Below are 72,089 nucleotides of genomic sequence, written 5' to 3'. Positions count from 1 at the left end.
ATTTTTTTAACTTTATTTTACTTTACAATACTGTATTGGTTTTGCCATACATTGACATGAATCCACCACGGGTGTACATGTGTTCTCAAACATGAACCCCCCTCCCACCTCCCTCCCCATAACATCTCTCAAGAAAGCTGTGGTACATATACACAATGGAGTATTACTCAGCTGATCTCCTTTAGAATGGACTGGTTGAACCTCCTTGCAGTCCAAGAGACTCTCAAGAGTCTTCTCCAACATCACATTTCAAAAGTATCAATTCTTCGGTGCTCAGCTTTCTTTATAGTCCAACTCTCACATCCATACATGACTACTGGAAAAACCATAGCCTTGACGACTGCTGCACAGTGCTGGAGCGGTCAAGAGGAAATTCCTTGTCCTAACTATTGTAAATAGTGCTGCAATGGACATTGAGGTACTTGTGTCTTTTTCAATTCTGGTTTCCTTGGGATATATGCCCAGTAGTGGAATTGCTGTGTGGAATGGTCATTTTATTCCTAGTTTTTTAAGCAATCTCTGTATGATTCTCCACAGTAGTTGTATTACTTTGCATTCCCACCAATAGTGTAAGAGGGTACCCTTTTCTCCACACCCTCTCCAGCATTTATTGTTCGTAGACTTTTTGATAATGGCCATTCTGATCAGTGTGAGATAATATCTCATGGTTTAGATTTGTGCATTTCTCTGATAATGAGTGATGATAAGCATCTCTTCATGTGTTTATTAGCCATTTCTATGTCCACTTTGGAGAAATGTCTGTTTAAGTTTTTTCCCAACTTTTTGATCGGGTTGTTCATTTCTCTGGTATTGAGCTGCATGAGCTGCTTGTATATTTTGGAGATTAATTCTTTGTCAGTTGTTTCATTTGCTATTATTTTCTTCCATTCTGAGGACTGTCTTTCCACCTTGCTTACAGTTTCTTTCATTGCACAGAAGCTTTTAAGCTTAATTAGGTCCTATTTGTTTTTCTTGTAATAGTTTTACTGAGACATAATGAACAATCTTTAAAATGTACCCTTTAAAGTCTACTATTTTTGGGGTTTTGTGTTATTCACAGAGTTGTGCAACCATCATCACTACCTAACTTTAGAACATTTTCATCACTCTAAAGCTCATAGGAGTCACTTCCTATTGCCTCCCTCCTCTTTTCCTCCAGCAATCTCTAATTTACTTTCTGTTTCTATAGATTTATTTTTTCTGGACTTCTCATGTAAATTGAATCATATATGGTCTTTTTCTGATTTAATTCATTACTTTGCATTTTCAAGGTTTATCCATGTGGTACCATGTATCAGTACTTCATTCATTTTTATTGGCAATTAACATTGCCTTGTATTGGTATACAACACTTTGCTTATCAATGCATCTGTTGATGGGCATTGGGATTGTTGGCTTGAAGTGGTATTTCTGTAGTTTTGATTTGTTAAAACATCTACTTCTGCTTCATTGAATATGTTAAAGCCTTTGACTCTGTGGATCACAACAAACTGGAAAATTCTTCAAGAGTTGGGACCACCTTACCTGCATCCTGTAAAACCTGTATGCAGATCAAGAAGCAATAGTTAGAACCGGACATGGAACAGAGGACTTGTTCTAAATTGGGAAAGGAGTACATCAAGCCTGAATATTGTCACTTTGTTCATTTAACTTACATGCAGAGCACATCATGAGAAATGCTGGACTGGATGAAGCACAAGCTGGAATCCAGATTTCTGGGAGAAAATCAATAACCTCAGATATGCAGATAAAAACAGCCTTACAGCAGAAACCAAAGAGGAACTAAAAAGTCTCTTGATAAAGGTGAAAGAGGAGAGTGAAAAAGCTGGTTTAAAACTCAATATTCAAAAAACTAAGATAATGGCATCTAGTCCTATCACTTCATGGCAAATAGATGGGGGAACAATGAAAACAGTGACAGACATTACTTTCTTGGGTTTCACAGTCACTGCAGATGGTGACTGCAGCCATGAAATTAAAAGACGTTTGCTCCTTGGAAGAAAAGTTATGACCAACCTAGACAGCATATTAAAAAGCAGAGACATTACCTTGCTAACAAAGGTCCATATAGTCAAAGCTAGGGTTTTTCTAGTAGTCATGCATGGATGTGAGAGTTGGACTATAAAGAAAGCTGAGTGCCAAAGAATTGATGCTTTTGAACTGTGGTTTTGGAGAAGATTCTTGAGAGTCCCTTGGGCTTCAAGGAGATCCAACCAGTCATTCCAAAAGGAAATAAATCTTGAATATACATTGGAAGGACTGATGATGAAGCTGAAGCTCCAATACTGTGGTCGCCTGATGTAAAGAGTATTCATTAGAAAAGACCCTGATGCTGAGAAAGATTGAGAGCAGGAGGAGAAGGGGACGACAGAGGACAAGACAGCTGGACAGCATCACCGACTCAATGGACATGAGTGTGAGCAAGCTCTGGGAGATAGTGAAGGACAGGGAAGACTGGCATGCTGCAGTCCATGGGGTCGCAAAGAGTCAGACATGACTGAGAGACTGAACAACAACAGTAGCCAGTGATATAAAGCATATTTTCATGTTCTCATTGGACAGCCTGTATATCTTCTTTGGATACATGTCTATTCAAATCTTTGCCAATTTTCCAACTGGGTTATTTGTCTATCTGCTGTTGAGTTGTAAAAGATCCTTACATATGCAGAATAAAAGTCCCTCATATTATATAGAATTGATAATGCTTTTCTTCATTTGTGATTTATTTTTTTTACCTTATTTGTGTATCCTTTGAAGTAGAGTTCAGTTCAGTTGCTCAGTCATGTCTAACTCTTTGCAACCCAATAAATTGCAGCACGCCAGGCCTCCCTGTCCATCACCAACTCACGTCCATCCAGTCAGTGATGCAATCCAGCCATTTCATCCTCTGTCATCCCATTCTCCTCCTGCCCTCAATCCCTCCCAGCATCAGAGTCTTTTCCAATGAGTCAACTCTTCGCATGAGGTGGCCAAAGTATTGGAGTTTCAGCTTTAGCATCAGTCCTTCCAAAGAAATCTCAGGGCTGATCTTCAGAATGGACTGGTTGGATCTCCTTGCAGTCCTAGGGACTCTCAAGAGTCTTCTCCAACACCACAGTTCAGAAGCAGCAATTCTTTGGCACTCAGCCTTCTTCACAGTCCAACTCTCACATCCATACATGACCACAAGAAAAACGATAGCCTTGACTAGATGGACCTTAGTCGGCAAAGTAATGTCTCTGCTTTTGAATATGCTATCTCAGTTGGTCATAACTTTTCTTCCAAGCAGTAAGCGCCTTTTAATTTCATGGCTGCAATCACCATCTGCAGTGATTTTGGAGCCCCCCCCAAAATAAAGTCTGACAGTGTTTCCACTGTTTCCCCATCTATTTCCCATGGAGTGATGGGACCAGATGCCATGATCTTCGTTTTCTGAATGTTGAGCTTTAAGCCAACTTTTTCACTCTCCTCTTTCACTTTCATCAAGAGGCTTTTTAGTTTCTCTTCACTTTGTGCCATAAGGGTGGTGTCATCTGCATATCTGAGGTTACTGATATTTCCCCCGGCAATCTTGATTCCAGCTTGTGCTTTCTCCAGCATTTCTCATGATGTACTCTGCGTATAAGTTAAATTAGCAGGGTGACAATATACAGCCTTGATGTACTCCTTTTCCTATTGGGTACTAGTCTGTTGTTCCATGTCCAGTTCTACCTGTTGCTTCCTGACCTGCATACAGATTTCTCAACAGGCAGGTCAGGTGGTCTGGTATTCCCAACTCTTTAAGAATTTGGGGTTTGATTTATTATGATTGTGCCTCTCCTACCATCTTGCTGTGGCTTCTTCTTTGGACGTCGGATTTATTTTTCCGGTAGGTTCCACTATCCTCCTGTCACTGGTTCTTCAACAGCTAGTTGTGGTTTTGGTGCTCTTACAGGAGGAGGTCCTATCTATTATTCTTACTGGGAAATCTCATGAACAGAGGAGCTTTGTGGATTACTGTCCAGGGGATCACAAGAGTCAGACATGACTTAGTGAATAAACCACCACCACCATTCCTCAGTACTATGAATTTCATATTTTATATTCTTTTCTTTCAAAAGTGTTTATGTCAAGTAATTCTGACTTTCAAGTGAATATTTTGAATGAATAACAGTGACATTCATTCATTTGATTATTCAGCCAGAAGCAATGGAATCATATTGAAAATCAATTTTAATGTTAACAATAGTGTTAAGGAAAAAAACTCTTTTAGAAATTTCCAGATATAAAGAAAAGTATATTAAGTTTCACCATATAAAACAGCAAGTATTCAGTCATTTTGACCTACAGAAAATGGTAACACTATAAGCTTCAATGTACAAATAAAAGTCTGGAAGTTTTTCAATATTGGCAAGTTGTAGAGGTTTCAGACTATTCCAAGAAGCTCTATTTTTTTCAACATCTTTATCTTTGTCTAATTGTTTGCTTAGGCTTATTAGTCATAAAAACTAAGTTATAGTAAATCGTATGAAATTTTTTGTAAGGGTACATGTGACAGAGAACACTAGAGACTCAAGTATAAAGCTCCGTGAGGACAGAGATTTGTCTTAATATTCATCAGTTTATTCCTCAAAGTCTACTACACTGCCTGATATAGAAGGGGTGATAAATACATAAGTGTTGTATCTAAAATATATTGTATATACCCAGAAGAATATCCATTCCTCTATTGATCAACATTTATGTCTTGGCTATCAACTGTACTTCACTAAAAAAAATTTAAATGCTGTAAGACCAAATCTGGGAGCAGCCGAGAGGAGTAACCCAACATCCAAGGAGTGGTGGCTGCATGGGAGCAGGAGGGCTGAGAAGAGCTACTCAACATTCAAGGTCAGGAGGGCTGGCTGTGAAGAGATAACCCTCCTCCAAGGTAAGGAGCAGCTGCTGCGCTTTGCTGGAGCAGCCATGAAGAGATACCCCACGACCAAGTAAGAGAAATCCAAGTAAGAAGGTAGATGTTGTGAGAGGGCATCAGAGGGCAGACACACTGAAACCATACTCACAGAAAACTAGTCAATCTGATTACACAGACCACAGCCTTGTCTAACTCAATGTAACTAAGCCATGCCGTATGGGGCCACCCAAGATGGGTGGGTCATGGTGGAGAGGTCTTACAGAATGTGGTCCACTAGAGAAGGGAATGGCAAACCACTTCAGTATTCTTGCCTTGAGAACCCCATGAACAGTATGAAAAGGCAAAATGATAGGATACTGAAAGAGAAACTTCCCAGGTCGGTACTTGCCAAATATGTTACAGGAGATCAGTGGAGAATTAACTCCAGAAAGAACAAAGGGATGCAGCCAAAGCAAAAACAATACCCAGCTGTGGATGTGACTGGTGATAGAAGCAAGGTCTGATGCTGTAAAGAGCAATATTGCATAGGAACCTGGAATGTCCGGTCCATGAATCAAGTCAAATTGGAAATGGTCAAACAGGAGATGGCAAGAGTGAACGTTGACATTCTAGGAATCAGCGAACTAAAATGGACTGGAATGGGTGAATTTAACTCAGATGACCATTATATCTACTCCTGTGGGCAGGAATCCCTCAGAAGAAATGGAGTAGCCATCATGGTCAACAACAGAGTCTGAAATGCAATACCTAGATGCAATCTCAAAAACGACAGAATGATTTCTGTTCATTTCCAAGGCAAACCGTTCAATATCACGGTGATCCAAGCCTATGCCCCAACCAGTAATGCTGAAGAAGCTGAAGTTGAATGGCTCTATGAAGACCTACAAGACCTTTTAGAACTAACTCTCAAGAAAGATGTCCTTTTCATTATAGGGGACTGGAATGCAAAAGTAGGAAGTCAAGAAACACCTGGGGTAACAGGCAAAATTGGCCTCGGAGTATGGAATGATGCAGGGCAAAGACTAATAGACTTCTGCCTAGAGAACTCACTGGTCATAGCAAACACCCTCTTCCAAAAACACAAGAGAAGACTACACATGAACATCACCAGATGGTCAACACCAAAATCAGATTGATTATAGTCTTTGCAGCCAAAGATGGAGAAGCTCTATACAGTCAACAAAAACAAGACCAGGAGCTTACTGTGGCTCACATCATGAACTCCTTATTACCAAATTCAGACTCAAATTGAAGAAAGTAGGGAAAACCACTAGATCATTCAGGTATGACCTAAACCAAATCCCTTATTTTTATACAGTGGAAGTGAGAAATAGATTTAAGGAACTAGATCTGATATATAGAGTGCCTGATGAACTATGGATGGAGGTTTGTGACATTGTACAGGAGACAAGGATCAAGACCATCCTGTGGAAAAGAAATGCAAAAAAGCAACATGGCTGTCTGGGGAGGCCTTACAAATAGCTGTGAAAAGAAGAGAAGTGAAAAGAAAAGGAGAAAAGGAAAGATATAAATAAACATTTGCATGCAGAGTTCCAAATAATATCAAGGAGAGATAAGAAAACCTTTCTCAGCGATCAATGCAAAGAGAGGAAAACAACAGAATGGGAAAGACTAGAGATCTCTTCAAGAACATTAGTGATACTAAGGGAACATTTCATGCAAAGATGGGCATGACAAAGGACAGAAATGGTATGAATCTAACAGAAGCAGAAGATATTAAGAAGAGGTGGCAAGAATACACAGGAGAACCACAGAGAAAATGATCCTCATGACCAAGATAATCATGATGGTGTGATCACTCACCTAGAGCCAGACATCCTGGAATGTGAAGTCAAGTAGGCCTTAGAAAGCATCACTACAAACAAAGCTAGTGGAGGTGATGGAAATCCAGTCGAGCTATATCAAATCCTGGAAGGTGATGCTGTGAAAGTGTTGGACTCAATATGCCAGCATTTGGGAAACTCAGCCATGCCCACAGGACTGGAAAAGGTCAGTTTTCATTCCAATCCCAAAGAAAGGCAATGCCAAAGGATGTTCAAATGACTGCACAATTACACTCATCTCACACTCTAGTAAAGTAATACTCAGAATTCTCCAAGCCAGGCTTCAGCAATATGTGAACTGTGAACTTCCAGATGTTCAAGCTGGTTTTAGAAAAGGCAGAGGCACCAGAGATCAAATTGCCAACATCCACTGGATCATCGAAAAAGCAAGAGAGTTCCAGAAAAACATCTATTTCTGCTTTATTTGCTATGACAAAGCCATTGACTGGGTGGATCACAATAAACTGTGGAAAATTCTGAAAGAGATAGGAATACCAGACCACCTGACCTCCCTCTTAAGAAACCTATATGCAGGTCAGGAAGCAACAGTTATTACTGGACATGGAACAACAGACTGGTTCCAAATAGGAAAAGGAGTACATCAAGGTGGTATATTGTAACCCTGCTTATTTAACTTATATGAGAGTACATCATGAGAAATCCTGGGCTTGAGGAAGCACAAGCTGGAATCAAGATTGCCCGGAGAAATATCAGTAACCTCAGATATGCAGATGACACCACCCTTATGGCAGAAAGTGAAGAGGAACTAAAAAGTCTCTTGATGAAAGTGAAAGAGGAGAGTGAAAAAGTTGGCTTAAAGTTCAACATTTAGAAAATCAAGATCATGGCATCTGGTCCCATCACTTCATGGCAGATAGATGGGGAAACAGTGGAAACAGTGTCAGACTTTATTTTTTGGGGCTCCCAAATCACTGCAGATGGTGACTTTAGCCATGAAATTAAAAGATGCTTACTGCTTGGAAGGAAAGTTATGATCAATCTAGATAGCATATTCAAAAGCAGAGACATTACTTTGCCAACAAAGATCTGTCTAGTCAAGGCTATGGTTTTTCTTGTGGTCATGTATGGATGTGAGAGTTGGACTGTGAAGAAAGCTGAGTGCCTAAGAATTGATGCTTTTGAACTGTGGTGTTGGAGAAGATTCTTCAGAGTCCCTTGGACTGCAAGGAGATCCAACCAGTCCATTCTGAAGGAAATCAGTCCTGGGTGTTCATTGGAAGGACTGATGCTAAAGCCGAAACTCCAATACTTTGGTCACCTCATGTGAAGAGTTGACTCATTGGAAAAGAGTCTATTGCTGGGAGGGATTGAGGGCAGGAGGAGAAGGGGATGACAGAGGATGAGATGGCTGGATGGCATCACCGACTCAATTGACATGAACTGAGTGAACTCCGGCAGTTGGTGATGGACAGGGAGACCTGGCGTGCTGCGATTCATGGGGTCGCAAACAATCAGACATGACTCAGCGACTGAACTGAACTGAACCGAAGACCAAATCTACAAAAAGACACACAGAGAGTCATCACACAGAATTAAATACATTTTTAGAATTAAGAGGATATAGGAAGCACTTGTGTTCTTAGTCACAAGACACTGTACATGAATGCTCAGTAGCTTAAGTTATGTCTGACTCTTTGCTACCCTGTGGACTGTAGCCCATCAATCTGCTCTGTCCATGGGATTCTCCATGCAAAAATATTGGAGTGGGTTGCCATGCCCTCTCCAGGGGACCTTTCTGACCTGGGGATCGAACCCATGTCTCTTCCATCTCTTGCACTGGTAGGTGGGTTCTTCATCATTAGTGCCACCTAAGAAGACCATAAGTCTCTTTTAATCTTCAATCTAGGGTTCTGCCACTGAGGTAATTTAACTGTTTTCTATGTGTTTGATTCTTTCTCTGAAACTATAAGCTCTTTATGCATCCACCCTCCTCCATATCTTTGTTCCTTTCCTGCTTTCTCCAAAATTCAGCTTGCTATGACACATTTCTCTTCCCAAGCCCAATTGCACCCAAGGATCACAAATATAATACCCAGTACTTCTTAATTGCACAGTCTTAACTTTGTTTATGTTACTAATTGCTTAATATTTTTTCATAGTTGGTACGTGCCTAGATACATGGTATTTTTAGGCACTGTGGGCACTAACAAAATAAACACACACACACACACAAAGATGTTCAGGGCATCCTTTACTAGCCTGGGTCTAGAGACAGGAGATTCAAACTGGTAAGACTGAAGACAAGCAGAGAAAAATGTGGCTAGTAGGAAAGTCCTTGTGGCAGGGGTAAGGAGAAGCTTGAGGATAATGATCCCCATGGTCAGCTCTCTATGGCCAGCTGTGCCATGATGTAGTGCTGTCCTCCTCAACATCACTGGCCCTGTCTCCTCAGGAAATTCAATGGAACACAGCAGGCTTGCTTAGGGTTTTGTTCAGGGGATGAATGAAGTGGAATGATATTCCATGTAAAGCGGTCTCAGATATATAGAGAGATTGAAGACACAGGAACAGAGAACAATAGTGAGAGGCAGGTTAAAATGGGAAGCAATGTTCAGCATGTATTAACCTAGGGACAGATGGGTGAGGCAAAACTAAAGCATTTCCCCCCAAAATGTGAGATGAAGTCAGTTCCTGAAAGAGTTATGCTTAAAATTAAGGGCTATTTGCGTTTACCTCTATGGTTGATAGCACTTCACCCACTTCTCTGTCCTGTTTCACTTTGACTTTCTCATTCTTCCTCACTCCTGTTGTTTTTCTTCTAGGTAAAAATAAAGTAAAACCTCCTGCCGATCCTCAAATCCTTTCTATGAAGGCAGAAGAGAATACAGTAACTTTATTACCGAATAAGCATTAATCTTCGCATGTGACTCAGTGGGCAAAGAATTCACCTGCAATGCAGGAGACACAGGACATGCGAGTTTGGCCCATGGGTCAGGAAGATCTCCTGGAGAAGGGTATGCAACCTATTCCAGTATTCTTACCTGGAGAATCCCATGGCTAGTATAGTCTGATGAGCTACAGTCCATAGGGTCACAAAGAGTTGGACATGACTGAAGTGACTGAGTACAAGTATTAATGTAGACTTTACGTGCATCATGGGCAATTTGCTGAAAAAACTGTAAGGATGGAAAGAAATCTCACTTTTTTATAAAATAGCCAGGCATGTGCCATCCATTCCCTCTGTGTTCTGGGGAGCAGTGATAATTGGCACACAGGTAAGGGGACTTAACAGAACCATTTATTCCACAAGGTTCATCTTAAGTTCACTTGATATCAGCATGACATCTGTGTTAGCTAATTATTTTTATCCATTAGAAAACACACTGTCATATGTCTCTATGACAAGCAGGTAGTAACAATTTAGAGCCAAGTGTTGCTCATAAATTCCCATAGAGATGAGGAGATGGACTATCTTTAATGTGTTTAACTCAAAGAGAGAACTCCAAGGCCCTTAAGGAAAACATTCCTGGGCTGTAAAATGTGTTGTTCAGTTGCTCAGTCATGTTCAACTCTTTGCAACTCCATGGACTTCAGCACACCAGGATTCCCTGTTCTTCACTATCTCCCAGAATTTGCTCAAGCTCATGCCTACTGAGTCAGTGATGCCATCCAGTCATCTAGTCCTTTGTCATCCCTTTCTCCTTCTGCCCTCAATCTTTCCCAGCATCGTGATCTTTTCCAGTGAGTCGACACTTCATATCAGGTGCCCAAAGTATTGAAGCTTCAGTATCAGTCTTTCCAATGAATGTTCAGGGTTGATTTCCTTTAGGAGTCACTGGTTTGATCTCTTTGCTGTCCAAGGGACTCCAACAGTCTTCTCTAGCACCATAGTTCAAAAGCATCAATTGCTTCTCACATTTGTACATGACTACTGGAAAAATCAAACCTTTTACTATATGGACCTTTCTTGGCACAATGATGTCTCTGCTTAATACACTGTCTAGATTTGTCATACCTTTTCTTCCAATTTTCATGGCTGTAATCACCATCTGCACTGATTTTGGAGCCCCCCAAAATACAGTATGTCATTGTCTCCCTTTTTTTCCCTATTTGCCATGAAGTGATGGGGCAAGATGCCATGATCTTAGTTTTCTGAATGTTGAATTTTAAGCCAGCTTTTTCACTCTCCTCTTTCACTTTCATCAAGAGGCTGTTTAGTTCTTCTTTACTTTCTGCCATAAAGTTGGTGTCATCTGCATATCTGAGGTTATTGATATTTCTGCCAGCAATCTGATTCTAGCTTGAGCTTCACCTAGCTTGCCATTTCACATGATGTACTCTGCATATAAATTAAATAAGCAGGGTAACAATATACAACCTTGACATACTCCTTTTCTAATTTTGAACCAGTTCATCGGTCCATGTCCAGTTCTAACTGTTGCTCCTTGTGCTGCATATGCTTCTCAGAAGGCAGGTAAGGTGGTCTGGTATTCCTATCTCTTTAAGAATATTCCACGGTTTGTTGTGATCCACACAGTCAAAGGCTTTAGTGTAGTCAATGAAGCAGAAATGGATCTTTTTCTGTAATTCCCTTGCTTTTTCCATGATCCCATGGATGCTGGCAATTTCATCTCTGGTTCCTCTGCCTTTTCTAAATCCAGCTTGAACATCTGGAAGTTCACAGTTCACATTCTGTTGAAGGCTGACTTGAAGGATTTTGAGCATTACCTTGCTAGCATGTGCAATGACTGCAACTATGCAGCAGTCTGGGCATTCTTTGGATTTGCGACCTCCTTCAAAAGGACTTATGCCAGCACCATTGTATTCACTGCCCCCGACCCCATGGCAGGTCACTGTTGACCCACATCTCTGCAGGGGACTCCTGGGCCCTCACAGGCGAGTCTGGCTCAGTTTCTTGTGGGGTCACTGCTCCTTTCTCCTGGATCTTGGTGTGCACAAGGTTTTGTTTGTGCCCTCCAAGAATCTTGCCCTTCAAGAACTATAAACAGAGTTTCATGACATTGTACAGGAGGCAGTGGTCAAAACCATTCCCAAGGAAAAGAAATGCAAGTGGCAAAAGGGCAAAATGGTTGTCTGAGGAAGCCTTACAAATAGCTGAGAAAAGAAGAGAAGCTAAAGGCAAAAGAGAAATGGAAAGCTATATACATCTGCATGCAGAGTTCCAAAGAATCTCAAGGAGAGATAAGAAAGCCTTCCTAAGTGATCAGTGCAAAGAAATAGAGGATAACAATAGAATGGGAAAGACTAGAGATCTCGCCAAGAAGGTTTGATATACCAAGGGAACATTTGATGCAAAGACGGGCACAATAAAGGACAGAAACGTATGGACCTAACAGAAGCAGAAGATATTAAGAAGAGGTGGGAAGAATACACAGAGGAACGATCCAAAAAAAGGTCTTTATGACCCAGATAACCACGATGGTGTGATCACTCACCTAGAGCCAGACAACCTATTTTGTGAAGTCAAGTGGGCCTTAGGAAGCATCATGACGAATAAAGCTGGTGGAAGTGATGGAATTCCACTTGAACTATTTCAGATCCTAAAAGATGATTCTGTTAAATTGCTGCACTCAATATGCCAGCAAATTTGGAGAACTCAGCAGTGGTCACAGGATTGGAAAAGCTCAGTTTTTATTTCAATCCCAAAGGAAGACAATGCCAAAGGAGGTTCAAATTACTGCACAATTCCACTCATCTCACATGCTAGCAAAGTAATACTCAAAATTCTTCAAGCCAGGCTTCAACAGTACTTGATCTAAGAACTTCCAGATGTTTAAATTGGATTTAGAAAAGGCAGAGGAAGCAGAAATCAAATTGCCAACATCCGTTGGATCATAGAAAAAGCAAGAGAGTTTAAGAAAAATATCTACTTCTGCTTTATTGACTATGACAAAGTCTTTGACTGCAGATCACAACAAACTGTGGAAAATTCTGAAAGAGATGGGAATACCAGACGACCTGACCTGCCTCCTGAGAAATCCGTATGCAGGTTGAGAAGCATCAGTCAGGACTAGACTTAGAACAATGGACTGGTTCCAAATTGGGGAAGGAGTACAACAAAGGCTGTATATTGTCACCCTGCTAATTTAACTTCTATGCAGAGTACATCATGTGAAATGCAGGGCTGGATGAAGTACAACCAGGAATCAAGATTGCCGAAGGAAATATCAACAACCTTAGATATGCAGATGATACCACCCTTATGTCATAGAGCAAAGAGGAACTAAATAGCCTCTTGATGCAAGTAAGAGGAGGGTAAAAATGTTGGCTTAAAACTCAACATTCTGAAAATTAAGATCATGGCATCTGGTCCCATCACTTCATGGCAAATAGATGGGGAAACAATGGAGACAGCAACAGAATTTATTTTTTTGGGCTCCAAAATCACTGCAGATGGTGACTGCAGCCATGATATTAAAAGACACTTACTCCTTGAAAGAAACGTTATGATGAACTTAGAGAGCATATTAAAAATCAGAGGCATTACTTTGCCAAGAAAGGTCCATCAAGTCAGCTATGGTTTTTCCAGTAGTCATGTATGGATGTGAGAAGTGAACCATAAAGAAAGCTGAACACAAAAGAATTAATGCTTTTGAACTGTGGTTTTGGAGAAGACTCTTGAGAGTCTCTTAGATAGCAAGGAGATCCAACCAGTCAATCCTAAAGGAAATCAATCCTGAATATTCATTGTAAAGACTGATGTTAAAGCTAAAGCTCTAATATCTTGGCCACCTGATGGAAACTGACTCAGAAAAGACCCTGATTCTGGGAAGGATTGAATGCAGGAGGAGAAAGGGACCACAGAGTATGAGATGGTTTGGTGGTATCACAGACTCAATGGACATGAGTTTGGGCAAGCTCCAGGAGTTGGTGATGGACAGCAAAGCGTGGCATGCTGCAGTTCTCAGTGTCACAAAGAGTTAGACATGACTGAGTGATTGAACTGAACTGAGTGCAGCTCTTTAAAAGCATCATTTTTTAGGATTTAAAATAGCTCAGCTGGAATTCCATGACATTCACTACCTTTGTTCATAGTAATGCTTCCTAAGGCCCACCTGACTTCATACTCCAGGATATCTGCATGCGGTGAGTGATTACTCATTTGTGGTTATCTGGGTCACTAAGACCTTTTTTGTACAGTTCTGTGTGTTCTTGCCACCTCTTCTTAGTATCTTCTGGTTCTTTTAGGTCCATACTCTTTCTGGTTGTAAAATTGCAAGAGGCTTTTTCTTAGCTTCTTGGGACTTACAAATCAAAGGGACAGAGAATTAATTTACACTGATATATTTAAAAAATATATATATAAGGGGAAAAACAGAAGGGGATTTTTCTCCCTATAGACACCAGAGAAAATTAAAAAAATAAATAAATTAGGATTGCTTTTTCCCCTTATACTGTACGGCAGTAGTTCTCAGAATGGGGTGATTTTAAAATTCCTGGATGCATTTTTGGTTGTCACAGTGGAAGAAGGGGAATACAAGCATCTAGCATACAGGCCAAGGATGTTAAAACATCCTACAACACACAAGAGAGCCTTCCATGACAAAGAAATATCCAGCTCAATATCTCAGAAGTGCTGAGGCTGAGCAAGCTTGCACTTTAAGAAAAGTAACCATGTCATTTATCATCTAAACTGAAACACTTTTTAGAATGGAAAGCTGGTATGATTATTATAAGGCTGGGACAGCAGATATATATAATATCTATATCATGTTGTCCAGAAGACAATTACCAATGATGTGAGAGTCATAAATTATGTTCAGGATATTTACACCTCTTAGAGTCTCTCAGGATGTGCTCAGAAACACTGAAAAATTAACATTCTGCAAAGGAGTGGAAGTGTGCCCTAATTTTCAACGTTCATGATTATGTAACGTGGTTGATTTCGATCTATCACATGACTCACGAAATATGGAGCTTTGGTGAGGTGTGCAGGAGCACATCATTATACAGGACTCACACCATGCAAACATCAAAAGTGTCGACAACCTCTGGAGCAAAGAAAATAGTGAAGTAATAAGGAAGTGAGAAATGGGGAATATTTATCATTTTGTTTATAAGGTGATTTAATTATAAGCTTATGTTTTTTAAAAGGGGTGCTTTTAACAGTGAAGTCCAAATCCCTGCAGATTTATCAATGAGTTTCATGAGATGGCATGGGCTGGATCCAATATACCTCCATAATTTATCTTATGATGTAGCTAGAAATAAAATTTCACTTCCAAGCTGAGAGAATGTAAAGTAACTACCAAAAGTGAGAGACTGCCGCCTAAATTCTTCTCCTTCTCCCTCCCCTCAAAAGAAGAAAATTCACTTATTTAATTGTTCAGAGCTCAGGTATTTCTCAGTGAAAAGGATGACCTCAAAAGCAAGTGTTTGGCTCCATGTTGTCTCTGCAGCCTCTTGCCACAGTGTGGCACATTGACCCTAGTCTTTAAATAAGGTCCCAGAATGGCAAGTCCAGAGATGAAGACAGAAAAATTTGGGAGGTAGGAACTCCCTGTGCCAGAATTCCACTTTCACAATATTCAGGAAAAATCTTCAGAATCTGTATAGTTATGGTTGCGGCCCCTTCCTGGTTTAATCCTAGAATGAGGCAAGAATTACCTGTTGTACTAATATCATTGAAAATGATTTGCCAACACTTCTTAGACTTGTCAAGCTTGTTATGTTAGCTCCATTTTAGTCTTGTCTCAATAAATATCATGTTTGGAAAAAAAGGTGTTAAAAACATATTTAAAAGACCACAACAATATTTTATAATAATATAAATGATATTATTAATATATTTATTGATTAACTAGCTGTAATACTTTTCATAATTATCTATAATGTGCTCCCTTTCAGTTCGGTTCAGTTGCTCAGTCGTGTCCGACTCTTTGGGACCCCATGAATCGCAGCACACCAGGCCTCCCAGTCCATCACCATCTCCCAGAGTTCACTCAGACTCACATCCATCGAGTCAGTGATGCCATCCAGCCATCTCATCCTCTGTCATCCTTTCTCCTCCTGCCCCCAATCCCTCCCAGCATCAGACTCTTTTCCAATGAGTCAACTCTTCACATGAGGTGGTCAAAGTACAGGAGTTTCAGCTTTAGCATCATTCCTTCCAAAGAAATCCCAGGGTTGATCTCCTTCAGAATGGACTGGTTGGATCTCCTTGCAGTCCAAGGGACTCTCAAGAGTCTTCTCCAACACCACAGTTCAAAAGCATCAATTCTTAGGCACTCAGCTTTCTTCACAGTCCAACTCTCACATCCATACATGACCACAAGAAAAACCATAGCCTTGACTAGACGGACCTTAGTCGGCAAAGTAATGTCTCTGCTTTTGAATATACTATCTAGGTTGGTCATAACTTTCCTTCCAAGCAGTAAGCGTCTTTTAATTTCATGGCTGCAGTCACCATCTACAGTGATTTTGGAGCCCCCCCTCCCAAAATAAAGTCTGACACTGTTTCCACTGTTTCTCCATCTATTTCCCATGAAGTGATGGGACCAGATGCCATGATCTTCGTTTTCTGAATGTTGAGCTTTAAGCCAACTTTTTCACTCTCCTCTTTCACTTTCATCAAGAGGCTTTTTAGTTCCTCTTCACTTTCTGGCATAAGAGTGGTGTCATCTGCATATCTGAGGTTATTGATATTTCTCCCGGGAATCTTGATTCCAGCTTGTGTTTCTTCCAGCCCAGCATTTCTCATGATGTACTCAGCATAGAAGTTAAATAAGCAGGGTGACAATATGCAGCCTTGACGCACTCCTTTTCCTATTTGGAACCAGTCTGTTGTTCCATGTCCAGTTCTAACTGTTGCTTCCTGACCTGCATACAGATTTCTCCAGAGGCAGGTTAGGTGGTCCTTGTATAAAACCTTATATCCATCTGAACTCAGGACTGTTGAAGGGGTTGAATTTTGGCCTTTGGAGGAGTTAGTTATCTACAAACTCTCATATTTTTTTCTGGTTTTAGACTATTCAGTTTTCATCTCAGTCACACTAAAAAAGGTCTCATTTAAAACATTATTCAAGTAATTTATATATATATATATATATATATATATATCTTACAATTAAAACTTTTTTCTGTACCTGGTTATACTATCTCCTTACTTAATATGTTGTATTGATATATTATCTTAGTTTACTGTATGCCAAACACTCCACAGGATTTTCCATCTTAAAAGACCAAACTTTTGGTTTTATTTGTTTAAACTGACTTACTCGTTGCTGAAGTCTAGCATTCATATATAAATCATAGGTGTATAGCTCATTTTCAAAGAAAGAGCACACCCATGAGATCACCACTCAGATTAAGTGAAAGTCACTTTCTGGCACCCAGAAACTTGCTGCTGCTACTGCTAAGTTGCTTCAGTCATGTCTGACTCTGTGCAACCCCATAGACGGCAGCCCATGAGGCTCCCCGTCCCTGGGATTCTCCAGGCAAGGACACTGGAGTGGGTTGCTATTTCCTTTTCCAATGCAGGAAAGTGAAAAGTGAAAGTGAAGTTGCTCAGTCATGTCTGACTCTTAGCGACCCCATGGACTTCAGCATACCAGGCTCCTCCATCCATGGGATTTTCCAGGCAAGAGTACTGGAGTGGGGTGCCATTGCCTTCTCATTTGGTCCTAATTGCAGCACATGTCTTTGTCTCCAAATTAATCAGTATTCTGACTCCAATTACTATAGAGAAGAGTTCAATTCAGTTGATCAGTCATGTTCGACTCTTTGTGACCCCATGGACTACAGCACACCAGGCTTCTCTGTCCATCACCAACTCCTGGAGCTTGCTCGAACTCCTGTCCATCAAATCGGTGATGTCATCCATCCATCTCATCCTCTGTCATCTCCTTCTCCGCTTGACTTCAGTGTTGATAGTGGCTTCTGATCAAGGCATGATTAAAAAGATAGTATTATAATTTGGTATTTTCTTTATCTTTGTATGTCAGTGCAGCTTAGTGACTTCACCATTAATATGATTTATTAATCTTAGAGATCTACTTCACAGTTATTTAACTATAGGACTAGATAGCAATATACATTGAAAAAGATGTAATTATCATTTTTTCACTTGGATTGTTTAGCAATCAAGTTTAGTGGAAAGAACATAGGCTCTGGACTGATACAGACCTGGATCTGTATCTCACTAGAGTCATTCAATTGATGTGTAACCTTGGCCTGAAGAACCCATTTTTCCGACCCTCAGTATCTTCATTTACTACATAGGAATAAGAGCAGTAATATAGGTAAATATGAACAGTAATCAAGATAACATAACAAAGCATCTAGTATTATGCTTGCTACAATGAATAAGACCCACATATGTTAGTAATGACAAAGGAAATAATAAAATATGTTTGAATAATGCAATGTAAAGTGATGATAAAAACAAAGTTCAGGCTGTGTGCTCCCATGGATGAGCATTTAAATCTTAACTGTGCCAATGACAAGCTATATTAAATACACAGAATACATTCACACTTCTGGTAAGTGACTCATTGTCTGCACCTCTAAAAGTAAGTTTTCACATCTGTAAATTAGAAAATGATACTCATAGATGTAAAAATTTTCACTTATATAATGAAAATTAAAGATTGTATATATAAGAAACTTAGCACAGTTTCTATGTTAAGAAGTCTGCCATCTATGGTAACTATTGTCTTACTGCTGCTGTCAAGCAATGTGAAGATTAAATATGCAAGGGTATGGAAAGTTCTGGATAGGGTGCCTGGGCCAGGAAATAATAACACTATTGTAGTTACCTCCACTACAACATGGAGAAGGCAATGGCTCCCCACTCCAGTACTCTTGCCTGGAAAATCCCATGGACGGAGGTGCCTGGTAGGCTGCAGTCCATGGGGTCGCTAAGAGTCGGACACGACTGAGCGGCTTCACGTTTACTTTCCACTTTCATGCATTGGAGAAGGAAATGGCAACCCACTCCAGTGTTCTTGTCTGGAGAATCCCAGGGATGGGGGAGCCTGGTGGGCTGCCATCTCTGGGATTGCACACAGTGGGACATGACTGAAGCGACTTAGCAGCAGCAGCAGCAGCAGCAGCAGCAGCAGCAGCCACTACAACATCCACTACCACTGCTACCAAAAACTGGGTCTGCAATTCCAAACTACTAAAGGTCAGAACTAAACAAATGAGCATGATGCATGGAGGATGTGGATAGGACAAAATAATTCCTGAAACTGTCCACAGTCACTGTACACTCACCTTAATCCTAAGGATTAACTTCTTACTGATAAACGTATCTTCTCAAAGGAAAAAAAAATTTTTTTTGGTTGTTGTTTTTAGGTCCCTATATAGAAACAAGGTCTCATTTGTTTTTCATCACAAAAAATACCTCTTGGATTTTTCTTCAAAAAGCTGTTCTAAACTGGCAGCATGTGTGTCCTCGCCAGAACACAGCAAGACTATGAAAATAACTGTCCAGAAATTTGAGAGCCCTGGATTTTCTTCTCTTTGGCATCTTTAACCTTGCTGGTAATCAGATTTTCTGGACCCCAGTAAGCTTTCTTATTTCTCATTTAATGAACTCGGACCTTTTTTTCCTAGACAGGAGTAAACATCCATGAATGAATTTTACTCACTAGGATACATTGAATTGTTTATCTATGAAACAGCTGGATTCACTATCTGGAAGAACCACAGAAGACTTCTTCCTCTTTAATACTGTGAAAATAAAAACAGTCTTTCTTTTCCAGTAAGTTAAAAGAGGACCTACTTAAGAGTGACTGAAGGAGAAAGCATGGACCATTACAAGAAATAATGTATCCCAGAGGACATACAAAAGAACAGTGAGGTTGAAGATATATTTTTCCAGTCCTATCTAAACATTTGGGTAATATGACCTAATATTCCTCACTGGAACTGAAACTCCAGTACTTTGGCCACCTCATGAGAAGAGTTGACTCATTGGAAAAAACTCTGATGCTGGGAGGGATTGGGGGCAGGAGGAGAAGGGGACGACCGAGGATGAGATGGCTGAATGGCATCACGGATTCAATGGATGTGAGTCTGAGTGAACTCCGGGAGATGGTGATGGACAGGGAGGCCTGGCGTGCTGCGATTCGTGGGGTCACAAAGAGTCTGACACGACTGAGCGACTGAACTGAACTGAACTGAACTGATTCCTCACTGGAGATCTGTCATGTTATGTACTTGTAGTATAATGGCATTAATCAAATATCAAAAACAGATTAAGATGAACTAGGGATTTTAATGTGTTAAAGTTAATTTGAATTTTAATGTTTGTGGCTCTCGATAATTGTGACAACTTAATGAGATGTTATCCTCATTATATTTTTATTGAAGTAGTTAACTTACAGTGTTGTGTTTCTTTCTGCTGTAGAGCAATGTGATTCAGTTATATTATATATATATATATATATGCATGCATGTATGCTAAGTCACTTCAGTCATGTCTGACTCTTTGTGACTCTATGGACTTTAGCCAGCCAGGCTCCTCTGTCCATGGGATTCTCCAGGCAAGAATACTGGGGTGGATTGCTGTGCCCTCCCCCAGGGATCTTCCAAACCAAGGGATGGAACTTGTGTCTCTTATGTCTCCTGCACTGGCAGGCAGATTCTTTACCACTAGTGCTTCCTGGAAAGCCTGTGTATATATATACACACTCTCTTTTTATATTCTTTTCTGCTGTGGTTTACCACAGGTTGTTGAATATAGTTCCCTATGCTATACAGTAGGACCTTCTTGCTTTTTTAGTCCACATGCAATAGCTTACATCAGCTAACCCCAACCTCCCACTCCATTCCTTCCCCACCCCTCTCCCAAAAGTCTATGCCTGTGAGTTTGTTTCTTGTTCATAGATTAGTCCATTTGTGTCATATTTTAGATTCTTCATATAAGTGATATCATATGATATTTGTCTTTCTCTTTCTGACTCACTTCACTCAGTGTGATGGTCTCTTGTTCCATCTATGTGACTACAAATGGCATTTTTTTTCTTTTTTATGGCTGAATAACATTCCATTGTATGTATGTACCACATCTTTCTTCACTCATCTGTTGGTGGACGTTTAGGTTTTCTATGTCTTAGCTGGTGTGAATAGCACTGCTATGTACATAGGAGTGCATATATCTGTTTGAATTACAGTTTTGTCTGGGTATATGCCCAGGAGTGGGATTTCTGGATCACATAGTAACTCTATTTTCAGTTTTTTGAGAAATTTACATACTGTTTTGCATAATGGCTTCACCAAATTACATTCCCACCAATAGTGTAGGATATTTCCCTTTTATCCACACCTTCTCCAGCATTTGTTATTTGTAAACTTTTTAATGATGGTCATTAAATGACCTTCATTAAATGGCCACTAATCAGATGGTTTGATTGGTGTGAAGTGATACCTCACTGTAGTTTTTTTTTTTTTTAAAGACTACTGATTTTATTTTTCTAATTTTAAGATCTAAGTCAAAAGAGTTATTAGAAGATATTTGGAGACTCAATTACAATAACATTATGGATGCTGAGAACTAGTACCTGGCTACCTATTTAATCAAAGTGTCAATAAGATATTTTAAAATAATATCAAGCAGAGTATATTGGGCTTCCTTTGTGGCTCAGCAATGAAGAATCCTGCAGAAGCCTTTCAGGAGACATGGGCTCAATCCCTGTGTTGGGAAGATCCCCTGGAGAAGGGAATGGCAACCCACTCCAGTGTTCCCACCTGGAGAATCCTGTGGACATAGGAGTCTTGTGGGCTACAGTCCATGGGGTAGCAAAAGATTCAGAGTGAGAGACTATACAATAAACATAGTAACATGATTGAAGGAGTTTTAGCTCTTTCATAAGTGAATCTTTCTTCATTATTTTTTCTTTTTTAAAAATAATTAAGGACATTAATAAAAGTCAATACAATAAAAGTCAGAACAAAAAATATATTCTGATGAGATACGGAGCCTCTACTATTTGAATAGATTTTACAGAGGATACACAAAAACATTTTAAAATCCCTTGTTAAGATTAATTTATTATGTTAACAGAGAGAAATCTAAATTCTAATCTTTCATGAATATATTTGAAAGTAAAATATTCACAAGCTTCTCTTTATTCCTTAAGTTATCCCACAACCAAATTCTTCAAAATTCAACAAATTTGCCAAAATTTTAATACATTTCATAGCTTCTTTTCAGACTAAGCTATTATAATTTAAGGCAAATAAAATTACTTTCCTCAAATTCTCAACAACTTGCTCTATGTCCTCAGATTTTTGTTCATTATTGTGCTCTCTTGAGAATATTCTGGAACAGATGCACACCCTTTAATGTAGGATTATATCACTCTCTTTTTCTTTTTAATTAATTAATTAATTAATTTTAATTGGAGGATAATTAGTGTACAATAGTGTGGTGGTTTTTGCCATACATCGACATGAATCAGCTACAGGTGCACGTGGGTCTTCCCATCCTGAACCCCCTCCCTCTGCCCTCCCCACTGCATCCATCTAGGTTGTTCTAGAACACTGGCTTTGAGTGCCCTGCTTCATGCATTGAACTTACACTAATCATCTATTTTACCTATGGTAATATACTCGTTTCAATGTTACTCTCTCAAATCATCCCACCCTTGCCTTCTCCCACATAGTCTGAAAGTCTGTTCTTTACATCTGTGTTTCTTTTGCTACCTTGCATATAGGAAAGTTGTTACTGTCTTTCTAAATTCCATATATATGCATTAATATACTGTGTTGATGTTTCTCTTTCTGACTTACTTCAGTCTGTATAATAAGCTCTAGCTTCATCCACCTCATTAGAATTGACTCAAATGGGTTGTTTTTTATAGCTGACTAATATTTCATTGTGTATATGTACCACAACTTCCTTATCCATTCATCTGCCAATGAACATCTAGGCTGCTTCTCTTCCAGAAAACTGCAGAGGAAGGTAAACTCACAAACTCATTCTATGAGGCCACCATCACCATGATACCAAAAACAGACAAAGATTCCACTAAAAAAGAAAACTACAGGCCAATCACTGATGAACATAGAGGCAAAATTCCTCAACAAAATTCTAGCAAAAAGAATCCAACAACATATTAAAAAGATCATACATCATGATGCAGTGGGCTTTATTTCAGGGATGTAAGGATTCTTCAATATTTGCAAATCAATAAATGTGATACACCATATTAACAAATTGAAATAAAACCATATGATTATCTCAATAGATGCAGAGAAAGCTTTTGACAACACCTAACACCCATTTATGATAAAAAAAAAAAAAACTCTCCAGAAAGCAGGCATAGAAGGAACATACCTCAATATAATAAAAGCCACATATGACAAACCCACAGCAAACATTATCCTCAATGGTGAAAAGTTGAAAGCATTTCTTCAAAAATCAGGAACAAGACAAGGGGCCCCACTCTCATCATTACTGTTAAACATAGTTTTGGAAGTCCTATCCACAGCAATCAGAGAAGAAAAAGAAATAAAAGGAATCCAGACTGGAAAAGAAGAAGTGAAATTCTATCTGTTTGCAGATGACATGATCCTCTACATAGAAAACCCTAAAGATACCAGCAGAAAGTTACTAGAGCTAATCAGTGATATAGCAAAATTTCAGGATATAAAATTAGCACACAGAAATCCCTTGCCTTCCTATACACTAACAATGACAAATCAGAAAGAGAAATTTAAAAAAAAAATCCCATTCACCATTGCAATGAAAAGAATAAAATACTTAGGAATAAATTTACCTAAAGAAACAAGAGACCTATATATAGAAAACTATAAAGCACTCATGAAACAAATCAAAGATGGCACAAATAGATGGAGAAATATACCATGTTCATGGATTGGAAGAGTCAATTTGGTGAAAATGAATATATTACCCAAAGCAATCTATAGAATCAATGCAATCCCTATCAAGCTACCAATCATATTTTTCACAGAACTAGAGCAAATAATTTAACAAGAAACACAAAAAACCTCAAATAGCCAAAGCAATCTTGAGAAAGAAGAATGGAACTGGAGGAATCAAGCTTCCTGACTTCAGACTATACTACAAAGTCACAGTCATCAAGGCAGTATGGTACTGGCACAAAGACAGAAATATAGATCCATGGAACAAAATAGAAAGCCCAGCAATAAATCTATGCATCTATGAACACCTTATCTTTGACAAAGGTGACAAAAATATACAATGGAGAAAAGACAACCTCTTTAACAAGTAGTGCTGGGAAAACTCGTCCAACCATTTGTGAAAGAATGAAACTAGAACACTTTCTAACACTATACACAAAAATAAACTCAACGTGGATTAAAGATCTAAATGTAAGACCAGAAACTATAAAACTCTTAGAGGAAAGCATAGGCAGAACACTCTCAGACATAAATCACAGCAAGATCCTCTATGACCCTCCTCCCAGAGTAATGGAAATAAAAACAAAAATAAATAAATCAAATGTAAAAGCTTTTCACAACGAAGGAAACTATAAGCAAGGTGAAAAGGCAATGAAACAACAGACGAAGAATTAATCTCTAAAGTATACAAGCAGCTCATGCAGCTCAATACCAGAAAAACGAACAACCCAATCAAGATATGGGCCAAAGAACTAAACAGACATTTCTCCAAAGAAGACATACAGATGACTAATAAACACATGAAAAGATGCTCAACGTCACTCACTAGAGAAATGCAAATCAAAACCACAATGAAGTATCATTCATGCCGGTCAGAATGGCCACCATCAAAAAGTATACAAACAATAGTAAATGCTGCAGGGGGTGTGAAGAAAAGGGAACCCTCGTGCACAGCTGGTGGGAATACAAACTGGTAGCCACTATGGAGAACAGTGTGCAGATTCCTTAAAAAACTGGAAATAGAACCAAAACTGCTGGGCATGCACACTGAGGAAACCAAAACTGAAAGAGACACACGTGCCCAATGTTCAGTGCAGCACTGCTTGCAATAGCTAGGACATGGAAGCAACCTAGATGTCCATCAGCTCCTTGTAGATTTGATTTACATTTCTCTAATAATTAGCAATGTTGAACATCTTTTCCTGTGCCTGCTTGCCATCTTTCTCTCTTCAGGCCTCTGTTCTCTTTTTGTCGCAGCCCATGTATGGATGTGAGAGCTGGACTGTGAAAAAAGCTTGAACTGTGGTGTTGGAGAAGACTCTTGAGAGTCCCTTGGATTGCAAGGAGATCCAACCAGTCCACTCTAAAGGAGATCAGTCCTGGGCGTTCTTTGGAAGGAATGATGCTAAAGCTGAAACTCCAGTACTTTGGCCACCTCATGCAAAGAGTTGACTCATTGGAAAGGACTCTGATGCTGTGAGGGATTGGGGGCAGGAGGAGAAGGGGCAGAGGATGAGATGGCTGGATGGCATCACTGATTTGATGGACGTGAGTTTGAGTGAACTCATGGGATGGGAGATGGTGATGGACAGGGAGACCTGGCGTGCTGCAATTCATGGGGTCGCAAAGAGTCGGACACGACTGAGCGACTGAACTGAAATGAACTGCTATTGACTTTTTAATAAAAATCTGGTATCCTCTTTTCCTAAATGAGACAACTCACTTGATCTTCACGTGCTCTATCAGTTCAGTTCAGTCACTCAGTCGTGTCCGATTCTTTGCGACCCCATGTATCGCAGCACGCCAGGCCTCCGTGTCCATCACCAACTCCTGGAGTTCACTCAGACTCACGGCCATCGAGTTGGTGATGCCATCCAGCCATCTCATCCTCTGTTGCCCCCTTCTCCTCCTGCCCCCAATCCCTCCCATCATCAGACTCTTCCAATGAGTCAGCCCTTCGCATGAGGTGGCCAAAGTATTGGAGTTTCAGCTTTAGCATCATTCCTTCCAAAGAAATCCCAGGGCTGATCTCCTTCAGAATGGACTGGTTGTATCTCCTTGCAGTCCAAGGGACTTTCAAGACTTTGATGTTGAGAGGGATTGGGGGCAGGAGGAGAAGGGGACGACAGAGGATGAGATGGCTGGATGGCATCACTGACTCTATGGTCGTGAGTCTGAGTGAACTCGGGGAGATGGTGATGGACAGGGAGGCCTGGCGTGCTGCAATTAATGGGGTCGCAGAGTCAGACACGACTGAGGGACTGAACTGAACTGATAGAGCAGGTGAAGATCGAGTCAGTTGTCTCATTTAGGAAAAGAGGATGCCAGATTTTTATTTAACAAAAGTCAATATCAGTTCAGTTCAGATCTTCACCTGCTCTATCAGAGTAATTAAATTTCATAAGGATTACAGGCAGGTAGTGAATAATCTGTGACCATCCCACCCTACCCAGCCCCATCCCACGAGCAGGGAGAACTTGCTGGAAAAAGTACAACACCCAGATCAAATGAGCCCAGCTCAAGCTCCATGTCATAAGGGCTACTTTTCAGCTGATTTGCTGATTCTTGTCTGTGAGCATCTTGACTGCTATTCTCATTTGGGGCCTATGCCTTCTTAATGCAGGAAAGCTCCCCTTTAATGGAATCTGACACTAACAATATAAACGGTTCTTTGAGATGAGCTGGGTACCAAACTGTAAATTTAGATCCCATTGCTTTGGTTTTATTTGATGCCCATGGAGAAGATAGCTGTTATTACATGACAGTCTGTGATGGAGATTTATTATCCTGTGGTCCAGGTAAGATTCACTTAGATATGTCTATTGCAGATATCTTTTTCTGTATAAGGATGCTCTTTAAAAGCCTTTTTGTTACTTGAAATATAAATTTCCAAGTATTAACTAGAGAGAAGTGTGGGACAGTGTTCAGTCAACATTTATCCCAGTTGTCTGTATCTAGGTGGTAAGATTTGGGATGAAGTCTTTACTCTCTTTTGTCTTTCTGTACTACTCTAATTCTCTACAACTAATGGGTGTTGTTTACATAACCAATGAAAGGTGAATCCCACCATATCAGTGTCAATGGAGTCCACAAAATTCAATTTCTAAAAATGCATGTCATGTTAGTAAAATGGTAAAATTAAAAAAAATTTTTTTCAGTTAGATCATCTTATCATAAATGTGTAAAATAAAGAAAGTAAACCTGTAGTGACCCCAAATGATATCACCTTGAACTCAGAAAGTCCCACTCCAGATAAGCACAGGGCAGTCACTTCCAAGCAACTCCATGCACCAGCCTATGTGCATTTGAACGTGAATGTGGGGTAAGACTGTGCACCAAATGACAGTTCTGTAACACCCAAATTCATATCACAGCAAAGTATTACCAAAGTATTTTATTGTATTCCCTAAAATAACAACTTCTGATGACTAAGAGTAAATTATTTATTAATTTAATTTTGAGAGACTGTCTTTGTTAACTCATATCATGTGCCTTAATCTCTGCCTCAAGTAATGTCCTATGTTTGCCTGTTTTTTTCTGTGTAATGAGAATGTACAACAAAGAGAGTTAAGGGATCATAATGGGCTAAGGTGACCTCAGAGGGAGAAGCAGAATGAGAGACAGAAAACTGCACAGGTAGGTGGGTTTAGATGAACACTGGGTGGTTAACCTCATTGAGAGGTTAAAGTCTCCAGACCACGTTATGTATGAAACAAATGAGCCTAGAAAGGTATTACTGGTTATAAATGTATTGCCCTTAGCACTCTAAATTCCTTGAGTGTGAGGTTTTCTTTTTCTTATCCCTGGATTTCTGGACTATGCCTCTTTGCACCTCACTGAGAAAAGCCTGATGGACTCCAAGCTTACATTTGGCTTAAAATCCAACAACAAGGAGACTTCATTTTGGTTCAGTGGCTCTTTGCTCCCAGTGCAGGGGGCCTTGGTTTGACCCCTGGTCAGGAATCTAGATCCTGCATGCTTCAGTAAAGACCCAGTTCAGCCAAATAAATAAATATTTTTTTAATAAAATTCAACAAAAATACAATGCTTTCTGCTATTAGCAATAAACCTTATTTAAAGGAGAAATAGAGACATAGTTAGGAGTGTAAAACTAGGGAATACCTCTACTGTGGTTATTTCATATCCTTTATCTTACTTGTTCATCTGCTTTGCTAAAATTCTATGATGACTGCAATTCCTCATCCTTTATTAGAATTTTTGGTTAATTCCAGAGACCTTGAGCTTTCTCTATTCATCTCTTAGAGTAGAGAATATATATAAGCTGTCCCTCTGTAACTCTAGTTGTTGTTCACAATTTGCTGCTACAGTGACCAATTCAGGCCTGAGAAGTCTTTAAAGAGAAGGGCAGAAACATTGAGAAGACCAGTATCGATCAGGACTACAAAAGCATGATGTCACCAAAGCATGATGGCGGGTCTTTACATGAGGACAGAGATGCTAGAGATTCTTAATGGTTCTCATTAAAAAGTGAAACAAAGAAACACATAAATACATAATTTACTTATCTGTCTTTTTAAAAGGAGTACTCTTAATGGTGTGTTCCTCTAGAATCATGAACTTTTCTCTCCAATTAATTTCCAAATACAGATGTCAAAGTGGAAATTTTTGACTAAAAATCTACATTTTCATGTTTATTTGGACATTGTCATATTTTTGTTTGTTTTTAATAAACAAAATCATTTTAATAGATGGTTTTTTCTCTAAGAAAAGTATTGAATTCTTTTTATTAGAATAAAAACTTGACTTGGAGATTATGCAGTTTTCATTAATAAAAATAGATTCCTCAGTTCTTTTATTATTGTTATCAGTTGATTTTCATGGCAATGAGCTTCATTTTAATGTTTCAGAGTAAATATCACATCACCTTTATTATGTTATTTATTGTTTTCTTTCAAGCCACCGTGCAAAGGGTTTTAAAAGTGCATACACACAAATGAGCAACATACCTAACATTTCAGGTAAATACATAATGGCTGAAAATTCAGAGCTAGTTCAAAAGTTTGAGAGAACATAATTGAATCAGTTGCTTATCCCAAGGCCTCTTGTTCAGTGAACATGTTTTGTATATTTGGGAAAAGAGAGCATCAGCTCTACCATCTTAGAGTTTTCTTATTTCTCTTGCACCTTCCATCTCAAGATCTTCTTGTGCCTTCACTCTCCTAAAAACACTCTGGCTGGCTTTAGTTCACTTATTTGGCTTTCCAGCTTGAGGGAAACTTTTAAAGAAAGAGGTCATATATCACCCTAGCAACCTGGTTGGAGGGAAGGGATGTATTCTAAAACATAATAGAGCAAAGGCAGCACCTGGCAGATTTTGTTATTGTTAGCCAATTCTTAAGTGGTCATATTGTCCTGGTGAAAAGTGAAAAATGCCAGGTCCTGAAGAAAGGTGCTAGAAATGTTTCGTAAGACACTATGTGCAGTGACAAGATCAGTTTATTAGTTTCAGAAGAGTACAAGTAGCTACTAGGTTAGCATAAGCTATCTTTTTCTTTAAAAATTGAGTAAGTGTTGAAATGCATCAAGCTGGATATAAATAGTCACAGTTTGAGAACTTATAAAACTATAGATATGACCTAGAAAGAAGTTATAGATTGAATGATGCTAGTGCAATCTCAGTGTACACACATCATCTCTCTATTAAAGAAAATAGGAGCTCATGTAAGGTGGCTAAGTGGAGACATCCTCACAAACAATAGGCATCTGTTCTCCTCTCTTTATTTGCTTCATTCCTCTCCTGTTCTTCATTTGTGGTGTTGTGAACCAGACATGTATGAATTTTCCTGTCAATCATGAATTAGTACTTGTTTTTTTCTTTACTTTTCTTCTGCAATTTTCAGATCAAGGCTGGAGCCAAAACTGTTTACACACTTCTGCACCAAACATGAATCAAAAAATTAGAAAGACTAAAAGGAGCTATTAATTTAAGATCAGAAATACTTCTCAGCATTGTATATTATTCCCATTAACACTGTCTTTTTCTCTTTAACATGAAATTTCATCCTGGTCCAAGAGAAAGAAAAAGGAGAATAAATAAAATTCCAGGTAGATGGAAGAGGTACTTTGGACTTGTTATAGCTGTATTATTGCAAAGCTGACAGGCACCAGTTCTCTGGCAGCTCTCTGTATAAGTCACCCCAAGTTGATAATTGTCAAATTTTCCCATACTAAGGAAAGGATTCTGTTGTAGCAGAATCTCCACTGAATTCCAACAGCAAATTACTTTTGACAAGAAGCTAAATGGACTCTTAATCATCATCTTATCTGAACAGTTTCAGTACTAATGAAATACATCAGAAAAGAGGACTCTCATAGTTTGGATTATAAAGAGTAAACTTTAAGAGTGAGTGCTTATAGCCATAAAAAGGAATGCATTTGAGTCAGTTCTAATGAGGTGGATGAACCTAGAGCCTATTATACAGAATGAAGTAAGTCAGAAAAAGAAATATAAATATCATATACTAATGCATATATATAGAATCTAGAAAGATGGTACTGATGAATTTATTTGCAGGGCAGCAGTGGAAAAACAGACATAGAGAATAGACCTATGGACATGGCAGGAGGGGAGAAGGGAGATGGTGAGATGTATAGAGAGATTAACATGGAAATTTACATTCAGTTCAGTTCAATTGCTCAGTCGTGTCCGACTCTTTGCGACCCCATGAATCGCAGCACACCAGGCCTCCCTGTCCATCACCAACTCCAGGAATTCACTCAAACTCATGTGCATCAAGTCGGTGATGCCACCCAGCCAGCTCATCTTCTGTCGTCCCCTTTTCCTCCTACCTCCAATCCCTCCCAGCATCAGACTCTTTTCCAATGAGTCAACTCTTCGCATGAGGTGGCCAAAGTACTGGAGTTTCAGCTTTAGTATCATTCCTTCCAAAGAACACCCAGGGCTGATCTCCTTCAGAATGGACTGGTTGGATCTCCTTGCAGTCCAAGGGACTCTCAAGAGTCTTCTCCAACACCACAGTTCGAAAGCAGCAATTCTTTGTTGCTCAGCTTTCTTCACAATCCAACTCTCACATCCATACATGACCACTGGAAAAACCATATCCTTGACTAGACTGACCTTTGTCGGCAAAGTAATGTCTCTGCTTTTCAATATGCTATCTAGTTTGGTCATAATTTTTATTCCAAGGAGTAAGTGTCTTTTAATTTACATTACCATATGTAAAATAGATAGCCAATGGAAGGGTGGGATGGAGAGGGAAATGGGAGGGAGGTTCAGGAAGGTGGGGACATGGGTATACCTATGGCCGATTCTTGCTGATGTTTGACAGAAAACAACAAAATTCTGTAGAACAATTGCCTTTCAACTAAAAAAAAAAGAGTCAGTGCTCATGTCCTTGCTTCCAGGATGATGCATTTTCATTTTTATGATGTTATAGGGTAGAAATGTTAGGAGAAAATGATTTTCACAATAATCCAAGAACATAAGCAGTATGCATGGCCTGTGTTCTCTGCAATCAGAAGACTGACTACATGTTCTATTGAAAAGAGAACTGAAAGTGTTAGTTACTCAGTGATGTCTGACTCTTTGTGACCCCATGGACTGTAGCCCATCGAGCTCCTATCTCCTATTAATCTAAGGCTTAGCTCACTGCCCACCATCCCTCCAATTAAATTGCCTTTTCTCCCACATGTTGGAGTCTTTCCTGTGTCTAATCCTAGGAATTCCTAAAAGGTAGTAAGTGATAGTTTAAATATTGCTTGCTAACTCTTGAGCTATTCTCAAAGGTCTAGAAATCCACGCAGTCTTTCAGGAGTGGAATTTAGAAATAGACTTCAAACACTTTAGAGAGGTTTATATATTTTAATCCTGAAAATTTATTCCAAGAAGTTTTAGTAAATAAACAATCTGGAATATACATAACACTAATAATGAGATATACAACTTTAAAATTCAAATGATCAAAATGCCCACTAATGGAAGATTGTTGAAAATTAATTTGGGGGAGGATATTACATCAGCAAAATGGCAAAATAGAAAGCCCTGATATATCCTCCCCACCTCCAAATACCAACACATAACACTGTTTCAAAATCAATAAACATACTTATTACCTGTGTGAGGAATCTGGAGGGCAGTTGAGAGGCTCCTGTAGCGTACATGAGTATGAAATCAGCCCACATCAGAGCTCTTAGGAAAATCTGAGACACCCTCTCACCATAGTCCCTCACCTTGGCACAGACCCATAAGATTGGGAGGAAACCCCTGCTCCCAGCTTCTCTCTGGGGAGGGAAAGAAAGGACTAGACAACACATAACATTTGGATTTCTCAGGGGACTGCCAGAGGAACTGGCTTCTGTCATACTTGAATCTGAGGACTGACAGCAGCTCTTGGGAGCTCTCAGGCTGGGAGAACAAGATATTGAGAACAAAGATGGTGATTTGGACTGGTGTGCAAGCAGTCCACCTTAGCTCCTCCCCACAGCTCACAGTAGAGTGAGCAAGTGATCCACTCCAAATCTCACTTTCACCCTTGGGAGGTTAGACCACATATAAAAAATTCTCTTTCCAAGGGCTGCCCAAGGGACTGGGTTCTGCCATGCTTGTCTTAGAGCATTGCCAGGACTCACTATACTCTAAATGCTGAAAGGCACTGAAAGTAAAGATGGCAGTTTGGACCAGCAGGCAAGCATTCCCCAGAGTCCCTCTAACTGGCTCAGCACAAAGCGAGTTGCTGAAAACCTCCAGACCCCAGCTTCTCCTTGAGGAAGGGAAGATTTGGACCGAGTATTCAATACTCCATCTGTTCCAGGGGCTGCCCAGGCATTGGGTTCTGCTCTGCTTGCCTTGCTGATAGGACACAGCACACTCTAGATACCCTGGGGGGTCACTGAGGATAATATTGGTTCAGACTACCATGCAGTCATCTACCCCTGCAAGACTGCAAGCCCCTGGCTTCTTGTTGAGCAAGAGAAGAGAAGACAGAACTGTGCACCCGATATTTAGACTTTCCAGGTGACCATCCACCCAACACTCCGGCCTCAGTCTTTGCCACCTCAGAACAAGAATGGGACCCAGTACATTCTACATTCTAGATGCCTGGGGGGGGGGGGGTGGTGGGGGTGGTGGTGGTATGTGAGAACAAAAAAATGTTTGAAGAGTGCTGCTGCTTCAAAGGACTCACAGAATGTCAGACAAACACAAGAGGAATCAAGAGAGTACAAAGTCTTGGAAATAAAAATAAGTAAGCCATCAAAGTCCTTTAATTGGAAATTTACACATACAAATCCAAAGAAGACACATACAGAGAGAAAGCTTGAGAGGCATCCTGAATCTCTTGCCAGATTAATTGGTGATGTTCTTAGCCTGTGTGGGACCAGATCATGAAGACTGGTAAAGGTGTCAGCTTTTTCTAATGCACAGATGCCAACACAGAGTTAGGGAAAGTGAAGAAACAGGAAAATATAGTCCCCCAAATGGAACAAGATAAAGCACTAGTAACCAAACGTAATGGAACAGTGGTATATGAATCACCTGACAAAATTTCAAAACAACCACTATAAAGATCTCCAATAAACTTTGGAGAAAACATGTGAACAATAAGAGAATTTTGACAAAGAGATAGAAAATATAGAAACAACGTAATAGGAATCTTAGATCTGAAGAGTATAATATCTGAAATGAAAATTTCACTAGAGGGATTCAATACAGATCAAATCAAGCAGAAGAAAGAACAAGCACATTTAAAGATGGGCCACTTGAAATAATCCAGTCCAGGGAACAACAGCTGGAACAATAAATGAATAAAAAAGAGGTTGTAAGGATCTCAAGAGATACCATCAGCGAACAATATACACAATGGGAGTCTCAGAAATTGAGAAAAAAGGAGAGAGGACTAAAACATTATTCATGACCAAAATCCTCCCAAATATAAAAAAGGAAATAGACATCCAGATCCAGGAAGCCTAAAAGTCGCTATGAACAGAAAGTACCTTTCCATCTGTCTGCGTCTTCTTGTGTGTGTGTGTGTGTGTGTGTGTTTTTTTTTTTTTTTATCAGTGCTTCATAATGTTCAGTGTTCAGATCTTTCACTATCTTGGTCAAATTTATTCCTAAGCATTTAATATTTTTGAAGCTACTGTAAAGGAGATTATTTTCTCAATTTCTCTTCCCAATAGTTTGTTGCTAGTGTATAGAAACACAAATGATTATTTAGGTTGATTTTGTATCTGCAATGTTAAACATTGGTTTATTAGTTTTACTAGGTTTTTTTGGTACAATTTCTAGGGGTTTTCATATGTAATATTTTGTCCTCTGTAACCAGAGACAATGTTATTTCTTTTATAATTTTGATGTCTTCATTTCTTCTTATCTAATTGCTTTGACTAGGAGTTCCAGTAAAATGCTGAATAAGAAATGGCGAAAGTTGGTATCCTTATCTTGTTCCTGAACTTAAAAGCTTTCATCTTTCCACCACTGAGTTTTATACTAATGCTGTGCTTGTCACAAATAGCTTCATTATGTTGATTTACATTCCATCTATACCCAACTTGCTGAGAGCTTTCATCTTGAAGGGAAGTTAAATTTTGTGAAATGCTCCTTTCTGAATTATTGACAATTATAAGGTATTTATTCTTCATTTTGTTACTGTATTGTTATATTTAATGACTTACATATGATGAACCATCCTTGCTGGTGATAAGTCATACTGGATGATCCTTTTAATAAGCTGTTTAATTCACTTTGCTAGTGTTTTATTGAGAATTTTTTCATCAACATTCATCAGGGATATCAGCCTGCAATTTTCTTTCCTTGTAGTTTCTTTGATTTTGCTATCATGGTAAAGCTCACCTCATAAAATGAGTTTGGTACTATTCCCGTATCTATATATTTTTAAAGAGTTTGAGGAGATTGACACTAATGCAACTTTGAATGCTTGGTAGAATTCATCACTGAAGCCATTTGGTTCTGGGCTTTTCTTTGTTGGGATGCTTCTGATTACTGATTCAACCTCCTTACTAGGAATTGGCATATTTCAGATTTTCAGTTTCTTTATGATTCAGTCTTTGCAGGAGGTATATTTTTAGAATTTTTTTTTCATTTCTTCTAGGCTATCCAATTTGTTGGTGTATACTTGTTCATAGTAGTTTTTATGATTCTTAGGATTTCTGTGTTGTCAACTTGCAATATCTCATGTTTAATTACTGATTTTATTTATTTGAGTTTTCTCTCTTTTTTCTTAATCTAGCTAAGTGTTAACTTTGTTAACATTTCAAATAACCAACTCACTTCTGGTGGTATTTTCTATTGTTTTTCTAACCTTTATTTCCTTTTTTTCTGATAATTTATTTCTTGTGATCATTTTTTCTGATTTATTTCTTTTTTATGTCCCTCTTTTGCTAACTTTGGGCTTATTTTGTTAATTTTCTAGTGCCTTGAGGTATCAAATTAAGTTGTTTACTTGAGACCATTCTTTATTCTTCATGTAGGTGTTTATTGCCATCAACTTCTTTCTTGCAACTGCTTTTGTTACATTTCACAAGACTGAATATGTCGTGTTTTCATTCTCATTTGTCTCAAGATACTTTTTTTATCCCTCATTTATTTTCTTCTTTAACCCATTGGTTGTCAGTAGCATATTGTTTGGGCTTCCCTAGTGGCTTAGATGGTAAAGAATTCACCTGTAATGCAGAAGACTTGGGTTTGATCCCTGGGTCAGGAAGATCCCTTGATAAAGGGAGTGACTACATACTACAGTTTCTCGCCTGAAGAATTCCATGGAAGAGGAACCTGACAGGCAACAGTCCATGGGGTCTCAAAGAGTCAGACATATCTGAATGACTATGAATTTTCCTGTTTTCCTCTTGTTATTGACTTCCAGTTTCATATTAGTGTGGTTAGAAAATATGCTTGATATGATCTTAGTCTTATTAAATTTGTTAAGATTTGTTTTGTCTTAACAAACATGGAGAATGTTCCATATATGTGAGTTTGGTCCATCTACTCTAACATGTACTTTAAATCTAATGTTTTCTTATTGATTTTCTGCCTGGATGATTTATCCATTGTTGAGGTACTGAAGTCCCCTATTATTAGTGTTTTGTTATGTATTTCTCTCTTCCTTACTGACATTATTTGCTTAAAATATTTAGGTGGTTTAATGCTGGATGCATAAATATGTACAGTTGTTATATCCTCTGGATGAAGTGGACTTTTTTCATTAAATAACAACCTTTAGTGTCTCTTTTTATAGTTTTTGGCTTGGAGTCTATTTTGTCTGATGTAAATATATGTATCCTTGCTCTCTTTGGTTTCAACTTGTGTAAGCATATCTTTACCCATTTTTTATTTTATCTCTGTGTGTGTCCTTAAAATTGAAGTGAGTCTCTTCTGGGCAGAATATAGTTAGGTCTTAGTTTTTTTATTCATCTGTCCATCTGTGTCTTTTGAGTGGAAAATATAGGCCATGAACATTTAAAGTGATTTTTGAAAATTATACACTTAATATTGCCATCTTGGCAGAGCCAAGATGACAAATTAGAAGGACATGTACTCATCTTCTCCTGCAAGAACTCCAAAGTTACAACTTGCTGCTGAACAGCCATCGACAGGAGAATGTTGGATCCCACCAAAAACAGGACACCCCATATTCAAGGAAAAAGGAGAATCCCCAACAAGACTGTAGGAGGGGGTGAAATTGTATTTAGAATCAAATCCTGTACCCACCAGAGATGCTCATAGGGCCCAAAAAATTGTGTGACCAGGAGACCCCGCAGAGATTAAGCCAGACCTGCCTTTGAGTGTCTCCTGCAGAGGTACAAGTCAGCAGTGGCCTGTACAGGGGCAGGGACTCTGGGTGCACCAGACCTGGGTATGGCATAAGCCCTTTTGGAAGAGGTCACCATTAACCCTACAAGAGAGCTGCCAGAACTTACACAGGACTGGGGAAACAGACTCTTAGGGCACAAACAAAACACTGTGCACACCAGGACCTAGGAGAAAAGAGCAGTGGCCCCACAAAAGACTCATCCAAACTTGCATGTGAGTGTCCAGGGGTCTCTGGTGGAGGCGTGGGTCAGCAGTGGCCTGCTGCAGGGTCTGGGGCACTGAGTGCAGCAGTGCATGCACGGGACCTTTAGAAGGAGGTTGCCATTATCTTAATTACCTCCACCATAGTTTGGTCTCAGGTTAAACAACAGGGAAGGAACACAGTTCCACCCACTAACAGAAAATTGGACTAAATATTTACTGAGCATGGCCCTGCCCATCAGAATAAGACCCAGTTTCCCCCAGTCAGTCTTTCCCATCAGGAAGCTTACATAAGCTTCTTCCCACAGAAGGGGACAGAATGAAAACCACACTCACAAAAAACTAATCAAACTAATCACATGGACAACAGCCTTGTCTAACTCAACAAAACTATAAGCCATGCCATATAGGGCACCCAAGATGGACGGGTCATGGTGAAAAGTTCTGACAAAACATGGTCCACTGGAGAAAGAAATGGCAAACTACTTCAGTATTCTTGCCTTGAGAACTCCATGAACAGTTTGAAAAGGGAGAAAGACAGGTCACTGAAAGACGAAGGAGAAATGACTCCAGGAAGAACTGAAGAGATACGGCCAAAGCAAAAACAACACCCAGTTGTGGGTGTGACTGGTGATGGAAGTAGTCTAATGCTGTAAAGAATAATACTGCATAGGAACCTGGAATGTTGGGTCCATGAATCAAGGTAAATTGAAAGTGGTCAAACAGGAGATGGCAAGAGTGAACATCAACATTTTAGAAATCAGTGAAGTAAAATGGACGGGAAGGGGCGAATTTAATTCAGATGACCATTATATCTACTACTGTGGGCAAGAAACACTTAGAAGAAAGTCAGTGGCCCTCATAGTCAACAAAAGGGCCCAAAATGCAGTTTTTGGGTGCAATCTTAGACAATAGAATGATCTCTGTTCATTTCCAAGGCAAGCCATTCAATATCACAGTATTCCAAGTCTATGCACCAACCAGTAATGCTGAAGAAGCTGAAGTTGAAAGGTTCTATGAAGACCTACAAGACTTTTTAGAGCTAACACCCAAAACAGAGGTCCTTTTCATTATATTGGACTGGAATGCAAAAGTAGGAAGTCAAGAGATACCTGGAGTAACAAGCAACTTTGCCTTGCATTAGAAAATAAAGCAGGGCAAAGGCTAACAGAGTTTTGTCAAGAGAATGCACTGGTCATCACAAACACCTTCTTCCAACAACACAACAGAAGACTCTACACATGGACATCAGCAGATGGTCAATATAAAAATCAGGTTGATTATATTCTTTGCAGCCAAAGATGGACAAGCTCTATACAGTCAGCAAAAACAAGACTGGGAGCTGACTGTGGCTCAGATCATGAACTCCTTATTGTAAGATTCAGACTTAAATTAAAGAAAGTAAGGAAAACCACTAGATGATTCAGGTATGACCTAAAGCAAATCCCTTATGATTATACAATGTAGGTGAAAAATAGATTCAAGGGATTAATTCTGATAGACAGAGTGCCTGAAGAACTGCGGATGGAAGTTCATGACATTGTCCAGGAGGCAGTGGTGAAGATAATCCACAAGGAAAAGAAATACAAAAGGGCAAAATGGTTGTCTGGGGAGGACTTACCAATAGCTGAGAAAAGAAGAGAAGTGAAAGGCTAAGGAGAAAAGGAAAGCTATACCCATTTGAATGCAGAGTTCCAAAGAATAGCAAGGAGAGATAAGAAAGCCTTTCTCAGTGATCAGTGCAAAGAAATAGAGGAAAACAATAGAGCGGGAAACACTAGAGATCTCTTCAAGAAAATTAGAGATACCAAAGGAACATTTCATGCAAACATGAGCTCAATAAAGAACAGAAATGTTATGGACCTAACTAAGCAGAAGGAGCCATGAAGTTAAAAGACGCTTACTCCTTGGAATAAAAGTTATGATCAACCTAGACAGCATATTCAAAAGCAGAGACATTACTTTGCCAACTAAGGTCCGTCTAGTCAAGGCTATGGTTTTTCCAGTGGTGATGTATGGATATGAGAGTTGGACTGTGAAGAAGGCTGAGTGCTGAAGAATTGATGCTTTTGAACTATGATGTTGGAGAAGACTCTTGAGAGTCCCTTGGACTGCAAGGAGATCCAACCAGTACATTCTGAAGGAGATCAGCCCTGGGATTTCTTTGGAAGGAATGATGCTAAAGCTGAAACTCCAGTACTTTGGCCACCTCATGTGAAGAGTTGACTCATTGGAAAAGACTCTGATGCTGGGAGGGATTGGGGGCAGGAGGAGAAGCAGACGTCCGAGGATGAGATGGCTGGATAGCATCACGGACTCGATGGACGTGAGTTTGAGTGAACTCCCAGAGTTGGTGATGGACAGGAAGGCCTGGTGTGCTGTGATTCATGGAGTCACAGAGTCAGACACGACTGAGTGACTGAACTAAACTGAACTGAAGCAGAAGATATTAAGAAGAGGTGGCAAGAATACACAGAACAACTATACAAAAAAGATCTTCATGACCCAGACACCCACGATGGAGTGATCATTCACCTAGAGCCAGACATCCTGGAATGTAAAGTCAAGTAGGCCTTAGGAAGCATCACTATGAATAAAACTGGTGGAGGTGATGGAATTCCAGTTAAGCTATTTCAAATGCTAAAAAATGATGCTGTGAAAGTGTTGCACTCAATATGCCAGCAAATTTGGAAAACTCAGCGGTGGCCACAGGACTGGAAAAGCTCAGTTTTCATCCCAATCCCAAAGAAAGGCAATGACAAAGAATGCTCAAACTACCGCACAACTGCACTTATCTCACATGCTAGCAAAGTAATGCTCAAAATTCTCCAAGCCAGGTTTCAGCAGTATGTGAACCTTAAACTTCCAGATGTTCAAACTGGATTTAGAAAAGGCAGAGGAAGCAGAGAACAAATTGTCAACATCCACTGGATCATTGAAAAAGCAAGACAGATCCAGAAAAACATCTATTTTTACTTTATTGACTATGCCAATCCTTTGACTGTGTGGATCACAACAAACTGGAAAATTCTTAGAGAGATGGGAATGCCAGACCACCTGACCTGCCTCCTGAGAAATCTGTATGCAGGTCAAGAAGCAACAGTTAGAATTGGACATGGAACAACAGACTGGCTTCAAATTGGGAAAGGAGTACGTCAAGGCTGTATATTGTCACCCTGCTTATATAACTTATATGCAGAGTACACCATGAGAAACGCTGGACTGGAGTAAGCCCAAGCTGGAATCAGATTGTTCGGAGAAATATCAATAACCTCAGATATGCAGATGACACCATCCTTATGGCAGAAATTGAAGAAGAACTAAAAAGCCTCTAGATAAAGTAAAAAAGGAGAGTGAAAAAGTTGGCTTAACATTCGGAAAACTAATATCATGGCATCTGGTCACTTCATGGAAAATAGATAGGGAAACAATGGAAATAGTGAGAGAGTTTATATTTTCAAGCTCCAAAATCACTTCAGATGGTGACTGCAACCCTGAAATTAAAAGATACTTGCTCCTTGGAAGAAAAGTTATGGCCATCTTAGACAATATATTAAAAAGCTGAGACATTATTTTGCCAACAAAGGTCTGTCTAGTCAAAGCTATGGTATTTCCAGTAGTCATGTATGGATGTGAGAGTTGGACTATAAAGAAAGCTGAGTGCCAAAGAATTGATGCTTTTGAACTGTAGTGTTGGAGAAGACTCTTGAGAGTCCCTTGGACTGCAAAGAGATCTGACCAGTCTGTCCTAAGAGAAATTAGTCCTTAGTATTCATTGGAAGGACTTATGCTGAAGCTGAAACTCCATTACTTTGGCCACCTAATGTGAAGAACTGACTCATTTGAAAAGATGCTGATGCTGGGAAAGATAGAAGGTAGGAGGAGAAGGGAATGACAGAGGATGAAATGGTTGGATGGCATCACCAATTCAATGGACATGAGTTTGAGTAAGCTCTGGGAGTTGATGTTGGACAGAGAGGCCTGGCATGCTACAGTCCATGGGGTCACATAGAGTCTCATATGACTGGGCGACTGAACTGAAATGAATTGAACTGAACTGACCCCATATTCAATAATATATATAGTATCTACACAGAATATCAATAAGGAATCAGGAGACTTGAACACTGTAAATCAAAAATAGACCTAGCAGAAACAAAATTCCATTCAACAGCAGCAGAACATACATTCTTCTCAGATGTACATGCAACAATCCCTTGCAAAGGTAATATGTAGGCCACAAAAGAAGTCTTAACAAATTTAAAATTGAAATCATACCAACTATCTTTTCTCCACACAATGGAATGAAACCAGGAAACAAAAGCAGAATGGATGTCAAAAATTTATAAATATTAGGAAATGAAATATATTCTTGAACAATAAATACATAAATGAAGACTAAAAAAGAAATTAGGAAATGTTTTGAGGCATGCAAAAACACAGCATACCACAATTTATGAGATGAAACAAAAATAGTAGTAAGATGGAATTTTATAGTAATAAACCTCATTATTATAAAAGAATAAAGATCAAACATCCTAACTCACACCTTGATGAACTGAAAAGAAAGGACAAACTAAATTCAAAGATAGCAGAAGTAAATAATACAGATTATTAGAGTAGAAATAAAGTATAAAACAGAAAAACAAAAGCAAAACATAAAAAGTAAGAGTTAGTCTCTTGAAAAGATTAATAAAATTTACAAACCTTTAGACAGACTAAGAAAAGAGAAGGACTCAAAAAATAAAATAAAATAAAAAACAAAAGAGGAGACTACAACTGATGTCACAGAAATAAAATACTACAATCAACACTTATACATCAATAAATTGGATAATCTTAGAAATTATGGATAAATTCCCAAAAACATACAGCCTAACAATACTGGATGATGAAGAAATAAAAATTTAAACAAACCAATAAGAAGGATGAATCAGTAATCAAAAATGTCCTGACAAAGAAAAGCCTAGGGTCAGATGGCTTTACTGCTGAATTCCAGCAAACGTTACTCTGACAAAGACACTACAATAAAACAAAGCTACAGGCTAATTTCCCTGATGAATAAACATGCAAAGTTCATCAACAAAATACTAGGAGACTGAATTCAACAGCACACTAAAAAGGTCAATCACCATGACTGGATGAGATTTATCCTTGAGATGCAAGGATTCTTCAACATATGAAAATCTGTTAATGTGATACTCCACATTAACAAAACAAAAGACAAAAATTATCTCAATAGAGGCAGAAAAGCATTTGAAAAAAATTAAACACCTTTCATGCTAAATTCTCAACACACTTAGAACAGAAGGATGTTAACAATACCTTAAAAATGAAAGACCACTTATGAAAAGCTCACAATCAATATCATGAAAGCCTTTTCTTTAAGAACAAAATGAGCATTTCTCCTCTGCCAGTTCTATTTAACATAGTACTGGAAGTCCTATCAGAAGTAATTAGGCAAATATATATATATATATATATATAATTTTTTTATTACTGTTTTAGATGACATGTTTATACCCTAAAGACTCCACACACCTCAAAACTGTCAGAATTAATGATTAATTCAAAAAAGTTGCAAGATACAGGATCAACATACAAAAATCAGTTGCTTTTCTATACACTAACAACAAACTATCTGAAAAAGAAATTAAGAAAACAGTTCCATTGATAATAGCATCAAAAAGAATAAAACAGTTTAGAGAAGTTGGCAAATCTAATTGGAGTAAGAGTGGATGGGAGTTGCTTCATCCTTGACTGGGGATGGTATTTGTTATATCCTAGTCAACGTACTATTTAGAGTAGGTTTTTATGTATGTATGTTTGGTCTGTGAGAGTTATATTTGAAGGAAGAAAAATAGAGAAGAAAAAAAGTGTATGAGAGAGATCAAACCTGAGCTATTAAACGTTTTCTATCCCCAAGAGGTAGTTGGGGAATACAAGTGAATTAAATTTTAAAAATAATGAATGAATCACACACCTATATGTGTGCTAAAATATGAAGGAACAAAACCAAGTGCTGGAAGCCATGTAGAGCAATGCTGCTGCTGCTAAGTCGCTTCAGTCGTATCTGACTCTGTGCAACCCCATAGACAGCAGCCCACCAGGCTTCCCCATCCCTGGGATTCTCCAGGCAAGACCACTGGAATGGGTTGCCATTTCCTTCTCCAACGCATGAAAGTGAAAAGTGAAAGTGAAGTCGCTCAGTCGTGCCCAACTCTTAGCGACCCCATGGACTGCAGCCCACCAGGCTCCTCAGTCCATGGGATTTTCCAGGCAAAAGTACTGGAGTGGGGTGCCACTGCCTTCTCCAATGTAGAGCACTGGCAACTCTCATTTGTTGCTGGTGGGAAGGCAGAATGGTACAGCTACATTTGAAGACAACATGGCAGGTTCCTACAAAATTAAACATTTTGTTATCATATGATCCAGCAATCACACTCCTTGCTATTTCCCCAAATGAGGTGAAAACTTATGTCCACACAAAAACTTGCATGTAGATAGTTATAACAACTTTATTCACAATTATCAAGAGTTGGAAACAGCCAAGATGTCCTTCAGCCAGTAAACAGATAAACTTTGCAACAACCAGAAAATGCAACATTATTTAGCACTAAAAAATGAGCCCTCAGGTCATGAAAAGTTATGGAGGAGACTTAAATGCACATCACTAAGTGAAACAAGCCAATCTGAAAAGACTAAATGCTCTGAACTATATGAGATTTTGAAAAAGGCCAGCTATGGAGGCAGTAAAAATATCAGTGGTTGCTAGGGGTCGGGTAGGGAAGACAGCACAGAGAATGTTTAGGCAGAGAAACTATTCTGCATGATACTATAATAGAGAATACATTTGTCAAAACCCATAGAATATAAAACACCAAGAGTGAACTCTAAACTATGAACTTTGGTGATAGTGAGGTGTCAGTGAAGGGTCATGAGTCATAATAAATGCACATTTCTGGTGAGGAATGTTGATAATGAAGAGGCTGTGCGTGTGTTAACCCAAAGTATATGTAGAAAAATCTCTGTACCTGATGTTCAGTTTTGCTGAGAATCTAAAATAAAGTATGTGTATATATATATGTGTGTGTGTGCATTATAGAATGTTGAGAATAAGATACCAAATCATCAGATTTAGAGGAAGAACAACATAATCAGAAAGAGGGAAAGTCTTCAGATGCAGAGAGATTGAGAAGAAAAATAGGAGCAGGAATTTCTCCCCAAAGATGTTTCATAACTGATCAAATATTTACTTGCCCTTTGAGGCCATGTGTGCATTTTTCCTCCATAGATTTCATGTGGCTGAAATACTTTTGCTCATTGCTTCTTGTTCTCTCATGCTCTCCTGTAGTTTTCCAAATATTCATCCTGATTTCTTTGTACTTGCATTGTCTCTGTTCTCCATTAGAAAATAAATGGTAAATGTAAACCCTGAACTCTAAAGATTTGGGGCATATGGCTACCAGGAATAAATGCTTCATTATAAAAATACTCATTAGCAAGTTTTCAGTATGAAATCAGTTATAGCTTTAGATCTCTTAACCCACAAAAAATACAGAAAATTGACACTCCCTTTAAGGACAAAAGTACAAACATTAGTTATCCTGGCAGCTGCTGCTATATTAATCTCAATGGGAAGACACATTTATTTAACAGCCTATTCTTTTAGGAAAGCTCTGAAATACCATCTGAACAGAGATCCTAATAGGATGTTATTTATTACAGATATAGGAAAAATTGATTTATTTCTTCTTTGCTTTATGAAATAAAGAAAATGAAGTCTTGACATTCTAGACTATTTTCGAAAAGCTGTCAAATCTTATTATAAGATATGTAGATGAGGTTTGCTATAAGCTCAGCTAGGGGTTACATCTGTTGTCTTCCTATCAGTGTGCTCCCCACAGAGTTGGTATTTGTAGAATATTCTGTGTAGTGGCACACCCTCCATTCTTACTCACTACCTCTCACTTACTTGGGACAGTATGTGCAGAAGGTAAAGAGGCATGTTGAAACAAGTTGATGGTCATTGGCAGTGGTTGATGTAGGAATTTTCTGATGCTTCAGAGGTCACCAGAATAACTAACTCTGGCTGTGCCAGTCAACTAATTCTAGACTAAGGGAAAAACTGTAACAGCCAGTGTAAATGGTTCTATTGAGAAACTTTGGTCTAAAGGACATGGAAGAATCAGGTGTGGCTTAAGTAGTATATGAAATCAGAAGAGGCATTTTTTTCAAAGGTGAAAAATTACAGCAAATTGGTGTAATGATGGGATGATTCAGGAGGAAGGGAATCACACAGGAGAGTGGAAAGAATGTTGAAGCATTGTCCTTGAGAAGATGTAAGACAATGAGGTCTGGTGTGTAAGCGGAGGAGTGACCCTTAGGGGTAATACATCTACAGGAACAAGAAAAAAAGGCAAAAATATAATAGTTAGGACATGGCTGGCTAGATACTTTGTGGCCTAAGTGAAAAATAATAATTCACGGCCCTAGCAAAAGGTAGCAGAGTTCATCTCCCCTTCCCAGGAGCTGATGGCTCCCATGGGGGATAAGCATAGTAATCATGATTCTCCAGACAGACAGGACCAGTAGGGTGTTTATATGTACATGTGTACACACATAGAATCATAAAGAGATTTATTTGAGGGACAGGCTCACATGATTATGGAGTCTGGAAGTTCCAAAATCTGTAAAGCAGCCCAGCTGAGGGGCTGCAGACCCAGAAAGACCCAATGTTTCAGTCCAAGTCTGAGATGGTTAATCTAATATGTCAACCTGACTGGGCGAAAGGATTATTCGATAATTGGTGGAAAGTATTTCTGGATGTGTCTGTGAGCATCTCTGGAAGAGATAGCATTTGAATCAGTCAAGTGAGTAAACAAAAATGTGCTACCAAAGTGGACTGGTAACATCCCATCCACTGAGGAACAAACAGAATAAAAAGGCAGAGGAAGGTGGATTCTCCCTCTCTTCTTCAGCTGGAACCTGCATCATCTCTTGCTTGCAGACACTGAACTTTGGAGCTTGTTCTCAGGAATTCTGAACTGGGTTCTGGACCACCAGCTTTCCTGGAGCAACAACATATCATGGACTTGTAAGCCTTCATAATCACATGAGCCAATCCCCATAATAAATCTCCTCATACAGCTTCATATCATATTTGTTCTGGTCCTCTTGAGAACCCTGACTGATACAAAGCCCAAAATCCTTTTGCTGGCAGAACTCCCTCTTGCTCAGGGGAAGTCAGTCTTTTGTTCTGGTCAGGCCTTCTACTGATGGAAAAAGGCCCATCCACATTATGGAAGGCAACCTGTTTTACTGAAAACCCACCAATTTAAAATGTTAATCTCATCTAATAACATCCCCAAAGAAACATCTAGAATGATGTTTGACTGAACCATGGCCTAGCCAAGTTGACACATACAATAAACCATCACATAGGTGACTCCTAAGAGATTAGTTTCCCCAAGCTATACTCAGTCTTGAGATCAGGGATGGGCTAGATGCCTCCTAACTGCTCACCGGCTGAAGGAGTTGCCAGAGCAGCCATTGCCTCACTTTGCTCCCAAAAGGCCACGGTGTGGGCTCAGCCTTCACCCACAATGCTCCAGTGTTCAGGTGTTCTACCTGGGGTAGATGCTGATGGTGACTTGCAGACTCTCAGCCCAATATAACTTTCCCTAGGTGGAAGATGACAGCAGTAGTGGCAGGAGGATGACAGGAGAGCAGGAGGGGTAAAGAGTGACTGGGAGCAGAGACTGAGCACTATCAGGAGCCATTCGGAGGAGGCAGAGAGGCCATGGGAGGCAGGGCCCAGGTTCTGAGCCCCTGAAGCATGCTCCATTTTCATTTGAAGCTGATTTATAACATGCAAATTCAAAGAAAATTTATATGAACTATATCTTATGACAAGGACCACAGAGCATGAAACAACAAGAACAGGGCCCTTCTGAGTACAGATCTCTCTGTGACTGCACTGGTCTCACACCCATGGAGCCATGTTCCCATCCATGTGGAGACAGATGAGGAGATATCTGTGAAGTTTGTGCAATTCCTCCAATTACTTTTTATTTTCTTAATAAGTAATGTTTTCAACTGAGAGGCAGAAGGCAGAAGAGATGGTGGTGGTTTCAGGAATGGAAAGAAGAAATTTAAAAAGCATTAGGGAGAGAGGGAGAGAGGGAGATGGAGAGGGTGGGATGATTTGGGAGAATGGCATTGAAACATGTATACTATCATGTAAGAAATGAATTGCCAGTCTATGTCTGATGCAGGATACAGGATGCTTCGGGCTGGTGCACGGGGATGACCCAGAGAGATGTTATGGGGAGGGAGGTGGGAGGGGGGTTCATGTTTGGGAACTCATGTACACCCGTGGTGGATTCATGTCAATGTATGGCAAAACCAATAGAGTATTGTAAAGTAAAATAAAGTAAAAATAAAAGTTTTTTAAAAAATAATAAAAATAAAAAGCATTAGGGAGCATAGAAGAGAGAGAAAATAAAGCAGGAAATGCGCTTAGATTGCTGGCCAGCTCCATGGTGCTATTTGAGTTTAAGTCATGAATTTAAAGAGACATTAAGCAGTACTGAGATCCGATTCTTTTTGGCAGCAGGGAAAAGTTGGATTTAACCAGAGCTGGAGTTTTTCCAGGAAGCACGATGAAGCAAAAGAGGGTAAGGAAGTGGAATATTTAGGCAAAGAAGCTGTTAGAATATTGGAATGTAGAAATAAATAGGTACAAATTAGCCAAATAAAGATATTAATGAATAAATAAGTAAATTATCACTTGGTAAGTTTCAAACATTTTGTGGCTGATAGATTTCTTTCAGTACCTCATTTAATTTTTCAAACATTATGGGATACTATATTCATTTACTTTATCCAACAAATATTGGTTGAGCACTATTATGTGCCAGACACTTTTCTGTAACTATGGCTTATTTGCACAGATGAAGTGCATACCCACAAAGCAGTAAAACAAAAATAATCATAAATTCATGAACAGTATAATTTCAGGTAGTGAACAATGCTTTGAAGGCAGTAGAATTGAGTAAGAAAGTTGAAATTGGCTGAGGTCAGAGAGGATATTTAATCCAGTAGTAAGAGAAAGTCTTTCTGAGATGATAATTGACTGAAGTAAGGATAAGAATTTCCCACAGTTTATTGCAGATGACACCACCCTTATGGCAGAAAGTGAAGAAGAACTAAAGAGCCTCTTGATGAAAGTGAAAGAGGAGAGTGAAAAAGTTGGCTTAAAGCTCAACATTCAGAAAATGAAGATCATGGCATCTGGTCCCATCACTTCATGGCAAATAGATGGGGAAACAGTGGCTGACTTTATTTTTCTGGGCTCTAAAATCACTACAGATGGTGATTGCAGCCATGAAATTAAAAGATGCTTACTCCTTGGAAGGAAAGTTATGACCAACCTAGACAGCATATTATAAAGCAGAGACACTACTTTGTCAACAAAGGTCCGTCTAGTCAAGGCTATGGTTTTTCCAGTGGTGATGTATGGATGTGAGAGTTGAACTATAAAGAAAGCTGAGCACAGAATAGATGCTTTTGAACTGTGGTATTAGAGAAGATTCTTGAGAGTTCCTTGGACTGCAAGGAGATCCAATCAGACCTGGGTGTTCATTGGAAGGACTGATGTTGAAGCTGAAACTCCAATACTTTGGCCACCTGATGCAAAGAGCTGACTCATTGGAAAAGATCCTGATGCTGGGAGGGATTAGGGGCAGGTGGAGAAGGGGACAACAGAGGATGAGATGGCTGGATGGCATCACTGACTCGATGGACATGAGTTTGGGTAGACTCTGTAATTTGGTGATGGACAGGGAGGCCTGGTGTGCTGCAGCTCATGGGGTCACAAAGAGTTGGACACGACTGAGCAACTGAACTGAACTGAAGGGTAAGAAGGTGCACACACCACACAAATACATACATACACACACACACACACACACACACACACACACACATACAACTAGTATGAGCAGAGGATCCAGAGATAAAGCTTGCTCTTCAAGAGCAGCTGTAAAGCAGTTAAGCAAGTGTATTCACAATTGAGTTTCAGCACAATCTAGGTGAATGGCACCCCCTAGAGACGACTGAGGCACAGCCTGTACACCAACACTAAAAGGAGAGCTCATCTATTACAGAACCAAACTGCCTGCCTCCTGCCTGCATGCAGAATGGCCAGTATACTGACACTGGGTTGTGATGAAGGAAAGTGCAGCATTTATTGCAGGTGCCAAGCAAGGAGTTCAGGCAGCATGCACTTAACTGGTGTGAACTCCCTTAAGGCTTTCAGGGAAAGATTTTTAAACACAGAATGAGGGACAGATGTCGTGGAGTGTGTGATTAGCTCATGGACATTCTTCTGATACGTTGGCTGTGAGATAATCAGGAGTCAGTACCATCAACCTTCTGGCTCCAACCAGTCTGAGGTCTATGTGCTTGTAGGCAACTTACAGTTAACTTCTTTCATCTGGTGGGGGTTTCAGAATCTGAAACACAGTTCAAAGGACGTGGCTCAGAATATTATCCACTGCCCTTGAAGAGGAACTAAAGGTCCTTGGCTTTGTCAAGTAGCTAAGCTACTATTATTTTATTTTGCTTGACTGTTTTCCTTGTTTATCCTGCATTTTCTCATTTCTGTGATTAAATTTACTCTTTGGAACTCAGGAAAGGTCTAGGAGACTAGGTTTTCTAAAGACAAGAGACAGGCAGTGGACATGGGGAGTGTCTCTTCCAGGAAGGCCCTTTAGGGTCCTATTTGGTTACCCATCCTATGCTAACTTCTCTCTTATAATTAAAAACACATAATTCATACACATGTCAAAATCACTGTAAAATATATACAATGACCATGAAATGCTGATTTTCAGTTCTCTAGGAATTTGAGAAACCCCTTAATCTAGTGAAGTTATGTTAACTGCTTCTTCTTCTACCTAATAACTGCTTTCCTTCTTTTGTGGCTGAGCCCCACTGGTTCTTCTATGTGTTTTCCATGTCTCTTCCCTCACACCGGCCTGTGCTTGAATACCATCTCCTTTTAGGAGAAAGCTTATTGAAGTCTCTCTAGAAAATGACTGGTTTCTAATCCTGCAACTACACAAGATTCATTTAAAGTACAGTGTTTACGTATTGTATTGTCAGTGTGGCTTCCACTTTCTCCACTATGCTCTGTAAATACCTCTTGCCAGTCTTAAGGTGAGCTCTCTATTTGCTAGTGGCTCTGACTGACTGGTTTTCTCTCTTTTTAGTGATTTCTGTTCGTTAGCCAGATGACCCTGTTCTTTCTGTGCTGCTGTCATGATAAGACATTGCATTCTCCCTTCCGTTATATCAAAGTTTGGCATAAAGAGTAGTTTTTTGACTGGGTTAAATTGAAAGGGAATCTCCACTGGGAAAAATATTGAGGCAATAATACTTACATTGAAATAAGGTTTATGTCATAAATTATATCTTCTCATGGATTTTTCTGGGTAACCACTGAATGGCCATTGTATGACAAAATGTAAAGTAGAGTGAACTAAGAATCAAAAGATCTGGACCCCAGTCTATTGCTGACACTTATTAGCAAGATACTAGATCTTAATTTTTATATCCTCTATCTAAACAGGTAGGGGTCTAGTTTATAGTGTTATACTGAACTCCAAAGAGAATGTAAGTAAAACTGATTTGTACATCAGAAAAATGCTTTATAGACCTAAGGCATAATTATGCATGTATCTTTTTCTGTTTGCCTCTCTATACTATATTTCTTTTAAGATTATAATTAAGATAGATCATAAAAGAGTACAAGGACAATGGTATCTCTACATTAAGATGGCATTTTGGGATATTTAAATATAACAGTGTCAGGTTCCAGGAAAAAAGATTCTGCCCTGGGAAACTTACTGTTAAGAGACAGGGTTAAAGATAGTCACAGTAATTATGAATGTGAGTCAAGAGTAATTGAACTGCCCTAACATACTAATGGCTTAAAAGTCTATGAAGTGACCAACATAAACACTTGCACATGGGAAAGAATATTATGGCCTTATAAAGTACTGAGGTCACATAGCTGTCTTGAAAAATACCAAACCAGAAGAAGTCCTACTGTCCTTTTAAAAATATTTATTGGTATCTACATGAACAAATTAATTGTAATATTAAAAAAAAACCTACAGTGAAAAATTGAAGAGATGTAAAGTGTTATAGATAATGAGAGTGTTCAAGAAAAATAAATAAAATAATTAATTTTAGAAGTGAAATATCCATTTAAATGAAATGAAACTCAGAACTTCCACCAGTTAGTAATGATTGAAGAATCTGCAGATTCTGAACCAAGGGGCACCAATTATATCCTCTTGATTTTCACCTTTTCTCTAAGGTTCTCTTTGATTCCACTGTCATGAATATGCTGATTTCCAGATCTACCCCTTAGCAAACAAGCAGCCTTGCTTTGATTCACAGCCTAAATCTAAATCTGTGGTCCTTTTGTCTAAACTGACACCACAGTTAAATATGAAGCCTCAGAAGTAGCTATTCCCACCATGAGTCATATTTTTAACATCTTTGATGACAACCCAAACACAAATTCCTAATACCTTCCTTGACTCATCTATTTTTTTTTTTTTTACTCTTTACTTCTATCATTTTTATTCTTTACTCACTTTACATCTTAGCCCTCTTCATGGAGTTCTTATTTTACTGCCTAGAAAATTTTCCTTTCCAAGAATTCTACTTGCTCTGTAATCATCTCAAGTGGAGACTGTTCATCCGTTTAGATTCAATATACCAAATATACCCAAATATCAATTCCAGAAAAATAAATGACCCAATCAAAAAATGGGCCAAAGGACTAAATAGACATTTCTCCAAAGAAGACATATGGATTGCTAACAAATACATGAAAAGATGCTCAACATCACTCATTATCAGAGAAATACAAATCAAGACCACAATGAGGTACCATTTCACACCAGTCAGAATGGCTGCAATCCAAAAGTCTACAAGCAATAAATGGTGGAGAGAGTGTGGAGAAAAGGAAACCCTTTTACACTGTTGGTGGGAATGCAAACTAGTACAGCCACTATGGAGAACAGTGTGGAGATTCCTTAAAAAACTGGAAATAGAACTGCCATATGACCCAGCAATTCCACTGCTGGGCATACACACCGAGGAAACCAGAATTGAAAGAGACACGTGTACCCCAATGTTCATCGCAGCACTGTTTATAATAGCCAGGACATGGAAGCAACCTAGATGTCCATCAGCAGACAAATGGATAAGAAAGCTGTGGTACATATACACAATGGAATATTACTCAGCCATTAAAAAGAATGCATTTGAATCAGTTCTAATGAGGTAGATGAAACTGGAGCCAATTATACAGAATGAAGTAAGCCAGAAAGAAAAACACCAAAAGAGTATACTAACACATGTATATGGAATTTAGAAAGATGGTAATGATAACCCTGTATGTGAGACAGCAAAAGAGACACAGATGTATAGAACAGACTTTGTACTCTGTGGGAGAGGGAGAGGGTGGGATGATTTGGGAGAATGGCATTGAAACATGTATACTATCGTGTAAGAAACGAATCGCCAGTCTAGGTTCAATACAGGATACAGGATGCTTGGGGTTGGTGCACTGGGATGACCCAGAGAGATGATCTGGGGTGGGAGGTGGGAGGGGGGTTCAGGATTGAGAACTCATGTACAGCCGTGGCAGATTCATATCAATGTATGGCAAAACCAATACAGTATTGTAAAGTAAAAAAATAAAAAAATAAATAAATAAAAAATAAAGAGAAAAAAAAAATATATATATATATACCCAAATACCAAAGTTGGTATTTTTAGCCTGAGTGAAATTAGAAGTCAGAAGGTTTTGGACAGAGAGGTGATATAACTTGTTGAACATTTCGGAAAGATTCTGGATGTTGTAAGTGAGCAAGAGTGAAAGTGAAGCAAAGCTATTACAGTAATCCGATTAGTTGATAATGATGTCTTGGACTAGAATATTATCAATAGAGGTAATGAAAAATGGTGAAGCACTGAAAAAACTTTCAAAATAAAGCTATCAGAATTTGGTGTTGAATTGGATAAAGATGTAAGAGAAGAAGAGTCAAGTGTGTCTCCAAATGTGTGTATATGTGGGTGTGAGTGTGAGTTCACAAGTAGCCGGATGAAAGAGAGTGTTATATATTGAGATGGGAGGACTGGTGTGAAGGGGGACTATTTGGTAGGAGTGTTGGATACAAATTAAAACTGTCACTTTGGATATCTAAGTTTGAAATGCCAACTAGACATTCATATATCAATAAAAATGTCAAAAAAGCAGTTGCATTTTCAAGTCTGAAATTAAAGGGAGGGTTGGAGCTGAATACACAATTTCAGGACCTTTCTCCTCATAGGTGTTGTAAATCCATGAGACTGGAGAGTGCCCAGATAGTGTATAGATACATCTAGAGGGTATTAGCAAGGTAAGAACTGTGCATACACATGTAGAGGGGATGTGGCAAAATGACAAAGGAGGCTGAGATGGAGCTGTTGGTGAAGTAAGCAAACCAAGAGGGAAGGGGATTTTGAGGGAAAGAGAAAAAGTTTCAAGCCAGAGGAAATAAATGCTGACAGCAATATGAAGACAGAATGATAGATATTTCCAGGAAATATTTCTTCAGATTTGAGGAGTGTTCAGTGCAGACAGCTCATTTCTTCCATTTAATTGAACATTTTTAGAAAGCTCTGTTATTGAAGAAAGTTATATTTCCTAGCTACCAAAATACGCATGTAAGTTGAGAATCTAAGAAAAAACAAGAGTCAGAAACAACAAAAAAGATAACATAATTGAAAATAAAATAATAAGACAGGACCTGAATTAAAACAATGTAAAATCTTTGCTGAGATATGTTATTGTTGGCAGAATAAGGGCCCCCAAAGTTGTCTGTGTCCTATTTCTGAAAGCCATGATAAAATAATCCTACATTGCCGGAAGCCAGTGTGAGGAATCCCGCCCGTGACAAGGTCATGAGGAAGGAAGCTGACATACGCAAGGCGTGCTCAGACTTCAGGGACCCCTCTGGAAATTCCTAAGCATGTACCCCAACAAAAATCTGCCGGCTTTTGTGCTCTGCTTTTCCACTTTTCTGATATTCTCTGGAAAAAAGTCAATTCAGGGTTTTAGTCTTCTGCATTTGAAAGGGATGTTTCAGTTAAACCCCTCTGATAGCTCTCTAGTCTGCCTAACAGGTTCCCCAGACCTCTTACAGCTTGTGAATTGCTTACAGCCCCCCAACCGCGAGAGGCACAAAGCTTACAGCTTGTGAATTGCTTACAGCCCCCAACCGCGAGAGACATCTTAAAGATACAGAGCCTTTTCTAAAGAGTTAAAAATTATATTGGTAGAGGGTTTTCACTGTTGACTCAAGGACTGCTGCCAGACCTCCTTATTCTTTATCTTTTAGGCACCTGGAAGGATGTTAATGTAAGCAGGATGTAGAAAAAGATACATAGTAGTTTTGATGTTAGCAACACTAGACTTTTGAGTTAATTGCTTCTCTTTTGCTGTAAATCACTGTACTCCCTCTAATTGTTATAAGTTGCTGTATCCTTGCTGTCTAAGAATGTAACTTTCTTTAGTGCTTTCCGAGAGTGGCACCAGACCTTGGGAAGATCAACACAAATAAGTCTTGTGGTTGACAAACCCTTATCAGAAAAAAGGCTGTAAAATGTTAAATTGGCCCTTTTGGCTGGAAGATGATGTAAATTACCTAAGACTTGTGTATACAATTAGGTATGCAGAGAAAAAAGCCTGGTTTTGATAAGAGTCTGGACTGCTGACGCTGCATAACTTTGTGTTACCCATTGATCTCCATGTTTTATCAAAAGTATAAAAGGCCTTCTGAACAATAAAGGACGGGACCAGATTCTCGGACCAGATTCTCGGACCAGATTCTCAGACCAGTTTCTCGGACTAGTCTCGGCCTGGTTTCTTGGGAATCTGGCTCCCCCCGTGTCTCTCTCTCTCTCTCTTTTTCTCTCCCTTTTCTTCCCTCTGCTCTTTACTTTAATTTCAGGCTGAATTTCCATCTGGGGCGCGGAGGCTCGCCAGGTCTACTTATTTGCCCTGGTTATTAAGATCCGCGAGAAAGGGAGCTTAAGGCGAGGCACCCTTAGATATTCAAGCGGGCACCGGTGGCCCAACGTAGATGGTGCAAATTCCTTGTCTGGAATTTTATTGGTCTTCCGCGTAAACCAAGCTATTCAGCCCTCTTTCTCCACTTAATCTTCCTACTGCACTACAGTTTCTTAATCTAATCTTATATTAATAAATAAACAAGTCTTTCCACGCCAACGCCGTCCACCCTTCGAATTCCCTGGATCCACCGGGGCTGGACCCCGGCACTACATGGCAAGAGGGACTTTTGCTTCGTAAGGAAAGCAGGCAGCTTCTAGAAGCTGGCAAGAGGTCAGGACATGGTTTTCCCTCTAGGCTTACAGAAGGGACACAGCCTTACCAATCAATTTTAGACTGATGACCTGAAGGTTTGTAAAATAAATTTGTATTACTTTAATCTACCATGCCTTTGGAAGAATGTTTCAACAACAACAGAAAACAAATAAAGATTTTAAAACATTTGAACCAATAGTAAGAAATCACTTACCATACATTCAGATAAATTTGTATAAAAGAGATGGGAATACCATACCACCTAACCTGCTTCTTGAGAAATCTGTATGCAGGTCAGGAAGCAACAGTTAGAACTGGACATAGAACAACAGACTGGTTCCAAATAGGAAAAGGAGTACATCAAGGCTGTATATTGTCGTCCTGCTTGTTTAACTTATATGCAGAGTACATAATAAGAAATGATGGACTGGAAGAAACACAAGATGGAATCAAGATTGCCAGGAGAAATATCAATAACCTCAGATATGCAGATGACACCACCCATATGGCAGAAAGTGAAGAGGAACTAAAAAGCCTCTTGATGAAAGTGAAAGAGGAGACTGAAAAAGTTGGCTTAAAGCTCAACATTCAGAAAACCAAGATCATGGCATCCAGTCCCATCACTTCATGGGAAATAGATGGAGAAACAGTGGAAATAGTGTCAGACTTTATTTTTTTGGGCTCCCAAATCACTGCAGATGGTAACTGCAGCCATGAAATTAAAAGATGCTTACTCCTTGGAACAAAAGTTATGACCAACCTAGATAGCATATTGAAAAGCAGAGACATTACTTTGCCAACTAAGGTCCGTCTAGTCAAGGGTATGGTTTTTCCAGTAGTCATGTATGGACGTGAGAGTTGGACTGTGAAGAAGGCTGAGCACCGAAGAACTGATGCTTTTGAACTGTGGTGTTGGAGAAGACTTTTGAGAGTCCCTTGGACTGCAAGGAGATCCAACCAGTCCTTTCTGAAGGAGATCAACCCTGGGATTTGAAGGAATGATACTAAAGCTGAAGCTCCAGTACTTTGGCCACCTCATGCGAAGAGTTGACTCATTGGAAAAGACTCTGATGCTGGGAGGGATTGGGGGCAGGAGGAGAAGGGGGAGACAGAGGATGAGATGACTGGATGGCATCACTGACTGATCACTGACTGATGGCATCACTGATGGCGAGTCTGAGTGAACTCCGGGAGTTGCTGATGGACAGGGAGACCTGGCGTGCTGCGATTCATGGGGTCGCAAAGAGTCGGACACGACTGAGTGACTGAACTGAACAGAAAAGTTTTTTGAAAAACCCTTAATTGGGAAAGTATGACTTGAAATAGGTTTAGAGAAAAACATTTTATGAATATTTAATCTTTTATTCTACTGTGCAATTGGAATCTCTTTTTTAAAAATATGCATGTATTATATATATGTGTGTGTATATATATATATATATATATATATATATATGAAAATACTACAGATCGTGAAATTAAGCCAATTCATTCTCAGTCACTACAGAAGGCAATTTTTCTCACCATAATCAGATCACCTCTGTCACTGAGATGGACAAGAAGACTTGAGCAAGAAATATGTGAGTAGTTTATACTGATGCTCTTTAAGAAAAGCAGCCATGCCTTACAACTTGGCATAGAAATATGTAGACTGCTGAATCACAGAGAAAAAAATAATTCAGGTTTTCAAGCTTTTGATAGATGCTGTGCAACTGAAATAATAAAGAATCATCAAATAATAGTGTTCCTTTACACTTAGAAATGATAACTTTGAAGAAAATTTCATATGCCTGCTTGTTAGTATTTATTTTATTCTAAGAAAAAAATTTAAATTGGGTAAAAAAGAGAATGGTATAAAGGATTGTAAATTGTAGCTCAATGGCTTTGATAGAATTGACACTTGGTAGAGACTGCTATCATTAACTGTATTGCATTTGCCTAAATGATATGTGGGTTATTTGGAAAAGGGCATAAATGTGGTTGCTTAACAAAGTGGTATGTTTTGCTTAATGCAAATCACTATAATATAAATCCATTTGTAAATCTTCAACATGAATATTTTATTACAAAATAGCACCACTGACAATGATCAAAGCAATAACTGTGTGTACAACTAAAAATGAAAGTTTCAAAAAAAACAGGACTTTCCTATTTGGAGACAATAAAATCATTTACCAAACTAATATTTGCTTATTCTGATGGATAGCTGTTTCTTGCTTTTCTCAATCATAAGCTATTCTGATTGCAGCTCATTGACTCTTGGGCTAAATATTACTGTCCTTTCTCAGAAGTCCACACATAAATGACACATATCCACTGAAGAAACACAATCTAAGGGCTATGAGTTGAGCTTTATTCAGTGTCTTACTGAGGATGATAGCCCAGGAGACAGCATCTCATGCAGCTCTGAGGAACTGCTCCCAAGAGACAGGGGAAATGGCCAGTGTATCTATCTATCTATATGACTTTGGCTGGAGAATATGTGCAGTCAAACACACCTCAATAAAAGGTTTCTGCTAGTTACTAGGAACAGGAATCTCTGATAATAATGTTAGTGTGTCTTTCTGTATATGGCAATATGCAAGAAGCTGGGTTCATTAATTCTTTTCTCTCAAGATACCGTTAACTCTCTTAAGAGCTATTTTTTCCCAAAGCACAGAGTGTCTTATCTTGGATTTTGTCCTGAATTGCTTTCAGCATGCACCGTTGGGGAGTAACTGCAAAGGCTAATGACTTTATCCTTGTAGAACTAGACGGTGACCAATATTCTTTGCTTTACATTTTCTCCCTTTCAGTCACAAATTTGATAGAGGTTGTGAGGCATATCATGACCATGTTGTCCCACGGCACTCAGAAGGCTCATTCCTAGACCAGACAAGGAGTTCATGGATTGGTCACCCAATGTGCTGTTAGTGGACATGGTTCTGTTAATGGAAGCATAAAATCCTTTGGACCCTCTGTTTTATGAGTCTGTTCTAGTCCAGGAAAATTCTCCCTGTTGCTTCTTCCCATATCTAAACTATTACAATCATTTAAATCTTATACAGAACTATGTATTTTGTCAACTGCTTCAAGTTGCTTAGTCATTATTTTTGTCAGAAGCTCAGTTACATATTGGGCAATGCCAGAAACAACTATCAGGGACTTCCCTGGTAGTCCACTGGTTAGAACTTAGCCTTCCAGTGCAGAGGATGCAGGTTCAATCCCCGGTCAGAGAGTTAAGATCCCACACCCCACAGCCAAAAAACCAAAGCATAAGACAGAGGCAATTGCTGGGGTCCAGCCCCGGTGGATCCAGGGTGATTCAAAGGTGGGGACGGAGTTGGCATCTTTGGAAAAATACATATTTAATCACAGATATCCATTAGAAATGGATAGTGTAGTAGGAAGATTAGTGGAGAAAAAGAGGCTGAATAACTTGGATTACGTGGAATAGTATCCATGCTCCAGATGGGAATTCAACCAGAAAAACAGGAGCAAGAAAGAAGTGACATGGGGGAATCAGTCTTTCAGGAAACTGATCTGATTTCTTTATTTTTAGGTTTGTTTATATACCTTTTGTTACACATAGGGATGAATACAGAGTCACGTGGGGGTCAGCAGTCCTGACCTTTATCAAAATCAGGTGCTTCACATAAATGTAGAAAAAAGGTACATCATCTTCTGGCCATGAGTGAGACCTGCTGACATTTTATGATCCTTTCTTTCTGATAACCAAAAAACTTATTTCTTACAAGGGTGTTTTTTCTTAAACCAGGCACCGCCCTCCAAATAAAGTTACATTCCTATAGGGTGAGGGTGTAGTGAGTTACAATCAAGAAAGGAATTTATTTAACCCAAGGTTAACATGATTAATCTTAAAGGTTAATACTTATTTCTCCTATATGCTTAAAGGTTAGTGCTTATTTCTCCTATATGTTAGTTATATTCATTATAAGGGTAGGGAACATGGAGATTTAGCAGCAAACATCAGCCCAACAACTGAAAATCCTTTCACCAATGCTCCCCTTAAGATCTATTTAGTCTTAAGATATGATAAAGTTACATTTTTATATAGCAAGGACCCAGTGATTTATAACAAAGTACAGTGATCTATTACAAAAGAGAAAATCCATTAACTCATAAAGTCTAGTATTGCTAACATCAAAAACTACTGTATTTCCTTTTCTATATTCCAAATACATTGATTAATATATTCCCAGGTGCCTAAGGATATGGAGGCCTGGCGGCAATCATTGACTCAACAAGAAGAAAAACCCCTATGCTAATTAAGACTCTCAAAATACCCTAAAACTCTCTGTGCTGTTTATGGTTAAGAGGCAGTAAACAATCATGTGCATAGTGGCAGGAGTATGGATAATCCTGTCACACAAGCTAGTCTGTCAGCAGAGAGGTTTGACCTGAGACATCCTTGTCCCACCCAGAGTAGGGAATTAGCAGCAATTATTGACACAACAAATGAAGAACCCTTCACCAATATAATTCCTAACCAACCCATTATACTAATAATTTCTAACTCCCCAAAAGAATTTGCCTTTAGTAAGTCTAAAACATCTCGTGCCTCTCAGATTTGGAGGCTGTAAACAATCACATGTGGCCGGACGAACCTATACAGGCGGGCTAGATAACCTTCAGAGGAGTCCGTAAACTGAAACACTCTTGTCATGCTCAGGAATTTTTATTGCCTTGGAGCTGCACGTTTACTCCTTCTCCAAGAAAAACGGTTATGGAGGAGAGCATAAAACAGACTCTGGTTTTGGGGTTAGATGCTCAGGAACAGGGGGTTTCCTGAGGCTTGATCACGCCTTTGTGTATGCCAAGCCTCCTTCCTCATGACCTTTGCCATGGGCAGAGTTCCTCACGCTGGCTCCCGGCAGGCAATATTGTAATAAATTAAATAAAGACTCTAAAAATGGCCCCAAATTTTTTTTAGTTAAAAAAAAAAAAAAAAAGAAACAGCAATAGGGAGAATATAAGTAACATAGCTAGTAGCACTAATAAAGTTATGAGTAAGAATTTAAGCCAAGAACTTCCATTAAGTGCAACCCAGGGTATCTCTGGTCATCTGACCCAGGCTGTTCCATGCTAATCAGTATATTTAAGGGTAATGATGTATTTCCCTTGTTCATAAGGCATCCAGTCTAATTTCCTAGTGTTATTACACTGAGCATGATATAATTGTACTCAACATAAAGGGGCTTCTAAACTTAAATAACACTAACTTGGAGTTACTCATATAAATCAATCCCATAACTGAGGGATATTCCTTCCTAATAAGCAGGAGGTTATGATTTTTGACTGAAATTGAGATTGTTGCTCTTACTGAGCTTAAGCAACTTTTAAAGAAAATTTATACTTAAAATGGCCAGAGACAAGTGAAAATTGTTCAGTCATGTCTGACTCTTTGCGACCCCATGGACTATACAGTCCATGGAATTTTCCAGGCCAGAATACTGGAGTGGGTAGCCTGTTCCCTTCTCCAGGGGATCTTCTTGAGCCAGGAATCAAATTGGGGTCTCCTGCATTGCAGGCACGGAGAAGGCAATGGCACCCCACTCCGGTACTCTTGCTTGGAAAATCCCATGGACTGAGGAGCCTGGTAGGCTGCAGTCCATGGGGTCGCTAAGAGTCGGACATGACTGAGCAAGTTCACTTTCACTTTTCACTTTCATGCATTGGAGAAGGAAATGGCAACCCACTCCAGTGTTCTTGCCTGGAGAATCCCAGGGACGGGGGAGCCTGGTGGGCTGCCGTCTGTGGGGTCGCACAGAGTCAGACATGACTGAAGCGACTTAGCATCAGCAGCAGCAGCAGCAGCAGCAGCAGCATTGCACGTGGATTCTTTACCAGCTGAGCTACCAGGGAAGCCCCAGAGACAAAGCAAGTATTACAGATTGGCCAAGTGAGGGAATTCCATCTAGTAATACTTATAGTATCCCCAAAGTATTATAACTATTTTCCTAAGGACAATCCAATTAGAACCTTGTGTGTGCTGTGTGCTAAGTCACTTCAGTCATGTGTACTCGGAGTGACCCTATAACCCACCAGGTGCCTCTGTCCATGGGATTCTCCAGGCAAGAACACTGGAGTGGATTGTCATGTCCTCCTCCAGGGATCGAACCAACATCTCTTACATCTCCTACATTGGCAAGTGGATTCTCTACCGCTAGTTCCACCTGGGAAGCCCAATGAGAGCCTTGGAGAAGACAAATTCACCAAAGTAAACCAAAGTACTACACATAGGCAATTGACCATAAACCCCAAAATTTGATTGATTTCTAAATTCTGCATAGAGTTGAGCCCATGATAGAAAAACATTCGATTCAATGCAAAAATCCAAGAAATCAAGAAAATACTGTAAATAATCATATGGGGCAGGTCCAGCATTTTAGGATAGCTATCTACTTTTGATGTTATCTTCTTCTCATCCTGGTGTTGGTATCATTTATTCTCTGACTGTTATTTTGAGGTGAACTTGAAGTCATCGGTCCTCTCTACAAACCAGTTCAGTTCAGGGCCCCTTTTAGAAGGCAAAATACAAATCTAGAATCATTTCCCTTCAGTTTTGCTGCACATGAGCTAGTTAAGTATACTTGACAAGGAACCTTCTATCTAGGTTGGAGAGAGTCCTTTAAATGATGCCTTTTTGTGTTTGTATAATTTCATGGTTGCATATCATAAGGCATCTGGTCGTCATCTAAAAATAGATTACTGTGAAAATCTTCAGAACAAGCTTAGAATTCCTTTTAACAATTCAACTAAACCTTATAATAATGAAATATAGTAAAATGGAACCATTTTTTGGAAGTGAGTCTCAGATAGTAAATACAAAAAAACATCAAAAACCATTAGCAACACTAGAATTTAACATCCACTGAAACACATTTTTCTCTAAAATATCCTCATTCTGACCAAATATAGCCACATTAAGACTAATTTGCTTGCAAAATAAGTCTGGTTCCAATAAACTTGGCCTGATTAGTTACATATATAATTGATCACATAAGCTTTTTCAAATTGTTTTGCTGGAACTTTTCATAAGGAATCTCAGTTTCAACTTCTAAAAGGTCTCTCAAGGCCAAAAGAAGTCACACCAAGTACTTGCTACCAGATTTACCTGTAATTCCTATAAATTTGGGTAAATTCCTCTCTTCTTGAGGTCCAAGATATCTTGAGGTTCCTGTACATGCCAGGAAGTGATCTTTGTTCACCTGATAATGTACTGGTAATTCTATCAAAGGTATGGAGAGGTTTTCTTCAATGAGCATGCTGGATCTTTAAAGTTCACCTTAATTCTTCAAAGCTGTTTAGTCATAACTAAGTCTATGTATATTCTTAATATTGACATTTCAGTGAAAGCCATCAAGGCAATAGTAATAAAACCAACGTCTCTATGTCTGATATAGGAGAACAAATTCTTAATGAATTTATGCAAATATATATTGCCATGAAAATTAGAATACTCACTAAGAGTTTCCTATTTCTGGAGGGATGAGCTACAGAGAAAAGATAAATGTTGCAATTCTGCTTACAAAGGTGTAATTTACCAAAATACTGTAATCATTGATAGCTTAAGGGGAGAAGTTTTCCTATGTCTGGAAAGTAAAGATTAAAAACCAATAGCTTTTTAGACAAAAAGTCATAGAAATTATCATTCATCCCCGTATTACCAATTCCTGTTGATCTTGATCTTATGTCAACAGTTTTGTAAAGCTATGAGATTTTCCTTTAGAATTTTGTAATTTCTTGTTCAGCTCAATGGTATGGTCTGAAAGTTATTAGATATCTGTACTTGTCATAAAGTCCTTTTTATGAAACTTCTTGAAGATGAAGCATTTATTATAAAAGCATCATAGTAAAATAATAACTGTCCATAATTGACAAAAAAAAGTTTTGTTTTTTGAAATGCAATTATTAAAGATATTTTGCTATTTTGTGACACAAATATGTTAAAATAACAACTAGAATTATGACTGATAATATACCAGGCTATGAGCAAATTTTAGTAATTTCATATAATTTTCAAAAGCATTTATATTGATCATAGTTACCAATAAAATATAACTTAACAAGATTTATTATCACTCATTTGACAATGTTTCGCATGGTTTAATATACCAAATAAGGATAATTAGTTTAGTATGTCTATTTTAGGTATTTCAGCCCCTCTAAAACATCTCAAAGTTAGCTAGAGGTGAAAAGAAATTTATTTAGAATTTGATTTAAAGAAGTTCACCAAAGATATCAAAAAGGCTTAAAGCCATTGGTCAAATAGGACCCATAGATCACTGTGAAACATTACTTATTCACTTAATCAAGTCACAGTAAAATATTTTAAAGGTAAATACAGAAAGTTACAACAAATTACTTAAAAGGTAAAGACTCTTTATAATCTGTTATCAAAAGCAGATCAATAGTCCAAGAAAACCTCATCCACTTCACAGGGAGAGAAAACCATATTCTAGATTTGCATCAGCTTATTCTTACTTTTAATATAAAACCTCATTCACTCAATTAAATTTATTCCTATCTTTGCCAGTCTTGATCACATTAAAAACTCGCTTATCAAGGTTTCATTTCCAAAAGCATTCTATAACTTCTTTATTTATCTTCATATTTTGCACTATGCTTTCTCTCTCATGCTCTCTGAACTTTAAACTCTCAAAGAATCTTAATTTCTAGTGAAAACTAAGAAGTAACCAATTACGCACTGATCTTCAACAGGAGAACCTCCTTATTTCCAGCTGGGCTATCATCCCAGGCCATTTCCTAACTAAATAGCTGCTATATTTTCCCCACATGTCTTACTATACAGGATCAATTCATACAAAATTCGGCTGAAATATAGGAAGCATCCTATAGATAATATTAGATAGATAGATAGATAGATAGATAGATAGACAGATATCACAGAATAACTGTCAATCATAGCAGCACCGTTATCCTCATGTTGGCAACATAAAATCAATTAACACATTTGCTAGCATAGAAAAAGAAGTAAACCTTTGTTGTTGTTCAGTTGCTAAATCATGCTGGACTTCTTTGTGACCCCATAAACTGCAACACACCAAGCTCCTCTGTCCTTCACTATCTCCCAGAGTTTGCTCAGATTCATGTCCATTGAGTTGGCGATGTTCTCTAACTATCTCATCCATTCCTTCAATCTTTCCTAGCATCAGGGACTTTTCCCATAAGTCAGCCCTTCAAACCAGGTGGCTAAAGTATTGAAGCTTCAGCTCCAGCATCAGCACTTCCAAAGAATATTCAGGGTTGATTTCCTTTAGGACTGACTGGTTTAATCTCCTTCCTTTCCAAGGGACCCCAAGAGTCTTATCCAGCACCAAAATTCAAATGCACCAATTCTTCAGCCTTCTTTGTGGATGAACTCTCACATCTGTACATGACTACTGGAAAATCCATAGCTTTGACTAGATGGACCTTCATCAGCAAAATAATGTCTCTGCTTTTTAACACTAAATTTGGCATAGCTTTTCCCAAGAAGCAAGCATCTTTCAATTTCAGGGCTGCAGTCTCCATCTGCAGTGATTTTGCAGCCCAAGAAAATAAAATCTGTCACAGCTTCCATTTTTTCCTCTTATTAACTGATGAGACTGGATGCCACGATCTTAGTTTTTTGAATACTGAGTTTTAAGCTAGCTTTTCACTCTCCTCTTTCGCCTTCATCAAGAGGCTTTTTTAGTACCTCTTCACTTTCTGTCATTAGGATGGTATCATCTGCATGTATGAAGGTATTGATATTTCTTCCAGCAATTCTAATTCCAACTTGAGCTTCAACCAGTCCTGCATTTCGCTTGATGTACTCTGCATATAAGTTAAATAAGCAGGGTGACAATATAGAGCCTATACATACTTCTTTCCCAATTTTGAACCAGTCCGTTGTTGTATGTCCAGTTTTAGCTGTTGTTTTTTGACCTACATACAGGTTTCTCAGGAGGCATGTAAGCGGTCTGGAATTCCCATCTCTTTAAGAATTTTCCACAGTTTGTTGCGATCCACACAGTCAAATGTTTTAGGGCAGTCAATGATGTAGATGTTTTTCTGGAATTCCCTTCCTTTTCCTAGGATCCAACAGATGCTGGCATTTTGATCTCTGGTTCCTCTGCCTTTTCTAAATCCAGCCTGTACATCTGGAATTTCTCAGTTCGCGTACTGTTGAAGTGTAACTTGAAGGATTTTGAGCATTACCTTGCTAGTATGTGAAATGAGTGCAATTCTTCTTAGTTTGAACATTCTTTGGCATTGCCTTTAGAGAAATGCAAACTCCTCCCAGAGGGACTGACTTTTGTTCCCTTAGGGTCAGAATTTTGAAAAGATGTTTTGGCTTTCTCTAAGTACATATGCAAAAACCAGTTTTGGAATGTCAAAAGAGTCCCTTCTTAGACATATCAAGGCAAGATTTCCTTAGTGTCCAATTCAATAAGTACTTGCAAGTATAAGTTTATATGCACATAAATCCAGCAGGGGTATTAGCCAAAAGTTATGTGGTGCCTTTTTTCCCTTCTGTTTTGGTGACTGTTTCCCATTTCAGGGTCAACTTTTTTGGTGATAAAATTACTATTGAAAACTGTGTGGTGGGCTCATGTGCTGTTTGTGAATTTACTTCCTCTAGGCATTACCCTAGAGTCATTTCAGCTCTTTTATGTATCTCGGTTTCTCCCTCTGGCAGTTTAAAACTGCTCTGGGTTCTAGGAGTACTGGAAAATCAATCCTTATGTATGTATCTCCAGTTGAGTGAGCTTTTTAATTAATGAGTGGTTTCCCTACGCAACTTCTGCACAGTATAAGGATTCACCTTCACCACTCTTGTAAGTTGCCTGAGAAGTTTGAAGCTGGCTGAAAGGAGTTGTACCCCTTATCTTAAAAGCTGAAAACTCTCATATGCTATCTTCATTTTTATTCTGACAAAACACTGTTAAAATAGCAAATTGGAGGAGAGAGATTAGGTCAGCCTTTAATTATCAAGTCCAAACCTCCTCAGTGTCTTTGGACTGAGCAAAATCTTTCCAGTGTCTTTCATCTGGGAGATCCAACTTAAGTTCAAGGAAAACCAACTCCTCATAGTGAGAATTTTAACAACTATTGAAATAAAACTCAGGATCATCAACCAAGATAGGAGATCCAAGATCAGGAGAGAGTCACCCAATGTCTTCTAGTTTCACCAAGGAGATGGATGGGCACAAGGGCCCTTGCTGGATCCAAGGCTCTGGATCTTTGTAGAGTTCAGGCCAAAGAGAAAAAGATGTTCTTCATGTCACTAATACTGTCAAATGAAAAAAAAAGCACAATTTATGAATTGTGAGTTGAATTTCACTTAAAGTCATTCAAGACCCTAGCCAGGGAGACAGCATCTCAGACAGCCCTGAGATGCTGCTCTCAAAAGCAGCCAGAATATATATGGTTTTGGCTAGGGAATATGTGCAAACACATCTCAGTAAAGGTTATTCCTAATCACAAGGATCAGATATCTCAGTTAATTATGGCAGGCTTTTGTATATATGGGAAAATTCAATAATCTGGATTCATTATTTTTTTTTTCCCCCTGAGGTATTTCTAACTGTCTAAAGGGTTGGTTTTTCCAAAACACAGAGTGCCTTATCATAGTATACATCTTGAATGCATTTCAGAGGGCACTGCTTATCACTGACTGCAATGGCTCACAATTTAATCCTTGTAGAACCAGGTAGTGAGCAACATTCTTTGTTTTACACAGATTTTCTGTTGTAGCCCTATATTTTCCTCTGGTTATGTCCTTTTGGTTCCATAACAAATTATATAGGATGATGGAAGACCAGTTTTATTTGAAAATGTTATAGATTTAAGCAACTCATAAAATTATATTCTCTAACCACCATTTTTTAAAAATTCCAAAGCCTAACAAAATTTTTAATTAACATAATCTTAGCATTTTACTCCTACATATTAACTTTTTATTCTTGACAAAGAAGTTTCATAATATTTTATAAAGTTGACCTAAAAGACTAGACATTATGGAGGTGAGAAGATGGAGGGGGAATAAGATGGGAAGATCACCTTTCTCCCTACAAATACATCAAAAATTCACCTAAATATGGAACAACTCCTAGGGAACAACTTCTGAATACTAGCAGAAGACCTCAAACTTCAAAAAAAAGAAAAAAGCAAGCCAATCTCCTTAGAACAAGGTAATGAAGATAATGACCCCCCCAAAAAACATACAAAGGATTTCAGGACAAGGACTTGCACCCTGCTGCAGAAAATGTCATGAAGAAGAAAAGTGTCATTTCCACACACTAGGAAATCCCCAAACAGGCAGAGCTAGGAGGAGCTTCAGAACCTCAGAGGAGTGTAATTTTTGGGACTCAGAAGGCAAAACAGAGAACATTCACCACAGATATTGCTGCTGAACTTCCCAGCCTAGAAGGGACTCACATGACTCTGCCCATGAAAGAGAGTCGGGTAGGGGTTCTGAGGCTCAGGCTTGGGTGTCAGATTCCAGGGAAAGGACTTTGGTTGGCTGCTGTGAGGATTCGTTGAAGTGGCTACTTCGACACAGTTGAGGGAGTCCAGAGAAAAGACTAGTCATACCAGAGTGGCAAGAAGTCATTGTCTGCAGGATACCTACTTCACGTATGGCTACCCAAACTGGCAAAACTGGTCAGAGTGCCAGCTGTGGAATTAGGTGCAACTGCCACTGCCAAAGCCTGGGAAAATAAATGCCTGAGGCAGCAAACAAAATGCTGCTGATGTGTCCCAACCCCAGAGGTGGCAGCTACCACCAGGCTGTGAGCAGGCACTGGTTATTGCCTGCACCTTGTTGGGAGCTTAAGCAGCTTGGCTTTTCCTAAGGTCCCACAACCTGAAGCCAATTATTCTGGGAGAGTGCACAACCTGCCTCCGGCTGTAACAATATCTGGCAGGCCTCCATTGCTGCAGGGACTCTCTAGTACATCCCAATAGTGGCTTCTATATTCCTCCCTCTCCCCAGCCTGAATGAGCCAATGAGCCATAATAGGCCTTGGCTTTCACCCACTTGTGACTGGGCAGCAAACAGACTGTGGACTTTAGGGGCAACTGTGAACTTCAGGAGCAAGTACAAGCTGGAGTAAAGCCAGATGTGAGACTGAGCTGACCCCATACTGCTCACAAAAGATCCAGAGATCTTCCTAGAAATATTAGAAGATTTGGTATGGATGTTCTGGGCCATTTAGTGTTGCCTTCAACAAGAATCTTAGGGTTTTGTCCTGGGTGTTGTGTGGCTTGTGAGGCTTTGGCACTACAACAGGGTTCAGGCTTTAGCCCCTACAGTGGGAGACCCAAGTCCAGGATTTTGAACAACTAGAAAGCTGCCAACCCCAGGGAGTATTAGTAGGTTAGAGTCCTCCCAAAGGACCCCATGTCAACACTCAGACCAAACCCCATCCAAAGGCTAGAAAGATTCATTGCCAGATGCCTCATGCCAATCCTTCAGCAAAATAGGAGCACAACTCTGCACACTAGCAGATAGGCTACCTGAAGCCATACCAAACTCATAGACACTGCAAAACACACTACTGGACATGGCACTGTCTTTCAGAGAGATGAAATTTAGCTTTATCCACCAGAATATAGGCACGATTCCTCCCAACCAGGAAACTTTCAGAAGGCACTGATCCAACCCTATCCACAGTGGGAAAACTCCAAAATTAAGCAGAACTGTCACCTTCCAAGCTGCATTAAGAAGACTTCAAACACAGTAAATTAAACAAAATGAAAAGACAGAGAAACATGAAGCAGATGAAAAACATGGTAAAAACCCACAAGCCAAACAAATGAAGAAGAACTAGGTAGTCTACCTGAAAAGAATACAGATTAATGATGACAAAGATGATGCAAAATCTTGAAAATAAAATGGAGGCATGGATAAATAGACTGAGGGCATGGATTAAGAAGATGTAAGAAATTTTTTTTATGTTGTTGTTATTTGTTTTTGTTTTTGTTTTGCTACCACCAATCCTTCCTACCAGAAAGCTTATGCAAGCTTACTAGCCTCCTCCATCAGAGGCTGGACAGAAGAAGTAAGAAGAAACACAGTCCCACATCAGCTAAAACAAAAACCAGTTTATAGAAATTTAAGCAGGCTGCAAAAACAGAAAGTTATGTCTTAGATGAAAGGACAAGATAAAACCCCAGAAAAACAACTAAATGAAATGGAGGTAGGTGATAGGCAACCTTCCAGAAAAAGAATTCACAATACTAATAATCAATATGACCCATGATTTTGGGAATACAATGGAAAAGATGCAGGAAATGTTTACCAAATACCTGGAAGAACTAAAGAAGAAACAAACAAAGATGAATAATACATTAGAAGGGAATCAATTGCAGTATAACTGAGGCAGAAGAACAGATAAATGACCTGGAGGACAGAATGATGGAAATCACTGGTACAGAACAGAATATAGAAAAAAGAATGCAAAGAAATAAAGATAGCCTAAGAGACCTCTGGAACAACATTAAATGCAGCAATATTCCCATTATAGGGGTCCCAGAAGGAGAAGACAGGGAAAAAGGACCTGGGAAAATATCTGAAGAGATAATAACAGAAGAATTCCCTAACATGGGAAAGGAAATAGTCAACAAAGTCCAGGAAGCACAGAGATTCCCAGGAAGGAAAAGTCCAAGGAGGAGCACACTGAGACAATAGCAATCAAACTTTATGTAAAAATTTATGACATTTTGCTTCTACTTGTTTGACTTGGGCTTCCCCCATAGCTCAGTTGGTAAAGAAACTGCCTTCAATGCAGGAGACTCTTGTTCAATTCCTGGGTCAGGAAGATCTGCTGGAGAAAGGATAGGCTGCCCACTCCAGTATTCTTGGGCTTCCTTTGTGGCTCAGTTGGCAAAGAATCCACTGCAATGTGGGAGCCCTGGGTTCATCTCTGGGTTGGGAAGATCCCCTGGGGAAGGAAAGGTAACCCACTCCATTGTTCTGGCCTGGAGAATTCCATGGACTTAGTATGAATAGAATGCTAGATCTCTAATTGAAAAATAGACATGCAACAAAAATTAAAAACAAAGATAAAAGATTAAAAGCAACAAGGGAAAGACAACAAATAACATACAAGGGAACTCTCATAAGCCTATCAGCTGATTTCTCAACAGAAACTCTACTAACCAGAAGGGAATGGCACAATATATTTAAAATGATGAAAGGGAAGAAACTACAACCAAGAATACTCTACCCAGCAAGACTCTCACTCAAATTTGATAGAGAAGTTAAAAGCTTTCAAGAAAAGCAAAAGTTAGGAAAATTCAGCATTACTAAACCAGCTTTACAACAAATGCTAAAGCAAATTTTCTGGGCAGGAAACCCAAAAGTAAAAGACCTATAGAAAATAAACCCCAAAGGATTATGAAAATGGTAACAGAATAATACATAGTGATAATTGCCTTACATGTAAGTGGATTAAATGCATGAAGCAAAAGAGATAGACTGAGCAGATGAAAATATGTGCGTGTATGCACTTCCATTTACCACATCACTCTGATTGAGCACCCAAATTGTATGTATTTATTTTATATTGTTAGGTTAATCATGTTCCCATTATGGCTTGCAATTGCAATTAATTTTTATTTTTGTCCAGCTATTGATTGTAAAAACTGATATTATCTTTTACTATTGTGATTATGTAACTATTACTCACTTAAGACCATTGTATCATGATTGGTCAACAAAAAAATAATAAAACTGTATATCATCAAAACTCCAATTTAATAGAAAAACCTGTAATCACTTTATAAAATACAGATGTACATCAGGATTATCTTGAAACTTTTCGAAAAATACAAATGCCCAGGTATAGCTTTTGATTTTTCTCCAGAGCTCCAGGTGCTTCTAATGAGCAGCCATGTTTAAAAACAACTGAACTATATGATGATCTTCTACTTTTACCTAGTTTATCTCACTTTTCCTATTTCACATTCAGTGCTCTCATTTCATTTAGATAATGTTTTCCAATTTCCCCCTCTCTTCATTTTTTGATGCTTTTTTCTCAAGCTTTAATCAAGTGTAGCAGAAAAGCATTTGTACACACATATATATATAAATAATATGCATAATATATATATTTTAGAAAACATAAAATTTTTGCCTAACTAAAAAATTTATGACCTTTTGATTCCATTTGTTTGACTTAGTATGAAAAAGTGCTAGGTTTCTAATTAAAAAAATAGATATGCAAGAAGTAATAAAGGTTTACCCTATAGCACAGGGAACTATAGTTGATATCCTGTAATAACCTATAATGCAAAATAATTTCAAAAATATTATATGTGTGCATGTATAACCAAATCACCTTGCTATGCACCTGAAACATTGTAAGTCAACTAAAACAAAATATATATATTAAGAAAAAAAATTTTTTAAATACACAGGAGGAAACCAACAGCAGAGTAACTGAGGTAGAGGAACAGATAAGTGAGCTGGAAGATAAATGGTGGAAATAACTGAAACAGGACATAATAAACAAAAAAGAATAAAAAACAATGAGGGCAGTCTCAGAGACCTCTGGGACAACTTTAAGCATAATGACATTTGAATCAGAGATTCCAGAATTAAGAAGACAAAATGAAAGAGCTTGAGAAAATATTTGAGGAGATTATAGTTGAAAACTTCCTTAAAATTACAAAGGAAATAGCCAAGCAAGTCCAGGAAGCCCAGAGAGTCCTATACAGGATAAATTCAAGGAGAAACAAGACACAACACATGTTAAACAAACTAACAAAAATTAAATGTAAAGAAAAAAATATGAAAAGCAGTAAGGGAAAAGCAACAAAAAACGTACAAGAGGATCCCCATAAGGCTAAGCTGATCTTTCAACAGAAACTCTACAGACAAGAAGAGAATGGCAGGATATACTTAAAGTGATGAAATGGAAAAAAAACCTACAACCAAGATGACTCCATCTGGGAAAGGACCTCATTCAGATTCAAAGGAGAAATCAAAAGCTTCATGGATAAGCAAAATTAAGAGAATTCAGCACCATCAAACAAACTCTACAATAAATGCTAAAGGAATTTCTCTAGACAGAAAACATGAAAAGAAAAGGCAAACAA

The sequence above is a fragment of the Capricornis sumatraensis genome, chromosome 7 (assembly GCF_032405125.1).
Source record: "Capricornis sumatraensis isolate serow.1 chromosome 7, serow.2, whole genome shotgun sequence".
Classification (NCBI taxonomy): Eukaryota; Metazoa; Chordata; class Mammalia; order Artiodactyla; family Bovidae; genus Capricornis; species Capricornis sumatraensis.
This window is presented reverse-complemented; position numbering follows the sequence as displayed.